At 44.9% G+C, this 70,754-nt stretch overlaps 4 protein-coding genes across 4 annotated transcripts in view; 2 read left to right on the top strand and 2 right to left on the bottom strand.

Moving 5' to 3' along the window:
* Positions 1-350, bottom strand: part of LOC103127935 (vomeronasal type-1 receptor 4-like) — a 960-nt gene extending 610 nt beyond the window's left edge. The window contains exon 1 of the mRNA XM_007538817.2: positions 1-350. This exon is cut by the window's left edge and continues 610 nt beyond it. Coding sequence (XP_007538879.2) covers positions 1-350 — 350 coding nt within the window.
* A 36,275-nt stretch (positions 351-36,625) lies between these two features.
* LOC103128239 (vomeronasal type-1 receptor 4) lies at positions 36,626-37,510 on the bottom strand. Its single transcript, XM_060171050.1, has one exon. The coding sequence runs from the start codon at positions 37,508-37,510 to the stop codon at positions 36,626-36,628; it is 885 nt and encodes a 294-aa protein (XP_060027033.1).
* A 7,647-nt stretch (positions 37,511-45,157) lies between these two features.
* Positions 45,158-48,704, top strand: LOC132536903 (ferritin light chain-like). Its single transcript, XM_060186381.1, has 4 exons — positions 45,158-45,273; positions 45,362-45,508; positions 46,652-46,777; positions 48,238-48,704. The coding sequence occupies exons 1-4, from the start codon at positions 45,172-45,174 to the stop codon at positions 48,487-48,489; spliced, it is 627 nt and encodes a 208-aa protein (XP_060042364.1). The 5' UTR covers positions 45,158-45,171; the 3' UTR covers positions 48,490-48,704.
* Positions 48,705-61,931: 13,227 nt separating this feature from the next.
* LOC132532706 (vomeronasal type-1 receptor 4-like) lies at positions 61,932-62,675 on the top strand. Its single transcript, XM_060171038.1, has one exon. The coding sequence runs from the start codon at positions 61,932-61,934 to the stop codon at positions 62,673-62,675; it is 744 nt and encodes a 247-aa protein (XP_060027021.1).
* The last annotated feature ends 8,079 nt before the right edge of the window (positions 62,676-70,754 follow it).

Genomic DNA, 70,754 nt, shown 5'->3' with positions numbered 1-70,754 from the left:
TGACACACACTCAGGAGGCAGGTGGTGCCCATGGAAAGCCCCCTGCCGACCCTGTGAAGGTAGAAGACAAGTTTGCATCCCAAATCACTGAGGAAGTCTGTCACCCCCAAAGCTGCCATGGTCTGTGTGACTCCTTTGGAGAGAATGACCACAGAGTTGGCGATGGTCAGGTGTCTGAAAATCACGTCTGTGGGCCTCACCCTAAGCTCTGAGAAGTTGAGGGAAACGTAGTGGAAAAGCAGACAGAAGTTCCCCAGAGACCCCACCAAGGTCTGGAATGCAAAGACGAGTCCCACTGCCACATGCCCAGAGGACATTCTGGTTTCCAGATGATGGCCGTTCACCTTCATGCTCAGAGCAGCAGGGAGACAGGCTGTACAGGCAGCATGGGAGCTGGAAGCCACTGACTATGCTGCTGGGACTTCAAGCTCCAGGCTTTTTCAGATATAAAGCAAGGGACAGAGACAGACATGGAAAAGGGAAAGATATCACAGCACTGATGTTTCCTGCACTGAAGCAGGGGCCAGGCTCAAAGCTAGATCACAACATGGCAAGGCAGGTTTATAGTCTAAGTGAACTATTTTGCTGGTTCCTGGTAAAGTTTTAACCAGTGATGTTAGTGACCTTTCAATAATAATTTGTATAAATCCCTCACAGAACACAGTGCACTGTGCAGTGTGAAGAACTCAGAACTGAGATATGGGCTCTCCTGTCATCTCTCTGTGCAGAGGGCCAGAGATGAGACACAGATGAAGAAGCCTCTGTCAGACACATACAGTTCAGGAGTGGGGTCGGGGGGTGGCTTGTGGAAAAGGCAGGACTTTCAGCCCCTCTCCACACTCCTCAGTCAGGACAGCTGGGGCACCAAGAGTGCTAGGCTGTGATCTCACTGTCTCTCATACATTCCTTGTGACTTGACAGGACTTCCTGACAGTTTTGAAAGCTTCCAGATTCTATTTTTTAAAATATTCATTTATTTATTCCATTTTGTTGCCCTTTTTGTTTTATTGTTGTAGTTATTATTGTTGTTGCTGTCATTGTTGGATAGGACAGAGATAAATAGAGAGAGATGGTGGAAGACAAAGAGGGAGAGAGAAAGATAGACACCTGCAGACCTGCTTCACTGCTTGTGAAGTGACTCCATTGTAGGTGGGGAGCCAGGGCTCAAACTGGGATCCTTACTGCAGTCTTTGAGCTTTGTGCCACCTGCACTTAACACATTGCGCTATCACCTGACACCCCAAGATTCTTTTCTTATAGTGACTCATGTTTATCATCAGTCAATTCTGAACTGAGGTGAGAATCCCTGGTGAGCCCAGCTGAGATGCTGCTGTCAACTGCAAATGCTCTGATCATGTTCAACTGAATGTCCACCTGCTGACCACATGTTTGAAACTCCCCACTGGCTCTTCTACCAGAATCACAAGGGCCACGTCACAGGGCAGAGGAGCTGAGAGGAATATCCTGTTCTCGTGCAGCCTAGTGACACACTGACTATGTGACAACACACACAAGTCTTAGATCAAGTGCAGCAGTGAAGGTTTCATATCACCACGCTTTTAGAGTGTATTAATTCCTCCATAGTTTAAGAGGGGCAGAGTGGAGGTGAACATGACAGCTTGCACAGAGGGGAAAGGGACATGCAGAGAAATGCAAGGTAAAATTGAGATGAATATAAACAACAACAAATTTCCATCTGGTATATTTTGCTTGAAATTGCTTTCTGAAATATATATTCAAAATGTCCTACCTTGTAGTTGCAGAAAGAAAACAGTCTCATCTTCCTCTTCAGACATGAATGCTCCCACTATAGACTGAATTAGTAGCTGCAGGAAGGCCCTGTCACCAAGGTTCAGAGGACACAGCTGGGGCTGCAGCCTGCCCTCTAGTGACACTGTCTGCACAGACTCCAGGATGCCAGTAGGTTCTTCCTGCTCTTGACAGGGGGACTAACAGGAACCTCCTCTCAAACTGAAAAGGGATGTTCAGTTTCTGTAATGATTACTGAAGTCAGATTTTCAAACAGTAAATATTAAATATCTGAAAGTCATACATCATTATTTTTTCAAATATGTTTATATATTTATTAGAGAATTAGAGAGGGGAAGAGAACTAGTAATCACTGGGCATATATGATGCCAGGGTCCAGTGAGGGCCTAATACTGGAGAGTCCATTGTTTGTCCCCTGTGTCACCTTCCCAGCCATTCATGTGTCATTTGTGTTTGAAATAATGGCAGCAGTTCCTGCCAGCAAGGATGCAGCCATGACAGGCTGTGTAGTCTACACCCCCATTTCTCTTCCCAGCCCAGTTCCAGTCTTAGGCACCTCCCACCCTGTGTCTCTGGGACTGGAGCCCTGTCCCCACAGAACCTCTTAGCTGACAGTCACTTACCAGACTCCTGCTGCACCTCCTTCCTTACAGACTCTGCCCTGAGCTGGCACAGGAAGTCCCGGCTCTCTGCCACTCCAGGAACAGGGGACTCGGTGGGAAGGGGCCATGGCTCTGTCTGTGTGATCAGATGCAGCCAGACCCTGAGATATGGCCTTGTCAACAGTGACCTCACCTCCCTGCTGAGTCCCAGTGAGCATGTCACCAGGAGTGACAGTGACAGGGAATCCTTGGGGACTGGGGACGCTGATGCAAAGAGCCCAGGTGCTGGCTGTGAGGACAGTGACACACTTTGCACAATGGCCCCCACAGAGACCACTGCCCAGGGGATAGGGGCTCTGTCCTCCCAGGGTCCCTGGAGCAGCAGGGGCTCCTCAGAGGAGCAGGAAGGGCTGGGCTCTGACAGGAGCTGATGGCTCCTGGGCTCCTGGCTTCTCTGCTGTGCTGACTTGATTTCTGCTGAGAACCTTAGTGATCTGCGTCCCATTGAGTGAGTGCAACTCTTAGGTGATGAGCAGAGATTTGGAACCTCACAGACTAGATAAGAGTGTTTTCTGTGCTACAAGTCATGGGATGAACAGTCATCACTGAAGATCTTTACAAACTTTTTGTCTGTTGCACAGCTCAGAGTCCATGAGCCTGCAGGGGAGACTAAATAAGTAGATAGGGGCTGTCGTCGTCGTCATCATCATCATCATCAGCATCATCATCAGGCTTCACTGCTAGTTTCTCCCTCTTTTTTTTTAATTGGGGAATTAATATTTTACGTTCAACAGTAATTATAATAGTTTGTACATGCATAACATTCCCCAGATTCCCATATAACAACACAACCCCCACTAGGTCCTCTGTCATCCTTCTTAGACCTGTATTCTCCCCACCCACCCATCCCAGAGTCTTTTACTTTGGTGCAATACGCCAATTCCATTTCAGGTTCTACTTGTGTTTTATTTTCTGATCTTGCTTTTCAACTTCTGCCTGAGAGTGAGATCATCCCATATTCATCCTTCTGTTTCTGACTTATTTCACTCAACATGATTTTTTCAAGCTCCATCCAAGATCAGCTGAAAACGGTGAAGTCACCATTTTTTACAGCTGAGTAATATTCCATTGTGCATATATACCACAACTTGCTCAGACACTCATCTGTTGTTGGACACCTGGGTTGCTTCCAGGTTTTGGCTATTACAAATTGTGCTGCCAAGAACATATGTGTACACAGATCTTTTTGGATGGATGTGTTGAGTTCCGTAGGATATATCCCCAGGACAGGAGCTGCAGGCTCATAGCTTAGGTCCATTTCTAGGCTTCTGAGAGTTCTCCAGACTGTTCTCCATAGAGGTTGGACCAATTGACATTCCCACTAGCAGTGTAGGAGGGTTCCTTTGACCCCACACCCTCTCCAGCATTTGCTGCTGTTACCTTTCCTGATGTATGACATTCTCACAGGAGTGAAATGGTATCTTGCTGTTGTCTTTATTTGCATTTCTCTGACAATCAGAGACTTGGAGCATTTTTTCACTTGTTTCTCAGCCTTTTGGATCTCTTCTGCGGTGAATATTCTGTCCATGTCCTCACCACATTTTTGGATGTTGTTATTTGTTGCTTGTTCTTGAGTTTGGCAAGCTCTATATATATGTTGGTTATTAAACTTTTTTTTTTAGTGAAAGACCTTCAAATTTCCTCTCTTTTGCTACAACTTTTGTCTTTTGATCATGGTGAAATTTTCTTTTTTTTTTTTATTAAAGAAAGGATTAATTAACAAAACCATAGGGTAGGAGGGGTACAACTCCACAGAATTCCCGCCACCCAATCTCCATAACCCACCCCCTCCCCTGATAGCTTTCCCATTCTCTATCTCTCTGGGAGCATGGACCCAGGTTCATTGAGGGTTGCAGAAGGTAGAAGGTCTGGCTTCTGTAATTGCTTCCCCGCTGAACATGGGCGTTGACTGGTCGGTCCATACTCCCAGTCTGCCTCTCTCTTTCCCTAGTAGGATGGGTCTCTGGGGAAGCTGAGCTACAGGACACGTTGGTGGTGTCTTCAATCCAGGGAAGTCTGGTCGGCATCCTGATGACACCTGGAACCTGGTGACTGAAAAGAGAGTTAACATACAAAGCCAAACAAATTGTTGAGCAATCATGGACCCAAAGCTTGGAAAAGTGGAGAGGAAGTATTAGCGAGGTACTCACTGCAAACTCTAGTATACTTCTGCTTTCTTACTTTGGTGCCATACTCCAAACTCAGTCAATTTCTGCTTTGCGTTTCTACTTCTTTTTTTTTTTTTTTTTACATGCATAACATTCCCCAGATTCCCATTTAGCAATACAACCCCCACTATTTCATTCATCATTTTTCATGGACCTGTATTCTCCCCACCCACCCACCCACCCCAGAGTCTTTTACTTTGGTGTAATACTCCAATTCCATTTCAGGTTCGACTTGTGTTTTCTTTTCTAATCTTGTTTTTCAACTTCGGCCTGAGAGTGAGATCATCCCATATTCATCCTTCTGTTTCTGACTTATTTCACTCAACATGATTTTTTCAAGGTCCATCCAAGATCGGCTGAAAATGGTGAAGTCACCATTTTTAACAGCTGAGTAATATTTCATTGTGCATATATACCACAACTTGCTCAGCCACTCATCTGTTGTTGGACACCTGGGTTGCTTCCAGGTTTTGGCTATTACAAATTGTGCTGCCAAGAACATATGTGTACACAGATCTTTTTGGATGGATGTGTTGGGTTCCTTAGGATATATCCCCAGGAGGGGAATTGCAGGGTCATAGGGTAGGTCCATTTCTAGCCTTCTGAGAGTTCTCCAGACTGTTCTCCACAGAGGTTGGACCAATTGACATTCCCACCAGCAGTGCAGGAGGGTTCCTTTGACCCCACACCCTCTCCAGCATTTGCTGCTGTTACCTTTTCTGATGTGTGACATTCTCACAGGAGTGAAGTGATATCTCATTGTTGTCTTGATTTGCATTTCTCTGACAATCAGAGACTTGGAGCATTTTTTCATGTGTTTCTCGGCCTTTTGGATCTCTTCTGTGGTGAATATTCTGTCCAATTCCTCCCCCCATTTTTGGATGGGGTTATTTGTTGTCTTGTTGTTGAGTCTGGTAAGCTCTTTATATATGTTGGTTATTAAACTCTTATCTGATGTATGGCATGTAAAGATCTTCTCCCATTCTGTGAGGGGTCTCTTGTTTTGGGTAGTGGTTTCTTTTGCTGTGAAGAAGCTTTTTAATTTGATGTAGTCCCATAGGTTTATACTTGCCTTAGTCTTCCTTGTAATTGGATTCGTTTCATTGAAAATGTCTTTAAAATTTATGCGGAAAAAAGTTCTTCCAATATTTTCCTCTAAGTATCTGATAGTTTCTGGTCTAACATCCAAGTCCTTGATCCACTTGGAATTTACTTTTGTATTTGGTGAAATACAGTGATTCAGCTTCATTCTTCTGCATGTTTCAACCGATTATTTCGAACACCATTTGTTGAAGAGACTCTGCTTTCCCCATTTAATAGTCTGGGCCCCTTTGTCAAAGATTAGATGTCCATAGGTGTGGGGCCTCATTTCTGGGCTCTCAATTCTATTCCACTGGTCAGTGTGTCTGTTCATGTTCCAGTACCAAGCAGTTTTGATGACAATGGCCCTATAATATAGTTTGAGATCTGGGAGTGTGATGCCTCAGGTTCTGTTCTTTTTTCTCAAGATTGTTTTGGCAATTCTAGGTCTTTTCTGGTTCCAGATAAACATTTGTAGCATTTGTTCTATTCTCCTAAAAAATGTGCTTGGGATCTTGATGGAGATAGCATTAAATTTGTAGATGGCTCTGGGTAATATATTCATTTTGATGATGTTAATTCTTCCAACCCATGAGCATGGAATATCTTTCCACTTCTTTGTGTCTTTTTCAATTTCTTTGAGTAGTGACTCATAATTTTCAGTATACAAGTCTTTCACTTATTTGGTTAGGTTTATTCCTAGATATTTTATTGTTTTTGTTGTTATAGAAAAAGGAACTGATTTCTGGATTTCAATTTCTTCTAACTTAGTGTTTGCATAGAGGAATGCCACTGACTTTTGAATGTTAATTTTATAGCCTGATACATTACTGTATTGCCTGATGATTTCCAAAAGCTTCTTGCTAGATTCCTTAGGTTTTACCATGTATACTATCATGTCATCTGCAAATAAGGAGAGTTTGACTTCTTCTCTTCCAATCTGTATCCCTTGAATTCCTTGCTCCTGCCTGATTGCTATGGCAAGAACTTCCAACACTACGTTGAATAGTAATGGTGATAGTGGGCAGCCCTGTCTAGTACCTGATCTGAGGGGAAATGCTTCCAGTTTTTCACCATTGAGTATGATGTTGGCTGTAGGTTTGCTATATATAGACTCCACTATCTTCAGGAATTTTCCATCTATTCCCATTTATTATAGTGTTTTGATCATAAAGGGATGTTGTATTTTGTCAAAGGCTTTCTCTGTATCTATTGATATGACCATGTGGTTTTTGGTCTTGCTTTTGTTGATGTGGTGGATCACATTGATTGATTTACGTATATTAAACCAACCTTGCATGCCTGGGATAAACCCCACTTGGTCATGATGAACAATCTTTTTGATATACTGCTGTATCCGGTTGGCTAGAATTTTGTTCAATATTTTCGCATCTATGTTCATCAGAGATATTGGTCTGTAGTTTTCTTTTTTGGTTGTGTCCCTGTCTGCTTTTGGTATCAGGGTGATGTTGGCTTCATAGAAGCTGGCAGGGAGTATTCCAGTGTCTTCAATCTTCTGGAAGACTTTTAAAAGTAGAGGTATTAGTTCTTCTTTGAAAGTTTTGTAGAATTCATTTGTAAAACCATCTGGTCCAGGACTTTTATTTTTGGGAAGATTTTTGATAACTGTTTCAATTTCATTAGCTGTGATGGGCCTGTTCATGTTATCCACTTCCTCTTTACTTAGTTTTGGAAGTTGGTAGGTATCTAGGAAATCATTCATTTCTTCCAGGTTCTCTAACTTGGTGGCATATAGTTGTTCATAGAAGCCTCGCATGATATGTTGAATTTCTGCAGTGTCTGTTGTGATATCTCCTCTTTCATTTACTATCCGATTTATTTGGGTCTTCTCCCTTTTTTGTTTTGTGAGTCTGGCTAAAGGTTTGTCGATTTTGTTTACTCTTTCGAAGAACCAACATTTACTTTCATTGATCTTTTGTATGGTTTTCCTATTCTCAATGTTATTTATTTCTGCCCAAACTTTAGTAATTTCTGTCCTTCTGGTTGCTTTAGGGTTCCTTTGTTGTTCTTCTTCTAGGTCTTTAAGATGTGCAATCAGGCTGTTTATTTGTGCCTTTTCTTGTTTCCTAATGTGTGCTTGTATAGCTATGAACTTCCCTCTTAGGACTGCTTTAGCTGTGTCCCAAATATTTTGATAGCTTGTGTCTTCATTTTCATTGAACTCTCGAAACATTTTGATTTCTTCCTTGATTTCCTCTTTGACCCAGAAGTTGTTAAGAAGTGTACTGTTAAGCTTCCACATTTTGGTACTGTTACTAATCTTTTGTTGATTGTTAAGTGTTAGTTTAATTCCACTGTGGTCTGAGAAGATGCTTGGGATGATTTCAGTGCTCTTGAATAGGCTGATGTTGTCTTTGTGGCCTAGCATATGGTCTATCCTTGAGAATGATCCATGTGGATTTGAGTAAAATGTGTATTCCAGTTTCTTGGGATGAATGACTCTGAAAATGTCCAATAGTTCTAGTTTATCTATCTCTTCATTTAGCTCCCTTATGTCTTTACTGATTTTCTGCCTGGATGATCTGTCAAGTTGAGATAGTGGGTTGTTGAAGTCCCCTACTATGATTGTGTTACTGTTAATATATTGCTGTAGCTCTTTCAGTAGAAGTTTGATGTATTTAGATGGCTTCTCATTGGGTGCATAGATATTAATAATTGTTAAGTCCTCTTGATTGACTGATCCTCTGAGCATTAAGTAGTGTCCATTCCTATCTTTTTTAATCTTATCTGTTTTAAAGTCTATCATGTCAGATATGAGAATAGCTGTTCCTGCCCTTTTTTGTGGGCTATTGGCTTGAATGATAGTTTTCCATCCTTTCACTTTAAGTCTGTGTTTGTCTTGTTGCGTTAGGTGAGTTTCCTGTAGACAACATATTGTTGGGTTGTGTTTTCTGATCCATCTTCCTACTCTGTGTCTTTAATAGGTGAATTCAGGCCATTCACATTTATTGATATCAAAGATTGAAGATATTTTAACGCCATTTTTGTAGAGTTTTAGAGTGTTTTGATATAAGTCCTATTTGTGGTGGTCTGGTTGTTTATAGGAGACCTTTCAGAACTTCTTTCAGGGCAGGCTTGCTGATGGTTCCTTCCTTCAACTGTTGCTTGTCTGAGAAAGTTTTGATGCTTCCATCTAGTCTGAATGACAGTCTAGCAGCATATAGTATTCTTGGCTGAAAGCCTTTCTCATTGAGCACTCGATAGATATCTTGCCATTCTCTTCTGGCCTGTAGTGTTTGTATGGAGAAGTCTGCTGCTAATCTTATGGGTTTTCCTTTGTAGGTGACTCTTTGTTTTTCTCTTGCAGCCTTGAGGATCCTTTCTTTATCCTTATTCCTTTCCATTCTAAGTAAAACATGTCTTGGTGTCTTTAGGTCTGGGTTAATTCTGTTTGGGACCCTCTGGGCTTCTTGAATCTTTATGTCTTTGGTGCTGTCTAGACTAGAGAAATTTTCAGCTATTATGGCCTCGAGAATGCTCTCTTCCTCTCCTTCTTTTTCTTCCTCTGGTAAGCCAATAATGCGTATATTGTTTCTTTTGAAGTCATCCCATAGGACTCTGTTGTTGTTTTCAGCATCTCTTAATCTCTTTTTGAGATCTCTTACTTCTTTTTTAGTTGTCTCTAATTCATCCTCAATCTTGCTAATTGTGTTTTCAGCCTCATAGATTCTATTCTCTCTGCCTTCTACTGCTTTCTGGAGTTCATCTATTTTGTTGCCCTGCTCTGATACTGTTTTAGCTTGTTCAGCTAGTTGCCTTCTTAGCTCAGCGATTTCAGCTTTCAGCTCTCTAATAACCATGAGATAATTCGAATTTTCTTCCATATTCTCATTTGTTGTTCCTGCATTTCTGATTACAATTTTTTCAAATTCGTTACTCACTCCTGTTATTATTTCCTTAGCTAATGTTTGGATGTTGAACTCGTTGTTTTGTGCTTCACCCTCTGGAGGACTTTTAGCTGGACTCTTGTCCTGGTTCGAGTCTCCATTATTTTTTCTTGTTGTTTTAACCATTTTATATAAGTTAACAGTTTTTTCAATCCCTGAGTTTGAGTTCAGTGGTGTAAAAGCCTTTTTTTTTCCCCTGTAGGCTATGGTAGCCTGAGGGCTTTTAAACTATCAATAGGCTTCTTGGCTTAATCACTGACTCCTGACCAAGAGATAAAGCAGGGTGTGGCAGAGATAATCCAGTGGTTATGCAAAGAGACTTTCACAGCCCTTCAGCTATGCCACCGAGGTATAGGTCTTCTCCTGAGTTTCCCGGTTAGATCTCTGTGCCCTGGTGTCCCTCCCTGTTGCTGCTCCAGATTCTGAGGGTAGTAGCAATGGAGACTCAGAGTTGTACTTGGTGAGTCTCTGGGGAGTCCTTTCCTCCCTTCAGCTGTCCCCTTGTTGGTGGAGCAGACTGGAGGTGGTGTCTCCACTGACAAACTGTCGAACTGTTAGCAGTCACTTAATCTCTCCTTAGGCCCCTCTCTCCTGTCACCAGCCACGCGTGTTTGTACTCACGGGTGATTTACTGGGTTTCTGTGGTCATTCTAGTCCTGTCTTGTTTCGGTCCGGGTGGTCTCCTTTGGTATTCCTGGTTGATCCAGGAGAGGAGAGGAGAGGAGAGGAGAGGAGAGGAGAGGAGAGGAGAGGAGAGGAGAGAAAGCGATCTGCTGCTCGTAGCTCCGGTTATTAAACTCTTGTGTGATGTATGGCATGTAAAGATCTTCTCCCATTCTGTGAGGGGTCTCTTGGTTTGGGTAGTGGTTTCTTTTGCTGTGAAGAAGCTTTTTAATTTGACATAGTCCCATAGGTTTATACTTGCTTTAGTCTTCTTTGTAATTGAATTCGTTTCATTGAAGATGTCTTTAAAATTTATGTGGAAAAGAGTTCTGCCAATATTTTCTTCTAGGTATCTGATAGTTTGTGGTCTAACATTCAAGTCTTTGATCGCTTGGAACTGACTTTTGTATTTGGTGAAATGTATGGGTTCATTTTCATTCTTCTGCATGTTTCAACCCATTGTTTCCAACACCATTTGTTGAAGAGACTCTGCTTTCCCCATTTAATAGTCTGAGCCCCTTTGTCAAAGATTAGATGTCCATAGGTGTGGGGGTTCATTTCTGGGCTCTCAGTTCTATTCCACTGGTCAGTGTGTCTATTCATCTTCCAGTACCAAGAAGTTTTGATGACAATGACCCTATAATACAATTTGAAATCTGAGAGTGTGATGCCTCCAGTTCTGTTCTTTTTTCTCAAGATTGTTTTGGCAATTCTAGGTCTTTTCTGGTTCCAGATAATCATTTGTAGCATTTGTTCTATTCTTCTAAAAATGTGCTTGGGATATTGATGGGGATAGCATTAAATTTGTCCATGGCTCTGGGTAGTATATATTCATTTTGATGATGTTAATTCTACCAACCCATGAACATGGAATATCTTTCCACTTCTTTGTGTCTCTTTCAATTTCCTTGAGTAGTGACTCATAATTTTCGGTATACAGGTCTTTCACTTCTTTGGTTAGGTTTACTCCTAGATATTTTATTGTTTTTTTAAATTTTTTATTTAAGAAAGGATTAATAAACAAAAACATATGGTAGGAGGGGTACAACTCAACACAATTCCCACCGCCCAATCCCCATAACCCACCCCCTCCCATGATAGCTTTCCCATTCTCTAGCCCTCTGGGAGCATGGACCCAGGGTCGTTGAGGGTTGCAGAAGGTAGAAGGTCTGGCTTCTGTAATTGCTTCCCCGCTGAACATGGGCGTTGACTGGTCAATCCATACTCCCAAGCTGCCTCTCTCTTTCCCTAGTAAGGTGTGTCTCTGGGGAAGCTGAGCTCCAGGACACATTGGTGGGGTCTTCAATCCAGGGAAGCCTAGCCAGCATCCTGGTGGCATCTGGAACCTGGTGATTGAAAAGAGAGTTAACATATGAAGTCAAACAATTTGTTGAGCAATCATGGATCCCAAGCTTGGAATAGTGGAGAGGAAGTGTTAGGGAGGTACTCACTGCAAACTCTAGTGTACTTCTGCTTTCAGGTATATATTTTGCAGTAGTTTATGGATACGTGTGCACATAATCTCTCTCACAGAAACTGGTGTATATCTAGGTTATGGGACTTTGTTAGAAAGTGAACTACCTGAGATGAAATTAGAGTGTACTATAAAAGGAAAGGTCTCACCCGAGTAATGAAGCTGAAGGGTTGTCATTCCACACGTGAAGTCTCTGGATACAGCCTGAGGTGAAGCATGTTGAGTTGGCAATCATTGCTTTGGTTAGGTTGTGATGGGCGGATGCAATATTATTTTGTTTGGATTGGGAGATGCATACGGGAAAGTGGGCCCTATCCAAGGGTTCCAGGACTGGGGGAAGTAGGGGCTCTATAGTGAAGATGTGAGGTTTCTGCTGTCTTAGGGTTCAAAAAGACAATTGATAATTAATATTATAATCACATTATTTGTTAATTGGGTTAACTTTGAAAAGTCCCTTTGTTATGGTTTGCTGTACAGTATCCAGTATCTTGTATATAGCTGTGCTATTGGATGCTTCTAATCTACTTGGTCTAGGCTTTTGAGAGAGTCCACATATCAAATACACATCCTATATATTAAAAAGATTCAGTTTGTCTTTTGAGAAACTTTGAGACATACAATTGATTTCCCCCTCTCATATTAATTAACTACTGATTTATATGTCTACATTTTGCTAGGAGTGTACATAAACACCATTCCCACCACCAAAGGATTGTGACCCATCCCTCCCTCCCACTCCCACCCCCCACTGGCCCAGGAAGCTACATGTCTACCCCTCTCCACTGGGTTTTTACTTTGGTGCACTACTTACAATTTGATCAGGTCCTGCTTTTAGTTTCCCTTTCAGATCTTCTTAGTCAGCTTCTGTTGATGAGTGGGATCATCCCATACTCATCTTTATCTTTCTGACTTAGTTCACTTAACATAATTCCTTCTAGCTCTGTCCAAGATGGGTCAGAGAAGGTGGGTTCATTGTTCTTGATAGCTGCATAGTATTCCATTGTGTATATATACCACAGCTTTCTCAGCGACTCCTCTGTTGTTGGGCACCTGGGTTGCTTCCAGGTTTTAGCTATTATGAATTGTGCTGCTATGAACATAGGAGTACACACCTCTTTTTGGTTGGGTGTTATGGAGTCCTTGGGGTATAACCCCAGGAGAGGAATTACTGGGTCATATGGAAGGTCCATGTCTAGCCTTCTGAGAGTTTTCCAGACTGCTCTCCACAGAGGCTGTACCAATTTACATTCCCACCAGCAATGTAAAAGGGTTCCTCTGTCCCCACATCCTCTCCAGCATTTGTTGCTGCTGTCCTTTTTGATGTATGCCATTCTTACAGGAGTGAGGTGGTATCTTAGTGTTGTCTTAATTTGCATTTCTCTGACAATCAGTGACCTAGAGCAGTTTTTCATATGTTTGTTAGCCTTTTGGATCTCCTCTGTGGTGAATGTTTTGTTCATTTCCTCTGCCCATTTTTGGATGGGGTCATTTGCTTTTTTGGTGCTAAGTTTGCTGAGCTCTTTATATATTTTGGTGATTAGTTTCTTGTCTGATGTCTGGCATGTGAAGATCTTCTCCCATTCTTTGAGGGTTCTCTCTGTTTGTTTAATAGTTTCTTTGGATGTGCAGAAGCTTTTCAATTTGATGTAGTCCCATTGGTTTGTTTCTGCTTTAGTCTTCCTTGCAATTGGGTTTGATTCATCAAAGATGTCCTTGAGGTGTATTTGATTGTTTCTGGTCTGACATCTAGGTCTTTGATCCATTTGGAGTTTATTTTTGTTTCTGGTGAGATAAAGTGGTTCAATTTCATTCTTCTGCATGTTTCAACCCAGATTTCCCAGCACCATTTATTGAAGAGAGCCTCCTTTTTCCATTTAATCCTTTGGGTCCCCTTATCAAAGATTAGATGCCCATAGGTGTTGGGATTTATTTCTGGGCTTTCAATTCTGTTCCACATGTCTGTGTGCCTATTTTTGTTCTAGTACCATGCTGTTTTGATGATGATGGCTTTATAAGGTCTTGGAGTGTGATGCCTCCATTTCTGTTTCTTTTCCTTAAGATGGTTTTGGCAATTCTAGGTGTTTTCAGGTTCCAGATAAATTATTCTAGTGTTTGTTCTATTCTCGTAAAGAAGCTTGGTGGAACTTTGATGGGTATTGCATTAAATTTGTATATGGCTCTGGGGAGAATATTCATTTTGATGATATTTATTCTTCCAATCCATGATCATGGGATATCTTTCCATTTCTTGGTATCAGTTTCTATCTCCTTGAGTAGCGACTCATAGTTTTCAGTATACAAGTCTTTCACTTCTTTGGTCAACTTTATTCCTATGTATTTGATTGATTTTGCTGAAACAGTAAATGGGAGTGATTTCTGGATGTCTTCTTCTTCAGATTTAGTGTTTGCATAAAGAAATGCCACTGATTTTTGTACATTGATTTTGTAGCCTGATACCATGCTATATTGCCTAATAACTTCCAGTAATTTTCTACTGGATTCTTTAGGTCTTTCTATGTATACTATCATATCATTTGCAAATAGTGAGAGCTTGACTTCTTCCCTTCCAATCTGTATCCCTTTGATTTCTTTCTCTTGCCTGATTGCTATGGCAAGAACTTCCAATACTATGTTGAAGAGTAATGGTGACAGTGGACAGCCCTGTCTAGTCCCCGATCTGAGGGGGAATGCTTTCAGCTTCTGTCCATTGAGTATCATGTTGGCTGTAGGTTTGATATATATAGACTCCACTATCTTGAGGAATTTCCCATCTATTCCCATTTTTTGTAGTTTTGAGCATGAATGGGTGTTGGATTTTGTCAAAGGCTTTCTCTGCATCTATTGAGATAATCATGTGGTTTTTGGCTTTGCTTTTATTGATGTGGTGAATGACATTGATTGACTTACGGATGTTGAACCAGCCTTGCATTCCTGGGATGAATCCCACTGGGTCATGATGAACAATCTTTTTGATGTGTTGCTGTATCTGGTTGGCCAAGATCTTGTTTAATATTTTGGCATCTATGTTCATCTGAGATATTGGTCTGTAGTTTCCCTTTTTTGTTCTGTCCCTATCAGCTTTTGGTATCAGGGTGTTGTTGGCTTCATAAAAGGTGGAAGGGAGTATTCCTGTTTCTTCAATCTTATGGAATAGCTTAAGAAGTATGGGTAATAACTGTTTCCTGAAAGTTTTGTAGAATTCGTTTGTGAAGCCGTCTGGTCCAGGACTTTTGTTGTTGGGGAGATTCTTAATAACGGTTTCAATTTATTTATCTGTGATTGGTGCATTTAGATTTTGTAGTTCTTCTTGGTTCAGTTTTGGAAGTGCATAGGTTTCTAGGAATTGTTCCATTTCTTCCAGATTCTCTAGCTTGGTGGCATATAGTTCTTTATAGAAGTTTCGTAGGATTCTCTGGATTTCTGTGGTGTCAGTTGTGATATCTCCTGCATCGTTTACAATTCTATTAATTTGAGTCTTCTCTCTTTTTTGTTTGGTGAGTCTGGCTAGGGGGTTGTCAATTTTGTTTAATCTTTCAAAGAACCAACATTTGGCTTCATTGATCTTTTGTATGGTTCTTTTATTTTCGATGTTGTTTATTTCTGCTCGAACTTTAGTGATTTCTGTCCTTCTGGTTGCTTTAGGGTTCCTTTGTTCCTCTTCCTCTAAGTCCTTGAGGTGTGCAGTAAGGTCGTTCATTTGGGCTTCTTCTTGGTGTTTAATATGTGATTGTATGGCTATAAGTTTCCCTCTTAGTACTGCTTTAGCTGTGTCCCAAATATTTTGATAGGTTGTGTCTTCATTTTCATTAGTTTCCAGGAACATTTGAATTTCCTGTTTGAGTGAGTCTCTGACCCAGTGGTTCTTAAGGAGCATGTTGTTTAGTTTCCAAATTCTATGTCTTTTAATAATTTTCCGTTTGTTGTTAAATGTTAGTTTTACTCCACTGTGGTCTGAGAAGATACTTGGGATGATTTCCATGCTCTTGAATTTATTGATGCTGTTTTTGTGGCCTAACATGTGGTCTATCCTTGAGTATGTGTTATGTGGATTTGAAAAGAAGGTGTATTCCAGTTTTTTGGGGTGGAGAAGTCTGAAAATGTCCAAGAGGTTTAGTCTGTCAATCTCTTCATTCAATTCTCTTGTATCTTTATTGGTTCTCTGCTTTGTTGATCTGTCTAAGTGTGAGAGTGGGGTATTGAAGTCTCCCACTATTATTGTATTACTATTGATGTATTTTTGAAATTCTTTCAGTAGATGTTTAATGTATTTAGATGGTCCCTCGTTGGGTGCATAGATGTTAATAATTGTTAAGTCTTCTTGGCTGATTGATCCTCTAATCATTATTTAATGTCCTTGCCTATATTTTATTACTTTATTTAATTTAAAATCTATCATGTCTGAGATGAGAATGGCTGTTCCTGCCCTTTTTTGTGGTCCGTTAGCCTGTATGATAGTTTTCCATACTTTCACTTTAAGTCTGTGATTATCTTGTTGTGACAGATGGGATTCTTGCAAGCAGCATATGGTTGGGTTATGTTTTCTGATCCATCCCCCCACCCTGTGCCTTTTGATGGGTGAGTTTAAGCCATTGACATTTATTGATATTATGGATTTAATGTATTGTAGTGCCATTGTTCTAAAAAACAATTTGTTTACTCTGATATATTGCAAGTATTATAGTGATGTCCTTGTTTATAAGAGGTCTTTTAGTACCTTTTTCAGGGCCGGCTTGGTGATGGTTGCCTCCTTTAACTGTTGTTTGTCTAAGAAGGTTTTGATCCCTCCATCTAGCTTGAATGAAAGTCTAGCAGGATATATTATCCTTGGTTGAAACCCTTTTTCATTCAGGGCTCGATAGATATCTTGCCACTCCCTTCTGGCTTTTAGAGTTTGAGTGGAGAAATCTGCAGATAATCTTATGGGTTTTCCCTTGTATGTGACTTTTTGTTTCTCTCTTGCAGCCTTTAGGATCCTTTCTTTATCCTTACTTCTTCTACTTCTTCTCATTGTGACTATGATGTGTCTTGGTGTCTTCAGGTCTGGGTTGATTCTGTTTGGTACTCTCTGGGCCTCTTGAACCTTGATATCTTTTCTGTTATTCAGGTCTGGGAAGTTTTCTTGTATTATTTCCTCTAGAATGTTTTCTTCCCCTTCCGCTCTTTCTTCCTCTGATAGGCCAATTATACAAATGTTACTTCTTTTGATATGATCCCATATGTCTCTGTTGTTGTTTTCAGTGTCTCTCAATCTCTTTTTAAGCTCTTTCACCTCTTTCTTAGTTTTCTCTAACTCATCCTCTGTCTGACTAATTCTGTTTTCTGCTTCTGTTAGTCTGCTTTCCCTTGCCTCAGCTTCTTTCTTCATTATAGCTATTTCAGCTTTCACTTCTCTAATTGCCTCAAGATAATCAGTATTTTCCTTGGGGGTCTCAACTGTTGTTTCCCTAATACTGCCATTCCTTTCCTCCAATGTTGTTTTCATTTCTGTGATTAATAAGTTTATTATTGCTTGCATACTTTTCTTATCTATGGCTACTTCTGACTGATTTGTAGTTTCTTCTGGGCTCTTGTCTTCATTCATTGAGGTAGCAGTTTTATTTGTTTTTAATTTACCCATTTTTTAGTTTATGTGTTTCTTTCTTTTTTTATGCTCTGTTGTTCCTCAGTTGTTGTGTCTTGAGTACAAGTAACACTGTACTAAATACCTTTATGACAATTGCACTCACCAACCTCCGGAATTACAGTAGCAACTGAAGTAAGTATTGAAGTAGTTTAATCATTACCAGTTAGCCAAACAATTTCTCCAGTCTGTGAAAAAATAGTAACCAAATCCCAGTGAAGAAAGAGAAAAGAAAGAGAGGATATCAAGAATAGACAGTTATGCAAATCTACTATCCAGTGTATATTCTAGGGGTAACAAGAGGGGAAAGGGAACTAGAGCAAAGATACACACCTAGAGAGTCCACTCTGAGTCAGATTTCTTCCCCAAAGTAATTCACAAATTCAGAAAGGCAAAGAAAGAAGAAGTGTATGACAAGATTAAAAAGAGAGAGAGATAAGAGAGGGAAAAGGGAGAAGATAAGAAGAGTTGTAATTAAAGGGCAGTGCAAGGAACTTCCCAAATGTGTATCAGTGAATTAAAAAAAAAAACACCCTGTTTGGTGGTATGGGGTATCCTGCTAGGAGCTGGTCCCAGGGACTACTTATGGGGGGGCAGGAAGGCTGTATGCTTGAAAATTAAAAGGAAGAAAAAATAATTTTTTTCCCTACTCTAATTCTTAACCCAAATTAAGTTATCGTCACCTCCTTGGTGTCTAAGGACACCTTATTGGCTGGCCTGCTAAAGGCAAAAAATCCTATTGTCTCCAGGGGAGTGCGTTTGGAGCTCAGAGGCTAGCAGCTTCTCCGTCCGCCATCTTCCGGGAAACCCCCCTTCCAGACTTTTTTAAAGGATTTCTCGAAAATGAAAACTAGCTCCAAGTCGTTTGATCCAGTGAGAGCTATACTTAAGAAGTCTTTGGATCCGCCCTCAGGGTCGCGGTGGACCCTGGAGACTCCCAAGAGAAAGCCCCCGAGCTAAAGTGCTCTCTCCGGGTCCTCTGCCTGCCGCGTTCTGCAACCGGCGGAGGAGCCGCCTTCCTGGGCAGAGGACAATGCCCGGCGCACTCACCTTGCCTGGCGCCGCCTAGGAAGTCTGGAGCCCCGCTAGTCCGTGTCACCTTTACTCTAATTCTTAACCCAAATTAAATTATAATCACCTCTTTGGTGTCATCCCTTATTGACAGGCCTGCTAAAGGCAGAAAATCCTACCGTTTCTCGAAGATGTGATTAGAGAACACGCTGTTGGCAGTTTCTCAGTCCACCATCTTCCTTTCGGAATGATATTTTATTGTTTTATTTCCTATAGTAAAAGGAATTGCTTTCTGGATTTCAGTTTATTCTAGCTTAGTGTTTTCATAGAGGAATGCCACTGACTTTTGTATGTTAATTTTGTAGCCAGACACCTTACTGTATTTCCTGACGATTTTCAAAAGCTTCTTGCTGGATTCCTTAGGTTTTTCTGTGTATACTATCATGTCATCTGCAAATAGGGAGAGTTTGACTTCTTCTCTTCCAATCTGTATCCCGTTAATTCTTTGCTCCTGCCTGATTGCTATGGCAAGAACTTCCAACACTATGTTGAATAGTAAAGGTGATAGTGAGCAGCCCTGTCAAGTACCTGATCTGAGGGGAAATTCTTCCAGTTTTTCACCATTGAGTATGATGTTGGCTATAGGTTTATTATATATATAAACTCCACTATATTCAGGAATTTTCCATCTATTCCAATTTTTGTAGTGTTTTGATCATAAGGGGATGTTGTATTTTGTCAAAGGCTTTCTCTGAATCTATTGATATGACCATGTGGTTTTTGGTGGATCACATTGATTGATTTACATATAGTAAACCAACCTTGCTGTTGTTTTCACCAGGCTGGCTTCACGGGTGGGTAACAGATGACCCAGAACTCATGAATGGGTTGTACGCAGTATCTCTTTATTCATGTAGGATGCAGAGCAATCTATACCAAGCTAACCTAAACTAAAAAACTATAAACAATCTTGTCCTTATAAATATACTATCCCAGTAGGGTGGGAACAGGATGCGACGTAGAGAGGGTGGAAAGAAAAGTGACTGGTGAAAATCAGGGTGTGACAAGGAGAGGGGGTGGAGCAGGTAAGAATTCTACCACTGAACCACTAATGCCCTGGAGGGAGTATGGTGCTTTATGTAAATGTAAAAGAGATTTATGTAAATAGATTGCTTTGAATGGTATCAAACCAATCCCTATACAGGCATACCAGTGCTTGGTTAATCAGAAGCCAGGGGGAGCTGGCATACTACCCAACATCTCCCCCTTTCTTTTTAACTATTTGCCATAGTATCAGGAGTGCGGGGCACTTTGTGAGGCAGGGAGACTGATAAGAGGCACACCTTTTGGGGTTCTACTGTCCCTCCTTGCTCAACCTCTCTGTAGAGCGAGAGACTAACAGGATTGACACACCCCTCAATCTCAAGCCCTTCCAAGCTCAACCACATCCTCACAATTCCCCAACATCTCCCTCTTACTTTATGGCCATATATAACTGAGTCAATGTCTGTAAAAGGCTTCATCCCTGTCAGGGGAATAGCAGTGTAGGGGTGAACAGAAACCTATATCATACAGGAATTTTCAAAAGAACTGGCATAAGACATGGAAAACAAAATAGGAGAGCAGCAAGAACCAGTGTGATGCCAAGGGGAGCGTTTCCTGTATCAAAGGGCAATGCCTAGCAGGCGAAAGGACATTTTTTGCCTCTGGGAGTGCTTCATGCCTCTGGGGGCATCTCTTGCCTCAAAGGGCGTTTCCTGACTCTGTGGGCATGACCTAGTAAGGAGGGGGAGTTTCCTGTATCTGGGGGCAGAGCCTAAAGGCGAGGGGACATGGTCTATAAAGTCTCAAGGCAACTGGCTGAAGTTAGTCTTTGAGACACACAGCAGCGTGTACAAGTAAGTCCGATGGAGGTGTCAGTCCAAAGTAGATGACCATGGAAGAAAATGCCAGGGGACGAAATGCTGCACGTCTGTCTCTATGGGGAAAGTTGGCCACCGTAATTCAACTTTTCTGTAGAAAGTGAGCTTTGGAGTCTATGAATCTGTTTCTTCAGGTCGTGCCAGGTCACATCATTGGTTTCCTGGGGTGTGTTGTAGTCATTCCATCTTGTGGGCGATGTCAGAGAACAGGATCCAAATGGATTTCCGGGAATTCCATTTGAGTAGATGCTTTTTCATGTGAAGACTTGACAGCTGAAATTCACTTACTTGTCAAACAAAACTTGTAGCAGAATATAAGTTTACTATAATTGATAACTCCATTATAATTGGAAGTCCTTTCTAGTATGATTTTAAGGTTTGTTTAAACAGTTTAAACTCAATAAAATGTGGAAAGGTAAACAGAAGAATCATGGTTAAAAGCCTCAGGCATGAGAATAATTAACAAAATCATTCCACTATCTGCCCCACCCATAACTCATACCGTTTCAGGATTAAACATTTCAGATTTATGCCAAGACGTAAAAAAGAAATCAAAGGAGGGAAAAAACAATTTTTTGGATTGTTTCTGGATGTCTCTAGAAATCATGGCTGCATTCAGCATTTTTAAAAGTCAATGTCAAACAAAAATTCAGTCATTCAAATCACTCTCTTATGATGCACAGCTTGAACCAGATTACCCAGATCTCACCATGTAGTATCATGAGTCCCTGGAGGGCGTCCTAGTCCAAAAAGCTCTTCAAAATTCCATTTAGCTTGCTTCTGACTGTTCCTGCTGTATTGCTTTAGGCATCTACTTTTAAAAGTGTCTTCCCATCGAAGAAAGAATCCAATCAGGACAGTAGAACTAACCACGTGTCTCCATTCTTGGGAACTGCCAGGGTACTGGAGAATGTTCCTCAAATTAGAGTAGTCCTTCTCCATGGGAAACATGCGAGAAGAAGTCCAGAAAGTCCCAGGGGAAATCCCCATGCATATTCCAAGGTCTACGATCATGGTCATAAAGAACCAAATTGTGGCCTGGAGCAAAATATAGTCCTTTTCCTCAGGAAACATGGGAGAGGGAATCCAGAAAGTCCAAGGAGAAATCTCCATGCATCTCCCAAGCTCTATGATTAGGGTCACAAGAAACCAAAGTTCCTGGTCAGGGAAACAAAGTGTGGCCCAGAGCAAAATGTTCCAGAGACAGAGTAACTGTCTCATGATGAAACAGTAGAGGCTTTGGCAAACCTCTTCATAAGCAGAAGAGAAGACCATAGTGCATAGGTAGGCAAAGTCTTCACTTATCTGGTAGTTGCGCAGGTCCAGCCCCACGTTGGGTGCCACCTTGCATGTCTGGGATAAACCCCACTTGGTCATGATGAACAATCTTTTTAATATACTACTGTATCCAGTTGGCTAGAATTTTGTTCAGTATTTTAGCATCTATATTCATCATAGATATTGGTCTGTAGTTTTGGTTTTTGGTTGTGTCCTTGTCTGCTTTTGGTATCAGAGTGATGTTGGATTCATAGAATCTGGCAGGGAGTATTCCAGTGTCTTCAATATTCTGGAAGACTTTTAAAAGTAGAGGTATGAATTCTTATTTGAAGGTTTTGTAGAATTCATTTGTAAAACCATCTAGTCCAGGACTTTTATTTTTGGGGAGATTTTTGATAACTGTTTCAATTTTATTAGCTGTGATGGGCCTGTTCATGTTATCAAATTCCTCTTTACTTAGTTTTGGAAGTTGGTAGGTATCTAGGAAATCGTCCATTTCTTCCAGGTTCTCTAGCTTGGTGGCATATAGTTGTTCATATAAGCGTCGCATGATATGTTGAATTTCTGCAGTGTCTGTTGTGATATCTCCTCTTTCATTTACTATCCGATCTATTTGGGTCTTCTCCCTTTTTTGCTTTGTGAGTCTGGCTAAAGGTTTGTCGATTTTGTTCACTCTTTCAAGAACCAACATTTACTTTTCATTGATCTTTTGTATGGTTTTCTTATACTCAATGTTATTTATTTCTGCCCTTACTTTAGTGTCCCAAATATTTTGATAGCTTGTGTCTTCATTTTCATTGTAGTCTCAAAACATTTTCATTTCTTCCTTGATTTCCTCTTTGACCCAGAGGTTGTTAAGAAGTGTACTGTTGAGCTTCCACATTTTGGGACTATTACTAATCTTTTGTTGATTGTTAATTGTTAGTTTAGTTCCACTGTGGTCTGAGAAGATGCTTAGGATGATTTCAATGCTCTTGAATTTGACGATGTTATCTTTGTGGGCTAACATATGGTCTATCCTTGAGAATAACCCATGTGTATTTGAGTGAAATGTGTATTCCAGTTTCTTGGGATGAATGACTCTGAAAATGTCCAATAGTTCTAGCTTATCTATCTCTTCATTTAGCTCCCTTATGTCATTATTGATTTTCTTCCTGGATGATCTGTAAAGTTGAGAGAGTGGGGTGTTGAAGTCCCCTAATATGACTGTGTTGCTGTTAATATATTGTTGTAGCTCTTTCAGTAGATGTTTGATGTATTTAGATGGCTTCTCATTGGGTGCATAGATGTTAATAATTGTTAAGTTCTCTTGATTGACTGATCCTCTGAGCACTAAGTAGTGTCCATTCCTATCTTTTTTTAATCTTATCTATTTCAAAGTCTATCGTGTCAGATATGAGAATAGCTCTTTCTGCCCCTTTTTTGGGCCATTGGCTTGTATGATAGTTTTCCATCCTTTCATTTTAAGTCTGTGTTTGTCTTGTTGAGTTTGTTGGGTTTCCTCTAGACAGCATATTGTTGGGTTGTATTTTCTGAACCATCTTCCTAGTCTGTGTCTTTTAATAGGAAAAATCAGGTAATTGACATTTATTGATATCAAAGATTGAAGATATTTTAATGCCATTCTTGTAGAGTTTTAGAGTGTTCTGATATATGTCCTATTTATGATGGTATGACTATTTCTAGAAGACCTTTCAGAACTTCTTTTAGGGCATTCTTGGTGATAGTTGATTCCTTCAACTGTTGCTTGTCTGGGAAGTTTTTGATGCCTCCGTCTAGTCTGAATGACAGTCTATCAGTATAGTATATACTAGTTTAATATGTATGTAGAATATAGTATTCTTGGTTGAAAGCCTTTCTCATTGAGCACTCGATAGATATCTTGCCATTCTCTTCTGTCCTGTAGTGTTTGTGTGGAGAAGTCTGCTGCTAATCTTATGGGTTTTCCTTTGTAGGTGACTCTTTGTTTTTCTCTTGCAGCCTTCAGGATCCTTTCTTTATCCTTATTCCTTTCCATTCTAAATATGATGTGTCTTGATGTCTTTATGTCTAGGATAATTCTGTTTGGGACCCTCTGGGCTTCTTGAATTTTTATGTCTTTGATGTTGTCTAGACTAGAGAAGTTTCAGCTATTATGGCGTGAAGAATGCTTTCTTCCTCTCCCTCTGTTTCTTCCTCTGGTAAGCCAATAATGCCAATAAATTGTTTCTTTTGAAGTCATCTCATAGGTCTCTGTGGTTGTTTTCAGCATCTCTTAATCTCTTTTTGAGATCTCTTCTTTTTTAGTTGTCTCTAATTCATCCTCGATCTTGCTAATTCTGTCTTCAGCCTGATTAATTCTATTCTCTCTGCCATCTACTGTTTTCTGGAGTTCATCTATTTTGATACCCTGTTCTGATACTCTTTTAGCTTGTTCGGCTAGTTGAGTTCTTAGCTCAGCTATTTCAGCTATCAGCTCTCTAATAACCTTGAGATAGTTAGTGCTTTCTTCCAGAGTCTCATTTGTTGTTCCTGTATTTCTGATTACAATTCTTTTAAACTCTTTACTCACTCCTGTGATTATTTCCTTAGCTAATGTTTGGATGTTGAACTTTTTATTTTGTGCTTCACCCTTTGGGGGGCTTTTAGCTGGACTGTTGTCCTGGTTCATTTCTCCAATATTTCTTCTTATTAGTTTACCCATTTTATATATTATGTTATGAGTTCCCTCTCTTATCACTTTTCAAATTACTGATCACTATTTCCTGGATTGACTTGTGTCTAAGCAAGGTATTTAAAGGGTTCACAGTGGTGGAAGTTAACAGTTGTTTCAATAGTATTTTAATCCCTGAGTTGGAGCTCAGTGATTTAAAAGCCTTTTTTTTTCTTCTCTGTAGGCTATGGGAGCCTGAGGGCTTCTAAACTATAAGTAGGCTTCTTAGCTTAATCACTGACTCCTGACCAAGAGATAAGGAAGGGTGTGGGAGAGATAATCCAGTGGTTATGCAAAGAGACTTTCACAGCCCCACAGCTATGCCACCGAGGTATAGGTCTTCTACTGAGTTTCCTAGTTAGATCTCTGTCCCCTGGTGTCCCTCCCAGCCACTGCTCCAGATACTGAGGGCAGTAGCAGTGGAGAATCTGAGTTGCACTTGGTGAGTCTCCGGGGAGCCCTCTCCTCCCTTCAGCTGTCCCCTTGTTGGTGGAACAGACTGGAGGTGGTGTCTCAACTGATAAACTGCCAGACTGTTACTAGCCACTTAGTCTCTCCCTAGGCTCCTCTCTGTCACCAGCCACGTGTGTTTGCACTGACTGGTGATTTGGTGGGTTCCTGTAGTCATTCTAGTCCTGTCTTGTTTAGGTCCCAGGTGGTCTCCTTTGGTATTCCTAGTTGATCCAGTAGAGGAGAGGAGAGGAGAGGAGAGGAGAGGAGAGGAGAGGAGAGGAGAGGAGAGAAACAGATCTTCTGCTGCTTGTAGCCCTGCCTCTGGAAGTCCTCTCTGTTTTTCCCTCTTAAAATCAAATCAGGATCATCAAGATAGCTCACCAGGGGATGTGCCTGCTTCCTCAGGCCTGCAGCCAGGTGTGAGTCCAGCAGCTACCACACTGGAGAAAAGTGTAGTGCTGCCGTGCCTAAATATGTCTACCATCTGTCTATCAGTCTATCTATCTATCATCTTTTCTATCTGTCTATTATCTGAAGAAACTGGTCACGGCAGTGAATTTCTGGGTAGAGCTGAGATAAACTATCTCAGGTCTCCTCCCTCAGTTTGAGAAACCAAGATTCACAGACTTTCTCTGCACTTGCTGGTGGTGATGGCTACCCATTCTGTAATGTACTTTGCTGACTCTTGTGATAAATGAAGTGTCCAAAGTGTAAGGACAGTGGGTTCTTCATCATTTCCATTGAGCAATTCCAAAACTGACAGTTTGCCAGTTGAGGGACTTGAGTGTCAGTGGGGTTGGTCCTCCCTCACACAGGCCACAGGTAGAATAAGAACCTGGGCCGCAGGCTCCAGCAGGCTCACTCTCTCCCCACACCCCCCAGACTGTCACAGCACCACACCCAGCCCTCTCACAGCCTCAGCTCATGTCCTCACACTCTGACACTCACGCAGTCACACTGTGTCAGGTTCATACATGGCCCCTGCTGACCCACATGCTGACTGTCAGGATCCCTCCCTCATGGGGGGAGCCCAGTGTCTGCAGACCAGTGGGTGGGGGGTCACATGCACCTCCTGCCCCTTCTCTTCTCCTTCCAGCCTGGCAAACCCCACAATGGCAGTCTGTCAGACTGGCCATCTTCTAACAAGTGCTGTAGTGTGGCCTCACTGGTGTGACATGATCCAAGGAATCTGTGGATCTGGTGGGACACCAACGTGGCTGTTTCATGAGCAGCTAAGAGGGAGGTGTGGAGAGAGGGTTTCAGGGAAGACTTGGGCTGTGGGGAGAAAGGGTGTGAGCAGAGTGCACGTGCAGAGCCAGAAGTCACGGGCCTGTTGCTGGAGAGAATCAAAGGCCAGTGTGGTCAGTGAGTGTACAAGTCCCAAGTGTGTAAGGACTTTCAGCACTTGGTCCTTCTGGGTACTGAGGACATAGCAGTGTGGAATGTGAGAGCAGAGAATGTGGGGGACTAGTTCAGTGGTAGGAAGACTATGGGATACTCTCTCTCTCTAGCACTCTGTCTTCTCACTTTGCCCATTCTGCTCTGTGTGTTTTCATGGGACAGACTCTTGAACATAGCACTTTGCCCTCCCCAGTTTGCAAATATTTATCCTCTAATTACAGGGTCACAACACACTCACACACATTAATTTTTCTCTAATATTTATTCTTACTTAAGTACTTATTGAATAGACAGCCAGTATCTAGAAGAAAAAGGGAGATAGAGATTTTAAATTGCTAAGCTAGTTCTGATCAGACTTGTACTCAGTGAGGTGTGGGGTGTCCGGCCCCAGGAGCTCTCTCCCAATGTGGGGCACCAGGAACCCACCCAGATGTGGGGTGATCAAACCCAAGCTGGCTACCTGATATCCCCGGGGGCTACAGACTTACCCGTCCAGACAGCCTGGCTTACTGAGAGTCTCTAAGTCACCTGGAGGTCATGCTGTCCAGGGGCCTCAGTCTGTGCCTGACCTCTCCAGAAGGGGGACACAGGAATACAGCCAAGGCGTGCACTTCCTGATTCTGTCTCTGGAGACCAGGATGTGGCCCTGAGGAGAGCCCTATCATCTTCACCAAACCAGCTAGGGGCTTTGGCAGTGGTTCATCTCAAGCATCTGGGTCCCAGCACCAGAAATGTTGCAGAAATTCACCCCCAAACAGGAGAGCTGAGCCAGGTGTGGTCAAAAGAGAGGCGTTTACTTCACCAGTGGGCGAGAGAACTTGACAGATCCAGGAAGTTCTCTGCTGCCCACAGAGAAACAGCACAGGCTTCAACAGAGTTCACGACATGGCTACATTTCAGTTACAAGGGGAGACAGGCCAGACGGATTGTTTCCTAAAATGCAAAGTGACTGTTTCTTTAATTTAATTTTTTATTTATAAAAAGGAAACATTGACTAAGCCATAGGATAAGAGGGGTACAACTCCACACAATTCCCACAACCTCTGTATCCCATCCTTTCCCCTGATAGCTTTCCTATTCATTATTCCGGAGACTAAACTCAGGACTGAGTCCCCTGGCTGGATGGCCACTCACAGGCCATGATGAAGCCCTGCTTCTCTGCCTTTTGATATATTTTCATTTTATAACTTTTCTTTAGTTGCTGTAATTAAAGTAAAAAATATTTTGTGGTGATGCATAGTGATATTGGCTGTGCCCTGACTGGGAGTGAGTTTAAACAATCAAAGCTTTATTATGGTGCTACAGTAGTACAGAATGTGACATATTAGTTGCCACCAAATAAGAATTATAGGCAGGGCAAATAAGCCAGTCTCGTAAGCCCATGAATTAGCTAAGAAATGTTCAGCCCCAATAAATAAACAATTATTAGCGGAAGTATCATTTTTTCTTTTATTTACTTATTTATTTATTTACATATTTATTTATTTTCCCTTTTGTTGCCCTTGTTGTTTAACATTGTTTGTGATTATTGTTATCGCTATTGGATAGGACAGAGAGAAATGGAGAGAGGAAGGGAAGACAGAGAAGGGGGAGAGAAAGACAGACTCCTGCAGACCTGCTTCACTGCTTATATAGCAACTTCAGTGCATGTGGGGATCCAGGGGCTCGAACCGGGATCCTTATGCAGGTCCCCGCACTTTGCGCCACTTGCGCTTAACCTGCTGTGCCCTGCCCGACTCCCAAAGTATAGGTTTTTCATATAACTGTAGAGCAGTCTTAGAGTTTACCAGTTAGCTGGATCACACATGGTCAGCTCCCAGGAGAAGGATCATTCTGAGCAGTATAAGAAGCAGGGGCCAAAAGGTTTGGGCTTCAGGCTGGCTGTGCTTAAATCCCTTTGATCCACCCACAATCCCAGTGTGTTTGCACACAATCCCAGTGTGTTTTCACCAGGCTGACATCAGCCGTGGTCTGTGTCCAGCTTCCTCTCCTCGGCGGGTATACTGTCTCACAACATTTAATATTGTTCTGTGAGATGGAGAGAGCGGGACGAGTAGTCAGCATAGCGGTTTTGCAAACAGACTTTCAAGCCTGAGGTTACAGAGTCCCAAGTGGAATCCCTGGGACCACCATTAGCCAGAGCTGAGCAGTGCTGTGGGGAAAAAGATAGACACAGAGAAAGAAGGAACAGAGTTAGATGGATAAGCAGGGAAGCAGGTTATGCAGGCTTGCAACCTGGCTCTTCACAGAGTCAGTCAAGGCAGCTGTTTACATAACCATCAGGCTTCATCTCCATGCCACTGTCAAGAATGAGTTCTCCTGTTGGGCAGATATAGTAATCAAAAAGAAACCAAAGACTTCAGGTGGCTTTTTCTGCCTGGCATTTAAACAAATCGAAAATTGATGACATTTGGGGTGATTACGAACAGCAAAACAGACCAATGGGCACAGTGCATCAAGTCAGGCTGATGGGGAGATGTGAGTCTTTCAAGGAGTTCTCTGGGGAGGGAGGAAGAAAAATAACACTGAGAAAGAAAGGAATTTGCCACTTAAATGGGCAGCAGACAGGCAGGTAGAGAGAGACAGAGATCCCTAGGCAAGGCAGAGTACTGCTCTGCTCTGATTTGCAGTAGTGCAGGGTTGCCAACAGGCTCCTGGCTCCTCACAGTCTCAAGCAAGAATGTCTTTTGCATAACCAGCATGCTCCCTCGCTGCCTCCAACCCTTGTGCTATTCTGACTGTTCTCCAGGCCCAACAAGGGAAGGCACTGGCTCTTTTTTTAAATATTTATTTTATTTATTTATTCCTTTTTGTTTTATTGTCGTAGTTATTATTGTTGTTGTTCTTGATGCCATCATTGTTGGATAGGACAGAGAGACATGGAGAGAGGAGGGGAAGACAGAGAGGGAGAGAGAAGGACAGACACCTGCAGATCAGCTTCACCACCTGTGAAGTGACTCCCCTGCAGCTGGGGAGCCATGGGCTCGAATCAGGATCCTTATGCCACTTTGCACTATATGCACTTAACCCGCTGAGCTATCACCGGTTCCCAGGCACTGGCTCTTAGCACTGCCTCTGCTTGGTGTCCAGTGACAGAGTCCCTGCCTGCAGCACTGAGTTGACTCCAATGGTCCAGTTGGCCACAAGCCCAGGCTGTCATCAGTGGCTGGAGCACTGGCTCTCCAGCATGAGGTTTTTTTAGGCCCAGCATCCCTTGCCAGAGAGATTCTTTGATTCTCCCTCACTCTTCTAGATAAACGAATACATCTTGAAACACCCTGAAAGGCAATTCTTCAAAGATCACTAAGACAGAGGCTCCTAGGGACATTCTGAAAATAGACTTCCCAGCATCTTTCTACCCCTAGGCCTCTACTTTCATTTGTTGTATTTCTACCTTATAGCTTCTGTTTATCAAATATTTTGTCCTGCTTTCCATCTTTAAGCTGCCCTGCCCCTGGCCTGTACCCTCTTTGCAGGGAGCTTGAAGAACCAGAAGGAAACTGTCCCCACCAAGCCTTCAAGTCTGCAGAGGCATCTCCAGGACTGAGGACATCTTCCCTGGCACAGACCCAGATGCCTCCTTTCCTCTCTGCAGAAGGGGCCTGTCTCCATGTGCACACTTCCTGTTTCTCTACCCTCCTCACTAGAGACCTGAGCCCCAGAGACAGAAGGGAGAGACCAGTAGGGAGAGAAATCTGCTGCTCTGCAGGTCAGAGTACCCAGGAGCCCTGAGTCAGCCCCTCATCTGTCTGTCTGTCCCCACAGTGACTGTCTTTAGTACACAGCCTGTGGATTCTTGGCCCAGGGACAGGGTGTGAGCTCCTGCTGGGTTGTGGCATACCTGGTTTAGAGGACATAGTGTAAAGCAGAAGGATCCACATTTGAGCCCCCGTTCCCTACCTGCCGGAGGGGACACTTCATGAGGAGTAAAGCAGGTCTGCATGTGTTTCTCCTCCTCTCTCCCTCTCTATCTTCTCATTCACTCCCAATTTCTCTGTCCTATAGAAGAATAAAAATGGGGGGGGGTACTACAGTGGATTTGTAATGATGACACCAAGCCCCAGTGATAACCCTGGAGGCAACTGCCAACCCCCATGTTCAGTGGGGAAGCAGTTACTGAAGTCAGACCTTCTACCTTCTGCAACCCATAGTGACCCTCCCAGAGGGATAAAGATAGGAAGCTACCAGGGGAGGGGAGGGGAGGAGAGGGGCTACAGAAGTTTGGTGATCGGAGTTATGTGGAATAGTACCCTTCTTATCTATGGTCTCGTCAATATTGCTATTTTATTAAAAAATGGTAACCTTCCAATGGAGGGTATGGGATGTGAAACTCTGGTGTTGGGAACTATGAAGAATCAGGCTTGTGGCAGGGAGAGATGGAAGGGATCCAAGGCCTATGTGGGAGTAGGATGACAGGAGACTTGCCGTGTGACGTGTTCAGCCTCTGTCCCTCCCGGGGTTGAGGACATAGCAATGTGGGTCAGAGAGGAAAGAGTGTGGCTGACCTGGGGACACCATGATAGCACCACTTGTGAAGCTGTCCCTGCAGATGGGGACCAGGGGTTTGAAGCAGGGCCCTTGTGCATGGGAACATGTGTGCTCATCCTGGTGCAGCACCACCAGGCCCCGAGTGCATCGAGTGCATGTAGGAGGACAGGGTAGGTTCTGTGTCTGGAGGACAGCGACTATCCTCTCTCCTGAGGGTGTTGCTGTGTCCCCATCACTGTCATGCAGACATGACATGTGATGTCATGTGGCCTGGGCTGCTCTCTGCCAAGGTTTTCCTGACCGGCTTCCTGATCTGTGCAGCTTCTCTGCTAGGAATCTGCCCTGTGGGGGCTCAGGGGAGTGTGGGGGGATTTCTAGTCACTGTGGAGCTTTCCAGGTGTTCTGTGATTAGCTTTCACTCTCAGACCATCGTGAGCCGGCTAGGAATGATTTCACAACCCCCACCATGTGTGGAAACGTGTTCTGTGCCCAGACACCTTCTCTGTGTGGAGATCGTCCCCTGTGCGTGTGGAGGCGTGTCCGCTGCTGTCATGTGGCATGTCTGCAGGTCTGTCAGGTCGGCTGGGTGTCTGTTGCTGTTGCCTCAGGACTCCCGTCTTTGTGGCCAGACTCTGGAGCGAAGGAGTGACAGTCTAGCCACAGCTCTGGCCGTGTTGCTGCTGTGTAGTTAGACATGCAGGTATGAGTGTCACCAGTCTTGACAATTATTATTTTTTATATTAATGTATTTATTGGATAAAGACAGACAGAGATTGAGAAGGAAGGGGAGATAGAGTGAGAGAGACAGAGAGACACCTGCAGTTCTACTTCACCGCTCGTTAAGCTTCTGCTTGCAAGTACGGACTAGGGGCTTGAACCCGGGACCTTGCACACTGTAGTGTGTGCACATAACCAGCTGAGCCACTGCCTGTCTCCTTAAGAATTATATTTTTAAAATATGTTTTATTCAACTAGCAGATGGTTTCACTTAAATGTGTAATCTAGAGATTGAATGCACATGAACTGGGGGGAAAAAAAAACCCAGAGCAAGAAAACTTTTTCTCGGACTTATGAGAACTCTGGAGGTCATCTTTGAAAGGTGGAGGGTGGGGAGACAGAACTTCAGTGGGGGTGTGGTTTGTAATCATACATAGTCTTGTAATCTGGATTCATTTGGGCTTCAGGCACAGAAGGTTTTTTGGTATTTATTTATTTATTTTATTGATCAGAGTGCTGTTCAGCTCTGGTGCATGGCAGTGCTGGGGACTGAACTGGGGACCTCAGAGCCTCAGGCAGAAGTGTCTGTTTGCAGAACCATTATGCTATCTCCCCAGCCCTCAACCAGATGCTTCTATTGAATGCAGATTGAAACAAAAGGTAGCACTGCTCAGTTCGAGTTTATGCGCATGTTGGATGTTGAACCTGAAACCTGGAGACTCCAACACCAAAAATATAACAGTTGCTTTTCCAGGGTTCACTTTCAAAGTTCTCTGAAGTCACTCCCTCCACCCCATGGCCTCTCTCTGCTCCCCAGGTGCTGGACTGCAGCCCCTTCGAGTTCCCTCTACTTCAAGGTGTGTCCTCAGATCTGCAGACACAGACCAAGAGGTCTTCAGTGGTTCAACTTCCCTTTCTCCAAGCTTTGCTTATTTATTTGGGAGAGACAGTCAGAGAGACCCCACAGCCTTGCTCCTCTACCTGTGAGCTGCCCCTGAGTAGCTGCTCCTGGGTGGTATCTGGGGTTGGACCAGGGGCTGGCTCCTGGGAAAGTCTCTGCCCCACTGGGTGAGCTGTCTCCTAGCTGTGTGTCTTATGTGCCATATGTGAGGGAGGCCATCTGGAATACAGTCTTCTCTTCTTGATCTCACACTGAAGTTTGTTCTTTACAATCTATTTTTTGACTCTACTATTTAGGATGGATAATCTGATTCACTTACCTAAACAGAATCCCTCTTAAGTTGGGCTTTATTACTGGCATCTATCCTTCCATTTTTGTACCTGGGAGACCAACTGCTTCTTCTTCTTCTTCTTCTTCTTTTTTTAAAGTTTTTTTTTCTTAGTGATTTAATAGTGATTAGCAAGATTGTAGGATAACAGGGGTACAGTTACACCACCAGAGTTCTGTGTTCCATTCCCTCCACAGGAAGCTTCCCTATTGATTCATTACTTTTTAAAAGAAGGTTTAAGGAGCTGGGTGGAAGTGCAGAGGGTTAAGTGCAGGTGGTGCAAAGTGCAAGGACTGGAGTAAAGATCCTGGTTAGAGCCCCTGGCTCTCCACCTGCAGGGGAGTTGCTTCACAGGCAGTGAAGCAGGTCTGCAGGTGTCTATATTTCTCTCCCCCTCTCTGTCTTCCCCTCCTCTCTCCATTTCTCTCTGTCCTATCCAACAATGATGATATCAATAACAATAATAATAACTACAACAATAAAACAAGGGCAACAAAAGGGAATAAATAAATATTTTTTTAAAAAGGTTTAATTTATCACAAGAGAGTTTGAAATGAGACAGAAGAGAGACATGCAAGTTAACATCACCCCCTGCTACAGGTTAACTGGGAACCTCAGGCTCCAGAGGTCAATTCTCTACTGGTTGAGCTATTGACTAGGATGCTTGAACTAAGTATTAGGTGGTCATTTTGTGGCTGAATCCATTGTGAATCCACCAATCCATTTTCCCTCCTGACTTAGGCTCTCGCCACTTAGGCTCTGTCTTCTAGGGATATTCTTTTGTTGAGGATTCCTGTAAAGCCTGAGATCAATACCACTAGTGTTTACTCTCCACCAGATGTTCATGTTTTCCAAATGAACCTGTTGGTTCAGTGTGGGGATAAAGCAAACATAGACTACTTTCTTTCACTCTTGGCTTTCTTTTTCTTTCTGTTGCCAGGTCATCACTTCTTGGAGACAGAATTTTCTTTTTCCTTTCTTTCTTCTTTTTCTACTTCTCCTCCTCCTCCTTTTCCTTCTCCTCCTCCTTCTCCTCCTCCTTTTTCTTCTTCTTTGTTTCCAAGATTATTACTAGGGCTCAGTGATTCGTAATCCACTACTCCTGAAGGTCATTTTTCCCCTTTTGTTGCCCTTGTTGTCCATTGTTGTTCTTGTTACTACTATTATTGTCATTGCTGTCTCTGTTGCTGGATAGGACAGAGAGAAATGGAGAGAGGAGTGGAAGACAGAGAGGGGGAGAGGAAGATAGACACCTGCAGACCTGCTTCCCTGCTTGTGAAGTGACCCCCCCTGCAGCTGGGTAGCCGGGGGATCCAACTGTGATCCTTAACCCCATCCTTTGCTTTGTACCATGTGTGCTTAACTCGCTGTGCTACCACCCAGTCCCTGAGATGGCATTTTAGATAGAAAGAAATAAAAGCCCAGAGTCTTATGCCTGAGGCCCTAAAGTCCCAGGTTTAAGCCCCCACACTGTCCTAAGCCAGAGCTAAACAACCACAACCTATGAATAAAATTAACTGTTTACCCCATCTACCTGACCCATGATATATATAATCACAAGAGCCTGCGTAACCTCTGAGCCCCTGTCGGTCTGAGCTACAGTTCATGAGCACCCTGGGAACATTGCAGGCTGCACGCATTTCAGGACCAGTCTTCCTCGAGTGGCAGGGCAGGATACCCCAGCCTCCCTTCAGAGACTAGGGCAGTGCCCCTATTGCTGCTTTATGCTGAGGGCAAGTGACCGAAAGAGGGCTTATGATGAACTTCCTGATGGAAGTGACCACTGATCTCACACTCTCTTTCTTTAACATTTTATTTATGTATTTGTTTGTTGGCTTGAAACAGAGAAATCACGAAGGAAGGAAGAGATAGAGAGGAAGAGAGAAAGAGAGTCACCTGCAGCCCTGCCTCAACACTTGTGCAGATTGTCCCCCTGCATGTGGGGACCGGAGGCTTGAACCCGGGTCCGTGTGTATTGTAACAAGTTTGCTTGACCAAGTGCGCCACCACCCAGACCCCCTCCTCCTCTCTTTGTGTCTCACACCCTGTCACACAGGAAGAAGAAGGGAAAATAACTGCCAGCGATGGTGGAGCCCTGTAGGCACAGAGCTGCAACAACAACCCTTGTAACAACAACAACAACAAAAGGTGGGTGGGAAAGGAGAGAGAGAGAGAGAGAGTTGAAACAAGATTGCAGGTGTCTCTCTCCCTCACTTTTTCCTTCCCCTATCAATTTATCTCTGTTTCTGCCCAATATTAAATAAATAGAAATATTTAAAAAATAAGACAGAGAGACACCTGCAGCCCAGCTTCGACCCAGCAGCTGGGGACCATGGGTTTGAACCCAGGTCCTTACCATGCTAACCGTGTGTACGTAACCAGGTGTACCATTGCCATTGTTGTAGTTATTATTGTTGTTATCACTGATGTCACTGTTAGATAGGACAGAGAGAAATGGAGAGAGGAGGGGAAGACAGAGAGGGGGAGAGAAAGACAGATACCTGCAGACCTGCTTCCTTACCTGTGAAGGAACTCCCCTTCAGGTGGTGAGCCGGGCGCTTGAACCCGGATCCTTACGCAGCACCTTTTTTTTTTTACCAGAGCGCTGCTCAGATCTGGCTTATGGAGGGGCAGAGGACTGATCCCGGAACTTTGCAGTCTCAGGCATGAGAGTCTGTTTGCATCACCATTATGCAGTAACCCTCTTGAGCATGTATATTTAAACAATCAGCAAACCTATTGTCTTGTACTTTCTCTCTCTCTCTTTTTTTTTTTTTTTCTCTCACTGCTCAGCACAGACTTGTGGCAGTGCGGGGGGATTGAATCTGGGACTTCTGAGCCTCAGTCATGAGAGCCTTTTTGCATAATCATTATGCTATCTACCCTCTGACCGTCTGTGCTTTCCTTAACCTTAGTCAACCAACTATGGTGATTTTCACCTGAGTAGAATGTAAATACTTACAGACCCTACACAGGTCCGTAACTCCTAAGGCAGCCACCTGAGATGCCGAGTACTGCGCAAAACTTGTGACTTGCCTGAACGTCCCTGCAACCCTACACTGACCTGCCCTCTAGCTGCCCCCAGGATGCTTCCTTGCTGTGTGGGCTCAGTCTCTCTTCGGTGCCATGAGTGACCATCTCAAAGCTTTTGAGATCATCCCCAGGAGAAAGGACATGAACTTAACGCAGTTCATCTCCAGAATGTTTGATTACCTTCTGCTTTGTTAAGGCAGACTCAGAAATTTCCCCTTTTAAGACCTTTTTAAATTCAGGGCAATGGCCATATTTATCAGAATAAATAGTACTTCTCTGCTTACTGTCGTTACACACTGGTTCTTAGTGACTGGAGGAGAGCTTAGTCTTCGTGACTTGATTGTATACTGGTGAACGATCATCCTGAGTATTCTGAGGAAGTTGATGAACTAAACATTGTTGTGCAAAAACAGATTACTTACAACAAGCCAGAAAGGGAAGAATGAATATGGAATGATCCCACACATAAACAGAATTTGAAAAGTAAGAACAGAAAGAGAAACACAAAGCAGAACTTGGAATGGAGCTGGTGTATTGGTGCACAAAGTAAAGGACTCTGGGGTGGGGAGTCGGGCGGTAGTGCAGTGGGTTAGGCGCACGTGACATGAAGCACAGGGATCCGGGTTCAAGCCCCCGGCTCACCACCTGCAGGGGAGTCCCTTCACAGGCTGTGAAGCAAGTCTGCAGGTGTCTGTCTTTCTCTCCCCCTCTGTCTTCCCCTCCTCTCTCCATTTATCTATGTCCTATCTAACAATGACATCAGTGATGACAACAATAATAACTACAACAGCAATAAAAAAACAAGGGCAACAAAAGGAAAAAAAAAGACTCTGGGGTGGGGAGTGTGTTCAGGACCCAGAATTTTATGGCAGAGGAGGACCTAGAGGGAGCTAGACTCAGAAAACTGAGAAATGTTTTCCATGTACAAACTAGTGCATTTTGCTTTTGACTGTAAACCATTAATCCCTACAATAAAGGAAACAAAACAAAACAGATCACTTACATTTTCCTGATGATCCAGGGAGGAGGAGTATCTCTCATTCGTGCACAGCAGGGTCATTGCAGCCTGGGGCTCTGGCTCATGAGGAGGAAGGGGCTGACAGTGGGAAAGCAGGCTACACACAGAACAGACAGGTTCACCATCCACCAGCTGGGATTCTTTGACAGAGAAATGCAGAGGTGACAGGTGCAGGACAGGGCGTAGCAGGTGACAAAGGTACAGACCAGCACCAGGATGCTCTGGGTGGCCCTGGTCTCAGGGGCAGCTCTGGGGGTGACACGAGCTCTGTGAAGGTGCTGGACCTGCTGCTTGTGCCTGTGGAGCATGGAGACCATGGAGCCACTGGCCCAGAGCATGAGGCCCAGAGACAGCACGTCAGGGACTGAGAGCAGTACTACACAGATTGGGGTTATGATTCCGCCTTGAAATGCAATAGAACAGTACCCCAATGTTTTTTTCCTTGTGATGTTTTTCTGGCTCAAATTACTACTTGTCCCTTGTACCACTATGATATTGAGCGACAGATGAATCATCCATATCAGGATCAGAGAACATTCAGTGTTCTGGGCAGCCCTATCTTTGTGCTGGGCCCACCTGGAGGTCCAGGGGCTGATGGTGACCATCTGACACACACTCAGGAGGCAGGTGGTGCCCATGGAAACCCCCCTGCCCACTCTGTGAAGGTAGAAGACAACTTTGCAGCCCAAATCACTGAGGAAGTCTCTCATCCCCAAAGCTGACATGGTCTGTGTGACTCCCCTAGAGAGAATGACTACTGAGTTAGTGATGGTCAGGTGTCTGAGAATCACGTCTGTGGGCCTTGTCCTGAGCCCAGAGAAAGGTAGGGAGAGGTAGTGAACAAGCAGAGTGCAGTTCCCTAGGGTCCCCACTGAGGTCTGCAGTAAAAAGACAAGTCCCAGTGTCACATGCTGAATGGCCATTCTGCTGGCTTCCGGGTGATCTCTGTCTGCCTTCCTGTCAGTGGTTCCTGCAGGGAAACAGGAAGCAGGAGGCTCAGGGTTTTCCCAGGATGTGAGGATTCCAGTGGCTCCTCCTTCCATTCTAGAACAGGAAGGGTAGGTGTCAGGTGTCTCTCTCCATAATCCTGAAAGCACCAGTGAGGTTTACTTTTGGGGTGGAAAAGGATATTTTCACAAGCCTGCCCCCTCCACATCTTAATAAACCCTGCCAGCAGGAACTGTAGCAGGACAGGAAGTGCACTGAGAGATGGGGATTCATCTACCAGTCCCTGTCTCCTCCCAACTCAGCTCCTGTCTCAGGAACCTCCCACCCTGCATGCCTGGGACTGGAGCCCTGTCCCTACAGAACCCCTTAGCTGACAGTCACTCACCAGACTCCTGCTGCACCTCCTTCCTTACAGACTCTGCCCTCAGCTGGCACAAGAGGTCCTGGCTCTCTGCCACTCCAGGAACAGGGGACTCGGTGGGAAAGGGCCACGGCCTCTGCCTGTGTGAGCAGATGCAGCCAGACCCTGAGATATGGCCTTGTCAACAGTGACCTCACCTCCCTGCTGAGCCCCAGTGAGCATGTCACCAGGAGTGGCAGTAACAGGGAAGCCTTGGGGACTGGGGACTCTGATGGGAAGAGCCCAGGTGCTGGCTGTGAGGACAGTGACACACTTGGCACAATGACTCCCACAGAGACCACTGCCCAGGGGAGAGGGGCTCTGTCCTCCCAGGGTCCCTGGAGCAGCAGGGGCTCCTCAGAGGAGCAGGAAGGGCTGGGCTCTGACAGGAGCTAATGGCTCCTGGGCTCCTGGCTTCTCTGCTGTGCTGACTTGTTTTCTGCTGAGAACCTTAGTGATTTGCTGAACTTTAAATTATGGCTGGAGGTTGCTCTGAAATGCAGCCTTCCACACCGGTGGCCTCTCTCCTTCTATGCAGACACTCCACAGGCTGTGTCTTTGGCGATACAATGGACTGAAGTGCTGACAGTCTAGAGAAGTAGCCTGACAATGCAGATTATTATTATTATTATTATTTAAAGATATATTTATTAATAAGAACAGAGAGTCAGAGCATTACTCTTGCATATTTGGTGCTGGGACCTCACCTATCCAAGTCCTATGCTCAACTGTTATGCTACTTCCTTAACTGCTATGGAATCTTTTTCTTTTTCTTTTTCTTTTAATTTCTTTATTGGGGAATTAATGTTTTACATTTGACAATAAATACAATAGTTTGCAAATGCATAACATTTTTCTGTTTTCCATATAACAATACAACCCCTACTGGGTCCTCTGTCATCTTTCTTAGACCTGTATTCTAAACACCCCAGAGTGTTTTACTTTGGTGCAATACACCCATTCCAGTTCAGTTTCTACTTGTGTTCACTCTTCTGATATTGTTTTTCCACTTCTGCCTGAGAGCAAGATCATCCCATATTCATCCTTCTGTTTCTACAATGCAAATTAATTATTTAACTTTTTTTGATTTTCATTTTATCAGGCTGGGAAATGAAGGATCTGCGACCAAGTAGGACTGCATTGGTGTCAAATCTGTAGTTTCATTTCAGACAGATGAAGACTCCTGGTGCTCTGGTTCTCATAGACCAGAGCCGGCAGCATCTGAATGTGACCCCAGCTGTTGAGCTGGAAGGAAGGATTCTTTTTGGAAACAAAGCCATTTCTTAGAGTAATGTCTCCAGCCTGGTTTTTGTGAGCCTTGCAGGGCTCAGATGTGATTCTAGAGCATGTGCTTGAGATGCTTGGGACCTGCCTCTTTTTTATTTTATTTTTTAAAAATAATTTAATTATTCATGAGAAAGGAGAGAGAGAACCAGACATCACTCTGGTATATGTGCTGCTGGGGATTGAACTGGGGACCTCATAGCTGAGAATCCAGTGCTTTATCCCAGGGAAGAGGAGGGAGAGCTCAGTCCTCAGAGCTGTACTCCAAGAAGTGTCACCTAAGAGGCTTGAACTCAGGTCCTTGAGCACTGTAGTGTGTGCATTAACCAGGTTCACCACCACCTGACTCCTCTTATTAATATTTTATTTGAGATGGAGTTCTCCATGAGAGACAGATGAGCAGAAGAATCACTCCAATGCTCACAGTGTACTGTGGTTTGAAGTAGAAACTTTTGGGAACTGGGGCATGTGAGTCCTGTTGTTGGTATTGCACTTGAGATTCTTCCTGGGCCTGATAAACATATATTAATAAGCCAATACCCATCTTCAAGGTGTCGTCCCCTCTGTAGCAGAAGGAGGAGGACCAGCTCTCTGGGAACTCTGGTGAATGGACACCTGGACTGACATCTGTAAAACACCGCACTGTTGACTGTTAATCTCTGACTGGTAATGGTGCTGAGGAGGAAGACCTCATGGCTTGAAGTGCCAATTCATTGACAGTCTCTTTGGTGGCATAGAATTCTCCATAGACGTAGCAAAGAGTATCACGACAACAAAACCATCCAGAAAAGAAAGTAAAGGTTTATTTATTTATTTTAATTAATTAATTAATTAATTTGATAGGGACAGAGAAATTGAGAGGGGAGGCAGGGATAGAGAGGGAGAGAGACAGAGGGACACCTGCAGCCCTGCTTCACTACATGTGAAGCATTCCCCCTGCAGGTGGGGACCAGGGGGTTTGAACCTGGGTCCTTGCCAGGGCCACCTCCATAAAGTGAGGTCACAGGACTGAGCCCCCTCTCAGCTCTGCAGGGAAAAAGCTCTCACTGGAGCACTTGTTGGGGCACACTTTCTGGGAGAGCCCCACTTTCCTCTCTGGGGCTGTCTCCTTCCTTAAGGAGGAAGCCACAGAAAGCCAGGAACCATTGCAGACATTGGGGAGGCTTTTTCCAGGGCTGATGTTTGAACTAGTGCTTGGAACTGGACCGGAGTCAACCCCACAGCAGCAGGAATCAGCACTGAGGTCTGAAGAGACCTCCTCTCCCCACCACCAGGGCAGCCTCCAGCTTAGGGCTCCCAGGAAGCCCTCTGTCCAGCCCTCCTGTGGGGCTCCTTAGCCCAGTCTCTTTCTTGGGTGCTCAGGTGGTGGTTCCTGTGAGGCCCAGCACAGCATTCGGCCTGGCCATTGGTGTAGCCAGCACAGGCCCATGTCTGCCAGCTGTGTAGAGTACAGACCTTCTTAATTCTTACTTTCACTAAGTGAGCATGGGGTGGGGGGAGGCTCTGCCTCTAGTCTGATATTTGTGTGGTGGGCTAAGGAAAGCCTGAAGAACCCCAGACAGGGCCAAAGTTGGGGATTCAACCAAAGGACGTGGGAACCCTGCACCCCCAGCTGTGTCCACTGGAGCACTGAGCATGAGGAAGTCATTTTGAACTTTTTTGTCTATTGACACCAGGGTTATTACTGGGGCTTTGTGCCTGCTGGAAGCCTCCACTGCTCCAGGTGACCACTTATTTCCTCTCTTTCTTTCTTTATCCCTTTCTTTTTAAAAACTTTTTTTACTCTCTCTCTCTCTCACCAGAACACTGTTCAGTTCTGGCTTATGGTGGTGTGGGGGATTGAACCTGGGACATTAGAGTCTCTGGCATGAGAGTCTATTTGCATAACCATTATGCTATCTACCCTCTGTCCTCTTTATCCCTTTCTTTTGCTTTTTTATGTTTAACAATAAAATTAGTTTTTATAATTTATATATTATATAATTTTTTATAATTTTGTATTTACAAAATGGAAACATCGACAATACTACAGGATAAGAGGGGTACATTTCCACACAATGCCCATCCCGAGAGCTCCATATCCAATCCCCTCCCTTGATAGCTTCCCTATTCTCTATCCCTCTGGGAGCATGGACCAAGAGCATTATGGGGTGCAGAAGGTGGAAAGTCTGGCTTCTATAATTGCTTCCCCGATGAACATGGGTGTTGACAGGTTGAACTATACTCCCAGCCTGTCTCTCTCTTTCCCTAGTGGGGCAGGGCTCTGGGGAAGTGGAGACTCCAGGACACAATGGTGGGGTCATCTACCCAGGGAAGTCTGGTTGGCATCATGATAGCATCTGGAACTTGGTGGCTGAAAAAGAGTTAAGATATAAAGCAGAACAAATTGTCTACTTATCATGAACTTAAAAGCAGGAATATTGAAGATGAAGATTTGGGGTCTCTGTTTTGGAAAAATCTAGTAAGTCTGATTCAGGTATATTCCAAGAAGCCCATCACTTTCCTAGCTTTTTCCTGAGCCTGACATCTAATATGCAGGTGTGTCCAGGTTATTGTCTGGGGAGAGGTGTCATAGTTGGAAAAAGCACTAGAAAGATGAATCAGGGAAGAGAGTAGCTCCCAAATACAGGGAAAGTAGAAGAATATTGTAAATCACATCAATTTAATCTGGGGCCCATGTTCATCACAGGAGCCTATATAAGTAACCTCTGAATCCCTGTAGGTCTGAGCTCGCATTCTGTAGTCACAGCTAAGAACATTCCAAGCTGCAGTAATTTCAGGACCCACCTTCCTTGGGTATTAGGTAGAGTGTGCTGTTCAACCTTCCTTTGGAGAATGGAACATTCCCTACTGTTACTGATCCATCTTGAGGACAAGGTCCTACAGGGACCCACAAAGGAGTTCATTATGTTGTTCCTGATGGAGATGACCAGTGACAGTGGTGAGAGGGATCTGTTAGAGGTCTAGGCCTATCATGTCTGGGTGGGAACTCTGGGGCTCCCTGACCAGGGCCCCAGCTGATGGGGAGGCCTGATAATGACTAAAGAGTCATCATTAAAGTATGCCAGTCCCTTGCCCTTATTCAGCCTTTGTAGTCCTTATTTTGTCTGACACGGCTAGCTTTGGGGTGATCTGACATGGTTAGCTTTAGAGTGATTGGGGGATGTGTATCAGGAAGTAGGTGAGGAGGGTGTCTAGGTCTAAGTATAAACTGTTTCATTAGGTACTTTAAGGTGTCTTCATACTTTCTTGCTTCATTTATTGACTCACTGCAAATTATGGTGCACTTTTATTTAAGGTATGTATTTCCCCCTAACTTATGTTACATGCACATATGCTCTATCTCATGGGCCCAGGGCTAGATGTAGGTTTTGAGGTTTTGTTAAGAAGTATGCCATTTGACATGGAGTTAAGGAGTCCTATGGTCTCACCAGAATAATGAAGCTGGAGAGAGTGAAGAGATAGGGGACGTGTGAAAAAGTCAGAAGGTAGAGAACCCTGCAGCACTGCCCCAGCCCTTGGGAAGCATCCCCCTTGCAGAATGGAAGAAATAAAAGAAAAAAAGAAAATGCCCATCCCCACACTAGCATGTCTCCATGCATCATTTGTCAATGTCTAAAACATTTTTGTGAGAAAAGGTGGGAATTTTGAGTGCAGAGAAATAGGTTGTAGTTTCCTGACTGTGCTTTGCCCTTGGCCCTGGCCCTCTGCAGACTCCAGGCCTCCTGCACCAACTGTGCACATCAGTGAATAAAGGATGCCGGTAGGGACTGTGACGGGCACCATGAAGAGCCAGTCCTGACAGCCAGTGCTCTCGGTGGGTCTGGAGAAGTCAGAGTGGGACAGTGGGCTGGGGGTGGGGGAGCATGGTGGTTCTGCTAAACGCCTTCATGCCTGAACTGTGAGCTCCCAAATTTGATCCTCAGCACCAGCAGAGGAGACAGCAGAGCAGTGATCTTGTCAAAAAAAAAAAAAAAAAGAAAGAAAGAAAGAAAGAAAAAGAAAGAAAGAAAGAAAGAAAGAAAGAAAGAAAGAAAGAAAGAAAGAAAGTGAAGGGTCTGGGTGGTGATGCAGTGGATAAGGAATTGGACTCTCAATGAGACATTCTTCTTTTTTTTACTTTCTTATTTTATTTTTTATTAATGATTTTAACATTGATTTACAAGAATCTAAGTGGTATAGTTATGATAGAGGTGTGTTTCCTTATGGTTTCCATGACCAGAATTCTGTGTCCCATCCCTTCCATTAGAAACTTGTTATTTATCCTCTGGGAGTACGGACCAAATTCTATTGGGGGTGCAGAAGGTGGGAGTTCTGGATTCTGTAACTGTTTCTCCACTGAACATGGGCATAGACAGACCCATTCATACCCCCAGCCCATTTCTTTCTTTTTTATTATTTATTTATAAAAAGGAAACACTGAAAAAATCATAGGATAAGAGGGGTACAACGGCACACAATTCCCACCACCAGAGCTCTGTATTCCATCCTCTCCCCTGATAGCTTTCCTATTGTCTATCCGTCTGGGAGCATGGACCCAGGGCCATTATAGGATGCAGAAGATGGAAGGTCTGGCTTCTGTAATTGCTTCCCAGCTGAACATGGGCATTGACAGGTCAATCCATACTCCCAGCCTGTCAATGAGGCATTCTTACCCCAAGTTCCATTCAAGGCAGCACATATACTAAAAGTGATACTCTGCTTCTATTTTGCTTCTCATTAATAAGCCAATTAAAAATTTTTTTTGTTTACCAAAACACTACTCAGCTCTGGTTTATAGTGTGGGGGATTGAACCCGGGACTTTGTAGCCTCAGGTATGAGAGTTTCTTTGCATAACAAATACACTATCTACTCCTGTCCAGTAAGCCAAATCTTTAATAAAATAAATTGGGAGTGTGCAGCCTCGTGGTGGAGGTTTCCTGTGGCAACAATGAAGTGGAGGGTATCCAGCAGCTGTGAGGGCGCCGAACTCTCCTCCCTGGGTGCCCCATCTACATCGTGCCCCAACTCCATTAGTGGCCTGGGTCTGACCCCATCCCACACTGCAGGACCACCTGCCCGTGCCCTGCCCCCTCTTCCTGTGGATGGGCTCCCTGGGGAGGCAGCTCAGGGACCTGAGCACAAACTCTCTCCCCATGCTTTGTCTCAGGACCTCCTTCTCCTTCTCCTCCTCCTCCTCCTCCCCCTCCCCCTCCTCCTCCTCTTTTTTTTTTTTTTGTAATCAGAGCACTGATCAGCTGTAGCTTATGGTGGTGCAGGGAATTGAACCTGGCACTTTGGAGCCTCAGGCATGAGATTCTCTTTGCATAACCATTATGCTATGTACTCTTTCCTCAGAACGTTCTTTTCTCTCGTCAGTGTCCATGGCGTGAGAACCGAGAACCCGGCTGGTGTGAGGACCTGTGACCTCCCAGAAGGAGCCCCAAGGCCCTGGCACCCAGGGAAGACGCCCATTGCCACCCTCCTCTCGCTGCAGTCTGGGACTGTGGGCGGGGCTTCCCCCCCATGAGCGTGGCCAGGGCTCTGCTCCGGATTGGACAGGCAGCCTCCAGGCCACACCCCCCGTGCCCGGATTGGCTGGTGGCCCCCCTGTTGCCCGCTCCTTGAGGCCCCGTCTGGGCACTGGGTCACTCGTGTCTGCTGAGGCTCCAGGTCTTCAGAGGAACAGGGCCCCGCACCTCCTGCTTCAAGTGCCCCGGGGCGCTCCCTGGTAGTTTTCCACAGCATCCTTTCCTTCTTTCCTTCCTTCCTTTCCCTCTCTCTCCCCACTCCCCACTCCCCACTCCCCACTCCCCAGGTCTGGACTATGGCGGGACAGGGCCCGAATGCCCAGCTTTGCAGCCTCAGGCTCGAGGGCCTCTGTGCGCATGGCTCTGCCTCCCGCACGCTCCCGCGCCGCCTTCAGACGTGCATCTGCGCATCTGCTCCGCAGTGAACCGGGAGCCGCAGCCATGCAGCCCTACGTCCGTGGTCAGATCTACCTGGGTTTGGACAAGGTGATGAAGGACGCGCTGTACCTGCACTACCGGGCCTTCCGACTGTACGCGCCCGTGGTAAGGCCCAGGCCTCCCCGCCCCCTCCCTGCTGGGCCCGGCCTGCGGGTCTCGCCCAGGGCACCCCCCACCCCAACGTCCCCCGCAGGGTCTGCATCTGCTGAAGGCCGCCGGCGCCCTGGAGGAGGGGGGCCTGTTCCTGTGCGAGCTGTCGGAGGAGAGGCAGGAGGGCTACTTCAGGCTGTTGACGACGGTGAGGGAGAACTACAGAGGCGACATGTTATTCCGCATGCCTGTAAGTCCAGAGCTCGGGAGGGGGCGCGCTGCCCACAGCCCCTGGGCCGCGGAGAGTGGTGGGTAGGGTCTCTCTCCCGAGGCTCCCGGGAGCTGCAGGCCCGCCTGGCCGGGGTAGGGTCGCCCCCCTGCTCGGGTTGTGTCCAGTCTTCGAATAAAAATATCTCGGGGCTGGGTGGGGTCACACTGGGTGCTGTGCTCGGGTCCCCACAGCGGGGACACGTGTTCAAGACCCGGGTCTCCGGGGGGCGGGACTTCCGGAGCGGCGACGCGTGGCCGCCGCAGGTCTCTCCAGCCGCCTCCCGGCGCTCTGTCCTGCTCGGTGCTGTCAGACTAAAGGGAAAGGAGGCCTTGCTGCCGGGCCGTGGGTTCCCCGTGCAGGCACTGGACCCCAACAGTGACCCCAGTGCTTGTAAAAATTAAAACCACGAAGCGCAGGGACCAGCGTAAGGATCCCGGTTCGAGCCCCGGCTCCCCACCTGCAGGGGAGTCGCTTCCCAGGCGGTGAAGCAGGTCTGCAAGTGTCTGTCTTTCTCTCCCCCTCTCTGTCTGCCCCTCCTCTCTCCATTTCTCTCTGTCCTATCCAACAACAACGACGTTAATAATCACAACAATGTTAAACAACAAGGGCAACAAAAAGGAAAATAAATAAATTTTTAAAAAATGATAAAAAAACAAACCAAAAAAAAAAAAAAAACCACACAAGGGCAACAAAAAGGGAAAAAATGGTCTCCAGGAGCAGTAGATTCGTGGTGCAGGCACCGAGCCCCAGCAATCACCCTGGGGGCAAAAAAATAAAATAAAATTTCATGTGAGTCTGGGTGCAGCCCCAGTGTGGGAGGGAGGGGATGGAGCCCCACTGGGCACAGTGGCCAGTCTTTTTTTTTTTCCTCTTAATATCTTGGTGTCTTTTTTTTATTTCACTTATTTACTATTGGACAGAGACAGAAATTGAGACAGGAAAGGGGGACAGAGAGCCACCTGCAGTCCTGCTTCAGCACTTGTGAAACCTACCCCTGCAGCTGGGGGCCAGGGGCTTGAACCCAGATCCTTGTGCACTGTAGTGTGTGCTTAACCAGGTGCACCACTACCTGGTCCCCCACCCCCAGTGGCCAGATCTGAGCTCTCTTTGTGTTCTGTGCAGGAGAGAAAGCCACGGAAGTGGAAGGGAGTCCTGAGTGTGATGGAATATGCCATGAATCTGGAGAAGGAGCTGGACCTGGCTGTCAGGATTCTCTACACACAAGCTTCCAACACTGGGAAATCTGAGGTGAGGACTTCTGTCACCCTGGTCTCCCCAGACCAGGATTTCCCTGGGCAGGAGATTACACCCTGTGCCTGGGCCTTGGATCCACAGGCTGTGGACAGAAGACCATCACTGTGGGGACAGACAGACAGATGAGGGGCTGACTCAGGGCACTTGGGGACTCTGACCTGCAGAGCAGCAGATTTCTCTCCCTTCTGGTCTCTCTCTTCTGCCTCTGGGACCTCAGGTCTCTAGTGAGGAGGGTGGAGAGACAGGAAGTGTGCACATGGAGACAGGCCCCCCTGCAGCGAGGAGAGGAGGCATCTGCTTCCTGCCAAGGAAGGTGTCCTCAATCCCCTCAGTCCTGGAGGTGCCTCTGCAGACCAGGTGGGGGCAGTTTACTTCTGGTTCTTTCCTGGAGCTCCCTGCAGAGGGGGTGCAGGCCTGGGGAGGGCAGTTTCACAGCCGAGCTGAGTGGGATTTGTTAGCTGAAGCATCAGGTTGAAAAGTCTCCCCTCATACAGGTCCATGAAGGATGATAAATGACATAGTGGGTTTTTCTTAAAATAATTTATTTCTTTATTGGGGAATTAATGCTTTACATTCAACAGTAAATACAATAGTTTGAACGTGCATAACATTCCCTAGATCATAGTGGGGGTTTTATTGTTAAATGGGAAACTGGGGAATGTTATGCATGTACAAACTATTGTATTTACTGTTGAATGTAAAACATTAATTCCCCAATAAAGAAATAAATTTAAAAAAAAAAGAAAGAAAAGTCTCCCCTCAGGGCCATCCCAGATGAGCAGGGGACAGAGGAAGTGTCCTGGGTCTGCTCTCTGCCCCTGTCACCTTGGTCTTCAATGCCAAGGTCACGTGCTCACCCCGTGAAAGTGTTCATGACACAAGGATGAGACAGTGGGAATGAAAGCAGATATTCTTTTTCAACCACAGTGCTGACCAGCTTTGGTTTATGGACATGCTGTAGATTTCACCTGGGAACCTGGAGCCTTAGACACTGAATCTATCTTGTGTCATCATTATGCTGTCTCCTTAGAAGGATTTCAAGGTGTCAGCACATCTCAAAACCATCAGCTCTCCCCTCAGGCTGGAGCTCCAGGATGCGATAGGAGCGAGGGAGGGGAGCTGGTTAGAGACCTGAATGCAAAGGAGAGGGACCCAACCACTGCGTCGGGCATCTCTCTGGGACCAGAGCACATTACTGTGCCAGGCTTGCTCTGCAGGACTTTCTGCTGGGAACCAGAGTTCCCCGGAGGACGTGTCTGTCCTCAGCTTTTCATCCTTTGGTTACACGCAACACACACACACACACACACAGAAAACCCCTTTCCTGGTGTTGGTGGCTCCACCCACACAGCACAGGAAGCCCCATGCTGGAGGCCAGGGGAGGGTAGGGCTGCTGGGTGAAGAGTTCAATGGAGTCTCCTCTGCTTGGCCTCAGCCTTTCTCTTCCCCCTCAGCTCTGTGACCTGCTCAGGACTCACTTCCTGGAGGGAGAGCAGAAGGTCCTGGAGCAGATGCAGGCCCACCTGGGCACCGTGCGCAGCCTGGAGGCCAAGAAGAAGCAGAGTCAGCGCGTTCAGTACTCCCTGAAGCCCAAGGATGAAGGGCAGCAGGAATCTGTAGCCAGCAATGAGCCGCTCTGCCTCCCTATTTTCAGGACATCTGCCCAGCTCAACCTGCAGCCCCAGGACAACTCTGCAGACGACTAGAGCTGTGACCCCCTGCATGTGGCGGAGGCCGCCCCCTCTCCCGGGTCAGAGCCGCACACAGGACTCGGCCCCTGTTCAGAAATGACCTGGACAATCAGGGGATGGCAGAAGGGGGAAACACAAAGGCACATTTCTCTTCTCTAAATGCTGTTCTCCCCTGACACTTTCCCAGGCTGTGCTCTTTCTCAACTTGAATAAATGAGACCGTCAACCCACCTGTTGTTGTCTGTGTGCAGATGACTGCACAAAGTCATGGGCACATGATAAGGGTAGTGCTCTCACCAGAAGACTGGCATTCTGTCCTTTGGGGCAGAACTGATGGACAGAGGAGCATGTTACTACCATATGGTGTTGTTTACTTGTGGAATATAAATCAAAACACAAAGTTCCAAGGAAGGAAGAAAGAGGCCCAATGGTCTGAGACTTTCTGAGAACCATGAGGGTTATCTGAGTAGACAAGAACACAGAAATCTGGTGGTGGGTGTAGAGTGGAGCTGTATCACTGGTATATTTTTTTATTTTTACTTTTTTAATAGTTTTATTTATTTATGTATTCCCTTTTGTTGCCCTTATTGTTTTTTATTGTTGAGGTTAATATTATTATTGTTATCGTTGTCATCATTTCTGGATAAGACAGAGAGAAATGGAGAGAGGAGGGAAGACAGAGGGGGAGAGAAAGATAGACACCTGCAGACCAGCTTCACAGCTTTTTTTAAAAAAATTTTTTTTTTATTTAAGAAAGGATTAATTAACAAAACCATAGGGTAGGAGGGGTACAACTCCACACAATTCCCACCCCCCAATCTCCTTATCCCACCCCCTCCCCAGTAGCTTTCCCATTCTCTATCCCTCTGGGAGCATGGACCCAGGGTCATTGAGGGTTGCAGAAGGTAGAAGGTCTGGCTTCTGTAATTGCTTCCCCGCTGAGCATGGGCATTGACTGGTCGGTCCATACCCCCAGTCTGCCTCTCTCTTTCCCTAGTAGGATGGGTCTCTGGGGAAGTGGAGCTCCAGGACACATTGATGGGGTCTTCAATCCAGGGAAGCCTGGCCAGCATCCTGATGTCATCTGGAACCCCAGCTTCACAGCTTTTGAAGCGACTCCACTGCAGGAGGGAAGCCGGGGGCTCAAACCGGGATCCTTATGCTGGTCCTTGTGCTTGGTGCCACCTATCCCTAACCCACTGTGCTACCGCCTGACTCCCAATTTTTACTTTTTCTAAAAAAAGGGTTCTGATAAGGGAGGTTCAGGAGGAGCAGGTATTAATAATGCATTTAAGCTGGGCTTTAGGAATGCCTGGGAAGTGCACTTGTAAGCCTTTAAGATTGGTATGGGTTTGCTCATGGAAATTTTTGGCAGCTTCAGTGGATAGGGTCATTGCTCCAGCAGAGGCGACCTTATCGGTGATAGAGTGCTCCCCTCAAAAAGGGGACCAGGGAGGGGGCTATGGGAGCTTATATGCTGGATATAAATTGGTGATTTTCGCGAGTCCATAGTGAAAGCTACTTCTATCAAGAGGGGGGAGAGAGGGTTGTCATCTAGTTTGACAAAGGAACGAAGAGCCAGTGGAGAAGGTTAGTGACATAGAGGCTATCAGAGAAAAGATTGAAAGGGTCTCTGACGTAGTAAAGAGCAAGATAGAGAGCATGTAATTATTCAAATCGAGGGGAACTGCCAGGGAGTTCCTCAAAGAGAATCAGGGCGGGGTATAGTCTGGGTCATAAAAACTGACCGTGGTGGCTCCCTGAGCACCACTGTCTGTGAAGGTGGCATTAGAGATAAGGGAGTCCTGGAAGAGTTTGGGGCCGACCCAGAGCAGCCAGGGGAGGCCCGAAGTTCATCTGTTTTGAGGGTAGGGTTTGTCTAATTGTCCTGGGACTCCCTCCAGGCTGATGGCAATGAGGGTGTGTTTACACATTAACTATTGCATGTTGGAGAAGGAGAGGGCAATGGAGATGATATCAGGCTCTTTCCCTAATACTTAGATTGCTTTCTCTCTGCCTGAGTGAATCATAGAGGCAAGGGCATCTAGTTCTGTTAAAAGGTGGGGAGTGCTGCCCATGGGGGTTTGCAGCCACTCCACGGGCCCACATCCTTGGTATAGCACCCCAACCACAGTAGGGGAAGTATTAAAGACTAGGAGCTGGAGAGGTCAGGAGGGATCATATCTGGCCTGCTCCATATCTCATACAGCCTGATTAAACTTTCCGAGGGCCTCAGAGGCACTGGGTGTCAGACACCTGTGGGAGGCAGGACTCTTATTACCTTTGAGCAGACTAAAGAGGGGTTGAAGAGTGCTTGTGGGCAATGATAGCCAGGGGCACAGCCAATTAAGGTTACCTAAGAAGCTTTGTAGGGAAGACAGTGAGATAATGGGGGGAAAGGAAAGAACAGGTTTCAGGGGATACACGTTGGTAAGAGTGAACTCTGTACCCAGGAATCTGTACCCAGGTGGGTGGGATAAAATGGAGCAGTCTATATATCTGTATCTATATCTATCTATCTGGAACAACCTTAAGGCCTGCAGCTATGAGGGCAAGGATAAGTCTGTCATGGAGGGGAATGGGATCAGTATGAGGCCTCTCCCCTATAAGAATATTATCCATAAGATGGTAAATGTAAAGTCCTTTCTCTATATGTGGGGGGAGGACAGCTTTCAAGGCCTCCTGGAAAACGGTGGGCTTATTGGCCATGTTCTGGGCCAGGACCACCCACTCAAACCAGTCCCTGGTCCAGAGTAATTGAGCACCGGGACAAGAAGGCAAAGCCTTTACAGTCACGGGGGTGGAGGGGTATGGAGAAGAAACAGTCCCATATATCCATGGCTATGATAGGAACCCTGGTTGGAATGGCAGAAGCAGGAGGTAAGCCTCTCCTGGGGGAAGCCCCAGATGCACAACGTCTTACCACGTGGAGGTCTTGAAGTAACCGCCATTTTCCGGATTTTTTTCTGGATGGTAAATACTGGGGTATTACAAGGGCTACAAGAAGGGCAGATGTACCCCAAGCAAGTTGCTCTTGGATCTGCTCTTTAAGGGAAGACAATTTCTGCCTAGGTAGAGGCCACTGCTCGACCCAGATTGGGTTGTCGATGATCCAGTAGAGGCAGGGAGTTTTAAAACTAGCAGTGGCTAAAAGAATTGGGCTCGAACACACATTAGACCCACAAAGGGGAGCATATCTTGGTGGTTCTTCTTTTTTTTTTTTAAATTCATACAACATGAACATGGGTTTTGTCATGATTCTCTGGAAGACGTGAGAATCAGAGGTTGCTAATGATCCCCACCAAATCACTGACTTTTTTCCAGTAAAAACCTGCCATTGTCCCAGGGACTCCTTTGAGATGATAATCAATATATATATATATTGATTTTAGCGAGGGGCCAGTAAGTAATGTCTGTGGCCCTCACTCAGAGAGGTGGAGAATACCCATCCATTGTCCTCCAAAAAGTGTCTGTGAGAAGAAGTGTCCTCCTAATACTATTGCTATATCCCTAGAGTTCATCATTCATTCTGAATGTCTTCCTTAAAGTTCTGCTAGCATTCCTGAATCAAGATTTATGGTGCATTGGAGACACCAAAGGTCACTTTGGTCCAGAGCTAGTGGGGGGTGATCCAGAGTTCACAATATACCCCCATGTAAAACATGAATCAAACCGTGATGTGGTTTTGCTGGGGTTGGTAAGAAAAGTTACAATACCCTCTTTTCAACTCTGACACCATCTTCCTAGACATTTGGTCCACCTGCATCTTAGCTATTGGTCTCAGTGAGAAATTCTGGAAGTCATTGGCCCTGTGGGACATACCTAAAAGAGACTTCTAGCTTCTACCCACATGAAGACCCTTGATTTCATCTGTTATATTCCTACCTTTATTAAACTTTCTGTCCTGTTTTATATCTTAGCTCCTTTAAGCCACTAAGTTACAGATGCTACTATAACACTGTTCTGACTTCAGATGACTCCACCAATGTGTCCTGAAATCTAACCTTTCCAGAACCCTGCCTCAATAGGGAAACATAGAAACAGGCTGGGAGTGTGGACTAATCGGCCAATGCCCATGTCCAGTAGAGAAGCAATTACAGAAGCCAGGCTTCCCACCTTCTGCACCCCATAATGATCTTGCATTCACACTCCCAGAAGGGTAAAGAATAGGAAAGTTTCCAATGGAGGGGATGGGATATAGAACTCAGGTGATAGGAATTGTCAATCAGTATTAACTAAATAATAACATAAAAAATAATAGGAAGGATTCTTTTTTATGGTGGGAGATGAAAGGCTGGTATAGGAAACTGAATGCAATTGTGCCCTTGTTGTCTTACAATATTCACTTTTTAAAATTATTTTTTAAATATTTACTTTATTTATTCCCTTTTGTTGCCCTGCCCTTGTTTTATTGATGTAGTTATTATTTTTGTCATCATTGTTGGATAGGATAGAGAGAAGTGGAGAAAGGAGGGGGAAGTGAGGGGGGGAGAAAAATAGACATCTGCAGACCTTCTTCACTGCTTGTAAAATGAGTCCCCTGCAGGTGGGGAGCCAGAGCTCCAAGCAGGATCCTTAAGCCCATCCTTGAGCTTTGCGTCACCTGCACTTAACCCACTGTGCTACAGCCCGACACCCTTTTTTAATTAAAAAAAATAAAATTTTTATATTTATTTATTCCCCCTTTGTTGCCCTTGTTGTTTTATTATTGTAGTTATTATTGTTGTTCTTACTGATGTCATTGTTGTTGGATAAGACAGAGAAAAAAGGAGAGAGGAGGGGAAGACAAAGTGGGAGAGAGAAAGATAGATACCTGCAAACCTGCTTCACTGCTTGTGAAGAGACTCCCCTGCAGGTGGGGAGCCAGGGGTTCAAACCGGAACTATTATGCCAGTCTTTGTGCTTAACGTGCTGTGCTACTGCCCGACTCCCTCTGACAATATTCTTAACCATTATGAAATCACTAATAAAACACACACAAAATAGAAAGAAGTTACAAGTAGAAAGAAAAATTCAAGATTATTAAAAAAAAAAACTGATGGTAGTGAACTGTTCAGAAAAGGAAACTCTCATAGCCACTCATAACATACAAGGATACACTTCTGGATAGATTACTGCCTTAAACATAAAAATGAGATTCAGGTGGTCCAGAAGGTGGTGCAGTGGGTAAGTTACTGGACTTTCAGGCATGAGGTCCTGAGTTCAAATCCTGGCAGCACATGTACCAGAGTGATGTCTGGCTCTTAATTTCTCTCCTCCTATCTTTCTTATTAATGAATAAAATCTCTTTAAAAATGAGATTCAGTCTTGTCAATCATTAACAAACCAAAAAATAATTCATTATAAATTCTATTTAAATTTACATTAGATGCCATTTTAATTTTCACTTGAACTATTCTCCCAGTTTTTAGTCCCATTCCACTAACCTTCTAGCACCTTCCCTGACAGCTCAGTCCCTGGCATGTGCTCAGGGAAGTTCTCTTGTTAGCAGAAGCACTCCCAGGGAAAGGAAGGTCCAGGGAGACTCATGAACTCCCCACCAGCCCTCACTTGTCAGAGTCAGCATTTCCTGCTCCTCCTCAGGGACCAGCTCGCCCCAGGCACCAGAGACAAGAAAATCCCTCTGCCAAACACGTCCACTGCGTCCCAAGGGGTGCTAACCAGAAAGTTGAAATTCCATTTAGGTAATTAATAACTCAGAGGAAAGTTTTCAGGAACATTCTCCCTCCCAGCCCTCACTCCCATGGCTCCACAGGTGACAGGATAATTGCAGGGCTGAGGGGACAGAACCCCAAGTCCATATATCAGGGTCTGGCTGCCTCCTGCATTTGAACGTCCTGCCATAGTGAGCACTGCTCTGAGCCCGCGGTCCTGACACAGGGAAGGAGTCTGGTGAGTTTGGTCTGTTTCTGTCTGAGAGGTTGAGTGTGTTGGAGAAAAGACAGATGGGGACTCTGGTGGCTGATCACATCAGGACATGCCTTCTACACTCCTGAAGTCTGAGTGTCTAGATTCAGCCTGACTAGTGCCAAAGCCACGGAGGAGGTGGTGACCCTGAGGTCTAGCAGGCTGGCCATGAGGATGGAGGAACTCTGAGCCATCCCTGAACACTCACAGAGCAACAGGAAATCTCCCTGCTGACAGGGAAGGGGGCAGTGGGTCCAGGATAAAGGAATCTGACTTCAGGGTACTTCAGGATGCAGGTTAAGTCAACCTGCAGTTCAACTTCTCTTACAGGAATCGGAGACTCAATGTTCATGGCTCCTGAGGTGCAGATTGAATCCCTCCAGGAGTGTAATCTAGAGCAGCACCAGCCAGGAGAAACACCCAGCGCTGGGCAGGAAGTGACTCACGTGGGGTTGCTTGAGTAGAGGACTGCTCTGCATCTGGATGGAGAAGGCAGTGAAGAGAGAGTCCTTGTGTCCCCACTGAACACCTCCATTGTCTGGGGGTTCTGCTGAGGCCGTGTTCCCAGGTAGACATAGAAAGGGGGTAGGAGAGAGGGGCATGGCAGCAGGGGTACTAGGTACTGTGCTATGTTTGATGTTCTTTCCAGACACGAGATAATCTCCCACTATCAATCCCTAAATGTGGTATTTCAACTGATGAAGTGAACACTACGACAGACAGCATTTTACACTGTGTTCACATCCACAACATCCCCAGGTCCTAGCATACGGCCATGTACACTCCAGTAAGTCTTCCATTTGGTTCAACGACTGCCACCTCTCCAGATTCAAAGGAGGTCTCGAAACTTTACATCAGGCTTAACCTGACGCTGTTGACTGGCTATGGAAGAAGGGCAAACGCTAGAAGCATAAGAAGCAGTATGTATATAAACACACCATCTGAATATCATTGTAATCTAGTTTCTGCCTCAGACTCCTTTACCATGCATTTGTGATGGGTGTGCCGTTGCACAGGCCATCCCACAGGCTTGTTCAACAGTTCCTGTCTTTTGCGTTTCTGTACTTGCTCACCAGACATAAGTGTTTGAGTCTCCCACTCTCTTTCACAGCCATTTTTCATCATTCCAGAGAACTTCCTTGGAAGGTATTACCATGTCTACAGCCTGGATTGCTACTATGTTTCTATTTATTTATTTGTTTTTAATATGGTATTTTTTTCAGTTATCACTGTTCACCTCTGGTTTATGGTAGTGTTGAAGATTGAAACTGAAAGCTTGGGTTCCTCAGGATTGCAAATATTGTTGTGTCCTAATGCTCTCTCTTCAACATGACCACTACATTTTCCCCAGTACATGTGATCTGCAATTTCTCTTTTTTTCTTTATAAAATAAAAAATATCATCAAGACCATAGGATAAGAAGGGTACAATTCCACACAGTTTCTAATACCAGGGTTCCATATTCCATGCGCTCTCTTGAAAGGTTTCCTATTCTTTATCCCTCTGAGAGTATGGACCCAGAGTCATTATGGAGTGCAGAAGGTGGAAGGTCTGGCTTCTGTAATTGCTTCCCCGTTAACATGGGTGTTGGCAGGTTGATCCATATTCTGAGCTTGTCCCTATATTTCCCTATTGGGGCAGGGCTCTGGAGTGGTGGGTCTCCAGTAAGTGAGATAAACTGCCCAGGGAAGTCCAGTTGGCATCATGGTACCATCTGCAACTTGGTGTCTGAAAAAGCCTTAGGATACAAATCAGAACAAACTGATTAATAGTCAGGAACCTAAAGGCAAGAATATAGCAGATGAGTTTTGTGATGTCTATTTTGGAAAAGGCTAGTGGGTCTATTTTAGGCATATTTCTTTTTTAAAATTTTTTATTTAAGAAAGGATTAATGAACAAAAACATAAGGTAGGAGGGGTACAACTCCACACAATTCCCACCACCCAATCTCCATAACCCACCCCCTCCCATGATAGCTTTCCCACTCTCTAGCCCTCTGGGAGCATGGACCCAGGGTCGTTGAGGGTTGCAGAAGGTAGAAGGTCTGGCTTCTGTAATTGCTTCCCCGCTGAACATGGGCGTTGACTGGTCGGTCCATACTCCCAGTCTGCCTCTCTCTTTCCCTAGTAAGGTGTGTCTCTGGGGAAGCTGAGCTCCAGGACACATTGGTGGGGTCTTCAATCCAGGGAAGCCTGGCCAGCATCCTGGTGGCATCTAGAACCTGGTGATTGAAAAGAGAGTTAACATACGAAGCCAAATAATTTGTTGAGCAATCATGGATCCCAAGCTTGGAATAGTGGAGAGGAAGTGTTAGGGAGGTACTCACTGCAAACTCTAGTGTACTACTGCTTTCAGGTATATATTTTGCAGTAGTTTATGGATACGTGAGCACATAAGCTCTCACAGTAACTGGTGTATATCTAGGTTATGGGACTTTGTTAGAAAGTGAACTACCTGAGATGAAATTAGAGTGTACTATAAAAGGAAAGGTCTCACCTGAGTAATGAAGCTGAAGGGTTGTCATTCCACACGTGAAGTCTCTGGACACAGTCTGAGGTGAAGCATGTTGAGGTGGCAATCGTTGCGTTGGTTAGGTTGTGATCGGCGGATGCAATATTATTTGGTTTGGATTGGGAGATGCATACGGGAAAGTGGGCCCTATCCAAGGGTTCCAGGACTGGGGGAAGTAGGGGCTCTATAGTGGAGATGTGAGGTTCCTGCTGTCTTAGGGTTCAAAAAGACAATCGATAGTTGATGTTATCATCACATTATTTGTTAATTGGGTTAACTTTGAAAAGTCCTTTTGATATGGTTTGCTGTACAGTATCCAGTATCTTGTATATAGCTGTGCTATTGGATGCTTCTAATCTACTTGGTCTAGGCTTTTGAGAGCGTCCGCGTATCAAATACACAGCCTATATATTAAAAGGATTCAGTTTGTGTTTTGAGAAACTTTGAGACATACAATTGATTTTCCCCCTCTCATATTAATTAACTACTGATTTATATGTCTACATTTTGCTAGGAGTGTACATAAACACCATTCCCACCACCAAAGGACTGTGACCCATCCCTCCCACCCACTCCCACCCCCCACTGGCCCAGGAAGCTTCATGTCTATCCCTCACCACTGGGTTTTTACTTTGGTGCCCTACTTACAATTTGATCAGGTCCTGCTTTTAGTTTCCCTTTCAGATCTTCTTACTCAACTTCTGTTGATGAGTGGGATCATCCCATACTCATCTTTATCTTTCTGACTTAGTTCACTTAACATAATTCCTTCTAGCTCTGTCCAAGATGGGTCAGAGAAGGTGGGTTCATTGTTTTTGATAGCTGCATAGTATTCCATTGTGTATATATACCACAGCTTTCTCAGCGACTCATCTGTTGTTGGGCACCTGGGTTGCTTCCAGGTTTTAGCTATTATGAATTGTGCTGCTATGAACATAGGAGTACACACCTCTTTTTGGTTGGGTGTTATGGAGTCCTTGGGGTATAACCCCAGGAGAGGAATTACTGGATCATATGGAAGGTCCATGTCTAGCCTTCTGAGAGTTTTCCAGACTGCTCTCCACAGAGGCTGTACCAATTTACATTCCCACCAGCAATGTAAAAGGGTTCCTCTGTCCCCATATCCTCTCCAGCATTTGTTGCTGCTGTCCTTTTTGATGTATGCCATTCTTACAGGAGTGAGGTGGTATCTTAGTGTTGTCTTAATTTGCATTTCTCTGACAATCAGTGACCTAGAGCAGTTTTTCATATGCTTGTTAGCCTTTTAGATCTCCTCTGTGGTGAATGTTTTTTTCATATCCTCTGCCTATTTTTGGATGGGGTCATTTGCTTTTTTGGTGCTAAGTTTGCTGAGCTCTTTATATATTTTGGTGATTAGTTTCTTGTCTGATGTCTGGCATGTGAAGATCTTCTCCCATTCTGTGAGGGGTCTCTCTGTTTGTTTTATAGTTTCTTTGGATGTGCAGAAGCTTTTCAATTTGATGTAGTCCCATTGGTTTGTTTCTGCTTTAGTCTTCCTTGCAATTGGGTTTGATTCATCAAAGATGTCCTTGAGGTGTAGGTGGGAAAGTGTTTTACCAATGTTTTCCTCTAAGTATTTGATTGTTTCTGGTCTGACATCTAGGTCTTTGATCCATTTGGAGTTGATTTTTGTTTCTGGTGAGATAAAGTGGTTCAATTTCGTTCTTCTGCATGTTACAACCCAGTTTTCCTAGCACCATTTATTGAAGAGAGCCTCCTTTTTCCATTTAATCCTTTGGGCCCCCTTATCAAAGATTAGATGCCCATAGGTGTTGGGATTTACTTCTGGGCTTTCAGTTCTGTTCCACTGGTCTGTGTGCCTATTTTTGTTCCAGTACCATGCTGTTTTGATGATGATGGCTTTATAATATAGTTTAAGGTCTGGGAGTGTGATGCCTCCATTTCTGTTTCTTTTCCTTAAGATGGTTTTGGCAATTCTAGGTGTTTTCAGGTTCCAGATAAATGATTGTAGTGTTTGTTCTATTCTCGTAAAGAAGCTTGGTGGAACTTTGATGGGTATTGCATTAAATTTGTATATGGCTCTGGGGAGAATATTCATTTTGATGATATTTATTCTTCCAATCCATGAGCATGGGATATCTTTCCATTTCTTGGTATCAGTTTCTATTTCCTTGAGTAGCGACTCATAGTTTTCAGCATACAAGTCTTTCACTTCTTTGGTCAACTTTATTCCTAGGTATTTGATTGATTTTGCTGAAACAGTAAATGGGAGTAATTTCTGGATGTCTTCTTTTTCAGATTTAGTGTTTGCGTAAAGAAATGCCACTGATTTTTGTACATTGATTTTGTAGCCTGATACCTTGCTATATTGCCTAATAACTTCCAGTAATTTTCTACTGGATTCTTTAGGTCTTTCTATGTATACTATCATATCATTTGCAAATAGTGAGAGCTTGACTTCTTCCCTTCCAATCTGTATCCCTTTGATTTCTTTCTCTTGCCTGATTGCTATGGCAAGAACTTCCAATACTATGTTGAAGAGTAACGGTGACAGTGGACAGCCCTGTCTAGTCCCCGATCTAAGGGGGAATGCTTTCAGCTTCTGTCCATTGAGTATCATGTTGGCTGTAGGTTTGCTATATATAGACTCCACTATCTTGAGGAATTTCCCATCTATTCCCATTTTTTGTAGAGTTTTGAGCATGAATGGGTGTTGGATTTTGTCAAAGGCTTTCTCTGCATCTATTGAGATAATCATGTGGTTTTTGGCTTTGCTTTTATTGATGTGGTGAATGACATTGGTTGACTTACGGATGTTGAACCAGCCTTGCATTCCTGGGATGAATCCCACTTGGTCATGATGAACAATCTTTTTGATGTGTTGCTGTATCCAGTTGGCGAAGATCTTGTTTAATATTTTGGCATCTATGTTCATCTGAGATATTGGTCTGTAGTTTTCCTTTTTTGTTCTGTCCCTATCAGCTTTTGGTATCAGAGTGATTTTGGCTTCATAAAAGGTGGAAGGGAGTATTCCTGTTTCTTCAATCTTATGGAATAGCTTAAGAAGTATGGGTATTAACTGTTTCCTGAAAGTTTTGTAGAATTCGTTTGTGAAGCCATCTGGTCCAGGACTTTTGTTGTTGGGGAGATTCTTAATAACGGTTTCAATTTCTTTGTCTGTGATTGGTGCATTTAGATTTTGTAGTTCTTCTTGGTTCAGTTTTGGAAGTGCATAGGTTTCTATGAATTGTTCCATTTATTCCAGATTCTCTATCTTTTTAGGCATATTTCAAGGGGCCCATGACTTTACTGATTTTTGCCCAAGCACAGCAGCTATCCTGCAGTTAGACCAAATGTACTGTCTGGGGAGATGGTGTCATATTTGGAAATAGAACTAGAGAACGTTGGATGAGTGCAGAATGTAGCTCCCAAATATGAGAAAGGTATATAATTCTGGCACTCACATGGAGTTCCTGCAATCAGGAGGTAAACCACTGGCCTACTACTGGTTCAAGGGACCATGTAGAAAGAAAGGAAGTGCCTGGAGAGATCCTTATAGGAATCTCTGTTTATTTAGGGTAGAACACAAGGTTTTATAGAAAACAGAACAAAGGACATTTTCAAATATGTCAGAATTTATAGGTTTCTTAAAGGTCAGCTTGCCCCTATAGTGGAGAGGGATAGGAATGACATGAATTGATATGATACCAAAAGGTCAAGGCAATTGTTTTCCAGAATGGCATCTTAATTATAAAAAGGTATTAAGAAAAACAGAGTGGCTAAACCAGTAGAATGAAATGAAACAGAAAGAGACAAGGCATGATGAAAATCATAGATATCAAAGGCAAGCAAATAGATATGGGGGTCGCACTGACAAGGTACTGGCAAGGGTCAATGATAGATTAAGTTCTCCTATATGATCAAAAGGTGAACTTATTGTGAACTTATTAATTTTTTTTGACTATAATGAACTTTGAGTGAACCTCAAATAGGCAGCCATTTGGCCTGCTAGCAGGAGAAACTAAGTGTGAGAGGCTTGTAGGCTTTCTGTGGGCATGAGAGACTAATAAGGGGAAACTGAGTCATGGAAGACTTTTCTCTCTTAGCTCATCCTTATACAAGAGAGGCCAACAAGTGGGGTGTCTTTGCAGACCTCCATCCAAGGATGGGAGAGCGCCCCTAAGGTCTACCAAGCTTTCACATAGTCCTACATCTCCTCCTTTTTAATTTTATTAATGAACAGTGTCTATGGGTCTATGTCAGCAAAAGATGTCATGTCAGTCATAGGAACAGTGGTGTAGGGATGAACAGAAAGTTTCTGAACTGAAACATTGATAATGCCATGCATACGCTTTTTGAGGAATTGAATGAGGCAAGGAGAAAATCAGTAACAGAACTATAATAGCCATCAAGGGCACTCAAAGAGATAAAAACCAAGAAGTTAGAGGGGAAGAAAACCAAGAGTTAGTACCGAAAGAGGAAAAGGGATTCTTAATATCACAGCTAAGTTTATGCAAGGTATCAACATTTTGTTTGACCAGTCCAGATTCATTTATGAAAAAACAGCATTCTTCTTGTGGGTATTATCTGGAAAGATGGTGTCTCAGTTGGAAAAAGGACTAGAAAGCTGGATCAGGGAAGAGAGTACCCATTCTGCCCTTTTATGCTGTAGCTTTCCCAGAGTTATTCGAACCTTGCAATACTTCTCCTCAGAGAATATGATGCTGTCTCTGTTTCCAGGTGGAGTCAATGGTGAGTGGAGGACACAGGACTGGGTGACAGCATCCATTCAGCCCACACCACCTGCCCCAGATAGGAAGAAGTTCACGACAGAAGCATCATCCCTGGGGGCACAGGGGATGATTGGCAGGGATGTGGCACTAGCAGTGATGTTCCTCATTCAAGCTGCAGTAGGAGCCCTGGGGAACCTCTCTCTCCTCTGTCAGTATGTCTCTCTTCACCTCACTGAGCACAGAGGAAGGCCCACTAACTTGATCCTGAAGCACCTGCTCTTTGCCAACTGTTTGACCCTCCTCAGCAAAGGTGTGCCCCATACTATGTCAGCCTTGGGGTGGAGGCATTTTTCCAGCGATATTGAATGCAAACTTGTTTTATATCTACACAGAGTGGGAAGGGGGGTGTCCCTCTGCACCACCTGCCTTCTGAGTGTCTCCCAGGCCATCACCATCAGCCCCTGGATCTCCAGGTGGGCAGGGATTAAGGACAAATCTCCCAGGTACATAAGAATCTGCATTTCCCTGTCCTGGGTCCTTGAAATGCTGATAAATGTCATGTTTCCCATATATCTGAGTGCTTCACTGAACAAAATAAACACCACAGATATGAAAGTCTTTATATTCTGTTCTGCTGTTCGTAATGACCAAACTACAAACTCAGTGTTTACAGCCTTGCTGTTTTGCACAGATGCAGTGTGTCTGGGGCTCATGCTCTGGGCCAGTGTCTCCATGCTTCTCATCCTGCACAGGCACCAGCAGAGGGTTAAGCACCTTCACAGGAACAAGGTCTCCTCCAGACACTCCCCTGAGTCCAGGGCTACCAAGACCATCCTCCTCCTGGTGAGCACCTTTGTCTTCTTCTACTTCCTCTCCTCTGTCTGCCAGACTCTTCTGGGTCTTCTTAACCAGCTCTCCACATTTCTGGTGAACATTGCTGCCATGATGGCTTTGTGTTTCCCAGCTGTCAGCCCCTTTCTGCTCATGAGCAGGGACTCCAGCATGGTCAGGCTCTGCTTTGCCTACAAGATGAATATAAAACTGCCTAATCTTATGCGTAAAATATAAATTGTAGTTGATTACACAATGGAGAGTTACTCATTTCCTTCTCTGTAGGCTGTGGGAGCCTAAGGGCTTCTAAACTATAAGTAGGCTTCTTATCTTAATCACTGACTCCTGACCAAGAGATAAGGCCTTGAACCTGGGTCCTTGTACCCTGTAACATGTGTGCTTTACCTGGTCCCTCAAAGATAATTCTTGATATTTCATAAAACCGCACTTATGACTATACCTAAAACAGACCTACAAGCTTTTTCCAAAATGGAGACCCAAAATCTTCATCTGCAATATTATTTCCTTTAGGTTCATGATTAGTCAACAATTTGTTCTGCTTTATATCTTAACTCTTTTTTAAGCCACCAGCTTCCAGATGTTACCATGATACCAACCGGACTTCCCCGGGCAGATGACCCCATCAATGTGTCCTATAGTCTTGCCACCCCAGAGCTCTGCTCCACTAGATAAAGAGAGGACTCTGGGTCCATACTCCCAGAGGGATAAAGAATAGGGAAGCTATCAGGGGAGGGGGTGTGAAATGGAGCTCTGGGGGTGGGCAACGTGTGGATGTGTACCTCTCTTATCCTATGGTCTTGTAAATGTTTCCATTTTATTTATTATTTATTTTATTTTATTTATAAAAAAGGAAACACTGGGGGCTGGGTGGTGGTGCAACTGGTTGAGTGCACGTAACACAATGCGCACAGACCCAGGCTTGAGCCCCCGGTCCCACCTACAGGGGGAAATCTTCATGAGCGGTGAAGCAAAGCTGCAGGTATCTCTCTGTCTCTCTACCTCTATATCACCCCCTTCCCTGTTGATTTCTGGCTGTCTCTATCCAATAAATAAAGATAAAAATATAAAAAATAAAAAGAACAAATAAAAATACATTTTCTAAAAAAAACGACACCCTGACAAACCATAGGATAAGAGGAGTACAACTCCACACAATTCCCACCACCAGATCTCTGTATTGTATCCCATACCCTGATAGCTTCCCTATTCTTTAACCCTCTGGGAGTATGGATCCAAGGTCACTGTGGTATGCAGAGGTGGAAGGTCTGGCTTCTATAATTGCTTCCCTGCTGAACATGGGTGTTGACAGGTCAATCCATACTCCCAGCCTGTCTCTGTCTTTCCCTAGTGGGGCAGAGCTCTGGGGAATCAGAGCTCCAGGACACATTGATGGTGTTGTCTGCTCTGGAAGGTCTGGTAGGCATCATACTAACTTCTGGAAAATGGTGGGTGAAAGGAGTTAACATATAAAGATGCACATAGAAACAAAAATAAATAAATAAATAAGAAATGCCAGAGTGGGGCTGGGGAGACAGTATAAGCACTATGCAAAAACATTCCTGCTTGAGGCTCTGAGATTTCACTTTCAGTCCACAGCACCACCATAAGAGAGTGCTGACCAGTAAGTAATGATTCTGATTAATTTTCAGAATGTTCTAATTTTGAGAGTTTTAATTATGTATAACTTTAATGACCTTTGTTCATAGAATATGAGTATCAAAAGGTGGTAGAGATACCTTAATGCTTATGCCAACAGATTTTATGCCTGACTTTCCAAGGTCTCTAATTTCGTTTCACCATCATAAAGCAGATCTGAACAATGTCATGGTTCTTCTTTGTATTCTCACTAAAAGGAAACTAATATCAAAACAAAACAAGTGTGGGAGACACCAGAATAGTTTTGCAAACTTTTAGCCCCTGGCTCAGAAGCCAACATCAGCAGGAGCTAGAGATGGACCCTGATCTGATAAAAATACAAAGAAAAGTAAAATAAAACATTAAAAAGGGAATAAAAGGAAAGATGAATCTCACTGACCAGAAGATTATGCTGTGGGGGATATGGTGGATTCTCAAGCCTGAGATCCTGAGTTCAATCCATGTTCTTTTGTGCCAGGCTCACGTTCTGACTACTCCTTTTCTCCCTCTTTCTCATAAATATATACAAATGAGTATATTTTAAATTAATCTCCAAATAGAGAAAATAATGAAAGTAATATCAGGACCATGAACTATGTCCAGCAGGTGCATTAGCCAAGCAAGAGCTAGTAGAAGCCAAACTCAGCCTGGCCCCACTGCACTGGAGGAAGTTTGGCTGCTTCAGTTACTTTCCCTTCTTTCTTTCTTAAAAATTAAAAAAAAATCTTTTTTTACTGGATAGAGACAGCCAGAAAGGAAAGGGGTGATAGAGAGGGAGAGAAACAGAGGGACGCCCACAACATTGCTTCACCACTCGTAAAGCTTTCCATGAGTAGGAAACCGGGGGCTCAAACCCAGGGTCCTTGCACTTTGTAACATGTGTGCTCAATAACAACAATAATAATAACTACAACAACAATGAAAAACAACAAGGGCAACAAAAAGTAAATAAATAAAATAATTTAAAAACATCAGTATGTTCATAGTTTTTTCCTTTATGAATATTTATTGTGAGTTACTAACAGTTTATAAAATAACAGTGCTGTTGGTCCCACTGCCAAACTTCTGTTCCCCTGGCCACACAGATAACCATCACGTTGTCACAAAGACGCAAAGAACTTGACTGCTTCCTTTTTTTCTTTCCAAGTCTGTGTTTCTGCTAATTATGTTACACATGTGAGTGAAGCACCTGGCAGTTATCTGTCACCTCCCTCCTTGCTGCACTGGTTTCACCTGGGCTCCATTCACCTGTCCTGAAGGACCTGTCCTGAAGTGACTCTGTACTCACTTGCAGAGTCTATTCCACTGCCTGTATGTCTCATGGCTCCTGTAAGGAGACATTTGCTGAGGGGCAGCAGCGGGTGAGTGTCTGGGATCAGATTTTAGTCAGGAAAGGCAGACAGACGTGGCCCAGGATTGAATCCAGGAGGGCAGGTCTAGAGAGAAACTCCTTTTATCTTTACCAGCCCTCCCAGATCATCTGTGAGTGTCCAGGTCCTTGCTGCACAGGGCCTGATTCCTGTTTGCAGCCCTGGCTGAGGCTCAGCAAAGGGGGCAGCTTCAGCCACACGCAGTGGGTTACAGCTCTAGGTGTCTTGCTGTGTTTCCAGGTGACAGGCCAGCAGGTGCTGGGCCCCAGTCTATGTCCTCTCTGTGGCTCTGACTCTCCCCATGGGCTGGGCCTTCACCTGAGAGGAAGAGCAGTCCCAGAGCTGGGAGGCTCTTGTCCCCACCAGCCTAGCCTGGGGAAGACTTGAGAAAATGCAGCCCTTCAACTGCAGGAGCTCCCACAGTCTCCAGAGCTGCTGCTGGAACTTGCTGACATTTAATCACATTTTCCCAATAAGGGACAGGGACCTGGGAAGCTGAGGAGCTGTCCTGGGTGTGTGGGACAGGCTGACAGATGCCCTGAGAGCAGGGGTGCAGAGGTTCTGTTCCCCCACCCCCAGCTTCAGGTTTCTGGTGTCCTTAGTCCTTGGGCTGCAGGGAGTACTGTGGTGCGGGCTAGCCTGAGGGTGTTTCTTCCTGGGCATGTGCTCTCTGGGTTGGAGAGAACTCGAGTCCTGAACCAACCTAGGCTGCTGCGCCAAAGAGGGATCAGGAACTTGTGCCAGTCTAGCATTGCGGAAGGGACAGACTCTTGGACTCACAGATGAAATCCTGCTTTCATTGATCTGCCTTTATGTCTTCTGGAGTGGGAGTGGCAGGTCAGAAAAGAAAGTTGGTGGCATAGTGGGTGGGGAGAAGGAAAGAGTGAGAAAGTACCAAGCTTCCATCTAATCAGTGGGCATTATAACAATGCCCTGAAGGCAGGGTGGTTCTCAGGCAAAACAGTGATTATGTGTATCGATCACAGCATCACAGCAATGCAGAGGATCATGGGGGAGTCGGTGTAATGTCCAACACTGGAGGCGATGACTCTGTTCCTGCTGGGCCTCCAGGCTGCATACAGTGCCCAAGTGGGCCTGCATCTCTTCCAGGACCTTCTGCTCTCTCATCAGGAAGTGACCCCTGAGCAGGTTACAGAGCTGAGGGGGAAGAGGGAAAAGCTGGTCTTAGAGGCTGAGGACAAGCAGAGGAGACTCCATTGAACTCTTCACCCAGCAGTCTTACCCTGGCCATGGTCTCCACTGTGGGTGTTCCTGTGCTATGTGGGTGGAGCTGTGAGCACCAGGAAAGGGGTTTTCACTGTGTGTGTGTGTGTGTGTGTGTGTGTGTGTGTGTGTGTGTGTGTGTATGTGTGTGTGTGTTAGCCTGGCAAGGTAATGTGCCCTGGTCCCAGAGAGATTCCCTCCTCAGGGGCTGGCTCCCCTCACCTGCACACCTCCTCTTGCCCCAGTGCCCCTCCCTCTCTTCTCTGGTATCCTGGAGCCCCAGCCTGAGGGGGCAAAGATTGGCTTTGAGATGTGTGGCTGCTATTGGTTCTTGAATGTGGGCACATGGAAGCAGTCTTTCTGGGCTATGGAGACAGCAAAATACTGATGGCAAAAGGCCAAGGTATCAGGTTCAAACCCAGCACCACCAGAATCCAAAGCTGAGCTGTGCTCATGTCACTTGTGAAAACATTCCTGTGGTCAGCTCATGACCTTGGCATTGAAGACAAAGGTGACAGGGGCAAGGAACAGGCCCAGGAGTCCATCCTGAGAGCTGACCCAGGAGTCCATCGTGACAGTGAAAGACACTCCCTCTGTCCCCTGCAAACCTGGGATAGCCCTGAGTGGAGACTTTTCAACCTGAGGCCTCAGCTAACAAACCCCACACAGCTCTTCTGTGAAGCTGCACTCCCTAGGCCTGTACCACCTCTGCAGGGAGCTCCAGGAATAAACCATAAGGAAACTGTCCCCACCCAACATTCAAGTCTGCATAGGTTGAGGACATCTTCCCTGGCAGGGACCCAGATGCCTCCTCTCCTCTCTTAAGAGGGGGCCTGTCTCCATGTGCACATTTCCTGTCTCTCCATCATCCTCACTAGTGATCTGATGCCCCAGAGGTGGCAGGGAGAGACTAGTAGGGAGAGAATTCTGCTGCTCTTCAGGTCAGAGTACCCCGGGAGCCGAGAGTCAGCCCATCATCTGTCTGCCTGTCTCCACATTGACTGTCTTCTGTCCACAGCCTGTTAATCCAAGGCCCAGGCAGAGGACTTGAGCTCCTGGGGGTAATCCTGGTCTGGGAGCATGGGGTGATGGAAATACTTACCTCAGAGTACCCGTAGTTGTAAGCTTTACTGTAGAGGTTCTTGATGGACGATTCCAGCCTCTTCTCCAGCTCTAATGCAAATTCCATGGCCCCCAGTGGTGCCTCCCAACTTGGTAGCTCAAAAGGCTATACAGAACAAAGAGACAAGTCAGATATGGCCCTTGTGACCTGTAAGACTCCCTCCATGCCTTCTGCCCACTGAGTGAGTCCTGTGAGCCATATCAAACATTTACTTTCCATTTTCTTATTTCCATAAGAGTAATTCCAGGGGGTCAGTACATGCACAGTGAATCCTTCTCTTCCGGAGTCATGTTTTTCATTTTATTTTGATAGGATAGAGATAAATTGTGAGGGGTACGAGAGGTGGTGGGAGACCTATAGCACTGCTTCTTACTCAAGATGCTTATCTGCTCATCCCTGCAGATGCGGACTGGGGTATTGGAGCTGTATCTGTGGGTGGCAACATGTTCAATTAACTAGGCACATCTTGGCCTATCTAGAATATCTCTATAAGGCAGGGTGGTGGTGCATCTGGTTGAGTGAACATGTCAACAGTATGCAAGGACTTGAATGTGCATGCCCTTTGCCCCACCTGCAGGGGGAAAGCTTTGCAAGTGGTGAAGCAGGGCTGCAGGTGTCTCTTTCTCTCCCTTTCTATCACCCCCTTTCAATTTATGCCTGTTTTTGTTTTATAAATATAATTAACAAAATATTTTTAAAGATTTTATTTATTGGAAAGATAGAAGGAGAGTGAGAGAGCAAAAGAACCAGACATTACTCTGGTATATGTGCTGCTGAGTACTGAACTCAGGACCTCATGGTTGAGAGTCCAATGCTTTATCCATTGACAACCTCTGTGTGTGTCTCTGTTTCTTTTAAAGATTAATCAGAGAATTAATATGTGTTGGTATGCTTCTTTTTTTTTTTTTTTTCCCTCCAGGGTCATTGCTGGACTCGGTGCCTGCACCATGAATACACCGCTCTTGGAGGCCATTTTTTTCCTTTTTTGTTGCCCTAGTTGTTGCAGCCTCGTTGCGGTTATTATTGCCATTGTTGACGTTGCTTTGTTGTTGGATAGGACAGAGAGAAATGGAGAGAGGAGGGGAAGACAGAGAGAGAGGGGAGAGAAAGATAGACACCTGCAGACCTGCTTCACCACCCGTGAAGCAACTCCCCTGCAGGTGGGGAGCTGGGGGTTCGAACCGGGATCCTTACGCCGGTCCCTGCGCTTTGCGCCACGTGCGCTTAACCCACTGCGCCACCGCTGACTCCCTGTTGGTATGCTTCTAATTCTGCTTCTAAAAACTCCTTCTGTTTCATTGGTTTAATCCCCCCTGCTTAACACTGTATTCTGTTTACATAACCACTGTTAAGGAAGCACTGCCCTGCCTGCAGGGCATTGGTCTAATCCTCAGTGGTTCATGATGTGTTTTTGCTCCGCCCCCTCTCGTAGTACACCCTGATTTGTACCAGTCACTTTTCGCTCCACCCTCTCTATGTCACATTCTGTTTATACCCTACTTGGCAAGTATATTAGTTTAGTTTAGTTTAGTTTAACTTATTTTGGTTTAGATTGTGCTGCGTTCTGCAAGAATAAAGAGATACTGAGTACAGCTAGTACATGAGTCCCTGGTCTTCTGTCTCCCGTCAGTGAAGCTCAGCCCGGCAGTTATGCAAACAGATTTTCATGCTGGAGTCTCCAATATTTAGTGAGGACTTAACACCATACCACCATAAATCAGAGCTGAGTAGCTCACTGGTTAAAAAAAAATTAAATGGGGGAGCTTGGTGGTGGTGCACTTGGTTAAGTGCAAATGCTTTAGTGCGCAAGGGCCCAGGTTCCAGTCCCCTGGTCACTATGGGCAAGGGGAAATCTTTGCCAGTGGTGAAGCAGGGGTGAAGGTGTCTATCTCCGTATCACCCCCCTCCCCTCTAGATTTCTGACTGTCACTGTCCAATAATAAAGACAAATAAATAAACGTAATCTAAAATAAAAAATTCCGGTATCGGGCAGTAGAGCAGAGGGTTAAATACATGTGGCACAAACCGCAAGAACCCGAGTAAGGATCCCTGTTGAAGCCCTGGCTCCCCACTGCAGGGGAGTCGCTTCACAAGCAGTGAAGCAGGTCTACAGGTGTCTATCTTTCTCTCCCCCTATCTGTTTTCCCCTCCTCTCTCCATTTCTCTCTGTCCTATCCAAAAAAGATGACAACAATATAAACTACAACAATAAAACAAGGGCAACAAAAGGGTATAAATAAATATAAATTAAAACTAACTAAATAAAACGATGCATTAGCGACAGACCTAGGTTGAGTGGGGAAGGCCACCCTTTCCGCCTGAACTTCCCCCTCCAGAGGGCACAGGAGCCCTGCCTGCTGCTTCCCTGGTCCCTGGGCGGTGCTGGGACTTCCTCCCCTGCCACCTCTCCTACTCACAGGTTTGGCGCAGGTCAAGAAGCAGCAGTGGTAATTCTTCCTATTCAGCTCTACCAGGCGGCAGTAGCCCTCTAGCTTCTCCTCTGACAGCTCACAGAAGAAAGCACCGGCCTCCTCCAGGGCATCAGCATCCTCCAGCATCTGCAGACCCTGTGGGAGCAGTTGGGTGGGTGGGCCTGGTACATGGGCAGAGACTCCCTCAGGCTGGGCCAAGAGGGGAGGAGTCAGGGAGACCTGGGGACTTACCACAGTGGAGTAGGTGACGAAGGCTTGGTACTGCAGGTCCAAGACTGCTCGAATGTGCTTCCAGAGGGCCAGGAGCAAGTCACCTACATTTGAAAACATGGCTGCTGGTCACAGGTTCCCAGCAGAGCAGCTGTGAAGTTTGCTTCCAAGCACTGCTCTGGAAGAGATCCAGGAATTGCCCCCAGGTAACTGAAGCAGGAGGTGTGGAGTCCTTTTGCTCTGAAGACCTGGAGCCTCTGCAGACCCAGGTGACTTCTGGGGTGGGGCCTGAAGGAGGGAC

This window comes from Erinaceus europaeus, chromosome 2, assembly GCF_950295315.1.
Source record: "Erinaceus europaeus chromosome 2, mEriEur2.1, whole genome shotgun sequence".
Lineage (NCBI taxonomy): Eukaryota > Metazoa > Chordata > Mammalia > Eulipotyphla > Erinaceidae > Erinaceus > Erinaceus europaeus.
This window is presented reverse-complemented; position numbering and strand designations above follow the sequence as displayed.

Bases quoted from the DNA above. Each gene is read 5' to 3' on its own strand.
- LOC103128239 (XM_060171050.1), bottom strand. From the start codon at position 37,510: ATGGCCATTCAGCATGTGACACTGGGACTTGTCTTTTTACTGCAGACC.
- LOC132536903 (XM_060186381.1), top strand. From the start codon at position 45,172: ATGCAGCCCTACGTCCGTGGTCAGATCTACCTGGGTTTGGACAAGGTG. The intron at 45,274-45,361 runs GTAAGGCCCAGG...CGTCCCCCGCAG, and splicing joins TCCGACTGTACGCGCCCGTG to GGTCTGCATCTGCTGAAGGC. The intron at 45,509-46,651 runs GTAAGTCCAGAG...TGTTCTGTGCAG, and splicing joins ACATGTTATTCCGCATGCCT to GAGAGAAAGCCACGGAAGTG.
- LOC132532706 (XM_060171038.1), top strand. From the start codon at position 61,932: ATGTCAGCCTTGGGGTGGAGGCATTTTTCCAGCGATATTGAATGCAAA.